Below are 72089 nucleotides of genomic sequence, written 5' to 3' on the forward strand. Positions count from 1 at the left end.
AAAGGAGCAGTATACCTCATATTCACTCTTCTGTCGCACTCGCATAGATCCTCAGGAGCTGGCCGCCAGGCTCTGCATTCCAGGGAGGGGATTTGTTTTAAATGCAGAGGGTGCACCATGGAAGCTGCTTAGGAAGGACCTCACCCATCTTGCACAGACATGGAGTGTCCTTTCCTACTCCAACCTCGCCCATACATCTCACACATTTGATCTTAATATGGATAGGGTGAGGTGGGTATATGACTTAGTGATGAAGATGAACATGGACGTGGGCTCGCTCATCTCAGGCCTGATCTCCCAGATGTCCCAGTCCAACTCCTCTCGGCTCGGTTTTCCAGCCCTCATTACTGCACTCTGCATATCTAGAGGAGTGGTCTCAGACTCACTAACTTTTGAGTCTCTTAGCCCTGCCATTAATTTGGCGTACTAAAAGAAGAATTGTTGGAACCTGGATGATCCCACGACCATTTTTCCAGGGACCTGCAAAGCTAGGGCTAGGGGACCTAAGTCTTCAGCACCTTTTTCTTTTGCTTCTGCTCCTGCTCCTTCTCCAGCACTAGCTCCCTCTGCTCTAGTTTCTGCCAGCACCTCCATGCAGAGCTCAGACATTTTAGTGCCGATGTTGTAGAGCCTTCACCATGGCTTATGCCTAGTAATGCAGAGTATCCATGATTTGGCTCAGCATCGGCCCATCATGATCATGGAGGAGTTTACAGCTTAGGTGGTCTGGCCAGGAGTCCAGCCTTCTCCTTTGGGGGGAAGTGAGGCTTCCATAGCCCAAGAGCCTCAGTCAGAGCCTCAGCCACAGCCGAAGGCCACTCCAGAGACCACTCCGCAGACTTCTCCAGTTACTACACCAATTTTGGAGGTCTCAGAGGAGGAGGATGGCATTGCAGATACAGATCATGCAGCAGACATGGCAGAAACACAGATCACTTGGGATCCATGGCCCACAACAGCTCAGGATATTCCTCAGCCAGCCCAGGATGCTCATTCCTCACCTCAGGACGAGCCTACAGCAGCACAGGAGGAGCCATGACATGATCTTTATTTATTTTTCTTGTTCTTGATACATTTTTATGTTCAATTTATGCTTTTAATTTCAGTTTTATATTCAATCTATTTAGTTAGCAAAGCCTATTGAATAATTTACAGTTTTGATTGATTATGTAGAGGTTTGTTTTGATTTGAAAATTTTGTGTTTGTGAATGATTTGAATTTGATCGATTGCATGGATTGAGTGAATTGTGATGCGTAGATCACTTGCTTTGAATAAGTATGTAGTAATTAGAAGAGAAAGAACATGAATTAGGGACATGAATGAAAATGTTAGTTGGTTTGACAAATAAATTGTGAAGGTAATCATTAGCCACAACCCGGTGAGTTGTGTGATCTTAATTGTGAGAGAGCGACTTGCATTGGGTACTGATTTTTGCATATATCTCTGAATATTGAATGAATGCATGAATTTTGGAAATGATGAAGGCCATGATTGATTACAATAGACACCTAGCCAAAAAGCTTACCCTGTTCATGAATATTAAATCCTTTGCACCCATGTTGAGCTTGTTTTTGATTGATTGAGCTGAAACTTGAGCCTGTAAAGTCATAATCTCCATCTACCTTTTCTTAGGTTGTAGGAAAGCATTATGGTTCAAAGAAAATTTGCCCCAAATTTGGGGGAGATTATTGGGTGATGACAAGAGTGCTAAGACAAATAACAACCACATAGAAATTTGTCAAGAAGCAGTAAATAAAAGCTGCTAAAATAAAAAAAAAAGAAGAAATTTCAAGAATAAAAGTTTTGTGGGCTGTTATTTGAAGCTAAGTGCCTTAAATGTAAAAGGCAAGTAATTGAAGCTGGAATAAAAAGAAAAAGAGTTGATCTAAGGATGAATGCTCTCCAAGAACTTAAGCTTTTGCATCCTAGAAAAACCATGAATTGTTTGCAGCCTAGCCTCATTACAAGCCTATAAAGTCCTTTGGATTCAAATTATGTGTTTGTAATTGTATGTCATGAGATGAAATTCAAAAGTTGGGACTTATGTTGGTTGTTGATTGATAAATTGCCTAAACACTTGTGCTTGAGTGAAACGGTGACCGCGAGGAATTGGCTTGATGAACCTTCCTTGATATCTGTCTTGCTTGCTAGCTTATTTCACTTGTGTTGCTTAATAATCATGTTCCTATATTTGAATTTCTGCATATCTCTATGAGAAGTTGTTGGTTGAAAGCATTGCTTGCCCCTTGTGTTCATGTGATTGAATTCTTTGCAACAAACACAATTTTGAATAACCATTGTGAGCTTATAACTTAAGGACAAGTGAACTATTTTTTCTTTGCTTGAGGACAAGCAAAACTATAAATTTGGGGAAGTTGTTAGTCATCATTTACGACTAACTTTTGTATTGAAAAGCATTATGAAATTTATGCCTTTTCCCCAATTTATAGTTCTTGTTGTAGGTTTGTACATATTTTTATGTTTAGTTTAATTTTTATGCAGTAGATATTCCCTTCATTATGAATTAATGTGTTTTCAACTTCAGTTTCAGGTGAAAAGATGAAGAATAAGAAGGTTGCAGCAGCTGGTGTCTCGCTAAGCGAGGCATATGCGCTTAGCGAGCAACATCCGTTAAGCGAGACATCAACTCACTTAGCGAGTAAGGACAATCTGGAAGAGAATCTGCCACGCATGCACGCACTCAGCACGCCATCAGCTCACCCAGTGAGTCATTTGTCTCTTCTAGTGCCCAGCGTGCCTGACTCGCTCAGCCAAAAATCACTAACTCGCGTTTAGCGCGAGAATGGTGCTAAGTGATCCTTCAAGGAAAAAAAGCCCTTAAAAGCTGAAGTTGGCGAGAAAAAAGGGAGGCGGGAGTCTTTAGCTTTTGGAAGAATAGAGATATATGTGAGAGACGCAGCAGGGCAAAGGAGCACCAAAAACCTCAGCTTTCAAGAGGATTCTAGGTTTTAGAGTGATTTCTAGGTTCCTAGAGGTGGAGGAGACATCCCCACCACTGTGTAATCTGAATTTTCCTTCCAAAACCCCCTATTATAACTGAAAGGTGATAACTTGCCATGGAAGGCTAAAGCTTCTGTTGGGAATTTCTGCTGAGCCTTGATGTAAAAACTCTTTACTATCTATTTAATGTTGTTTTGATGTGTTCATTGCTTCTATCTGTATTTAATTATTGCATGCTTGTGGACTGATCATCCATGTGTGTGTAAAGTTAGGATTTTTAGCATTGGAAAATGTTTTGAATCCTTAGAACTGGATAGAGCAGGGCTAGATAACTGTATTTCTGGACACGGAATGCAGGGATTTAGTTTTTAATATGTTGTAATCGTAATGCAATTCGTTTAGGCTAAGTTCGACGAGACATTCGAGAATGAGGTTTAAATAGAATTAGTCTATTCACGCGAGGAATCGGTGTTTGGTGTATTTGTCCTCAGCATAGAACACAGAAACAACCTTAAATAGAGAAAAAACCTTTAATTGCATCGAGTTACTCAATAGAAGGACCCAACGTTTTAATCATTTGTTTATCTCTTGCATTTACATAGTTAATTTTGTAGTTATCTTTAGAATTGCAACTATATCCTGTGTTTATTTCCATTTCATGATTTTATACAAATGTCTACTTATTGAATGAACACTTTTCTGAATGAAACAAACTCCTTGTGATTCGATACTCGGTTCTTACCATTTTATATTACTTATGACTCAGTACACTTGCTGATAGATTTCGCATTTGTCAAAGAGCGAACAATAGGATTGCATCAATATATAGCTTGTTCATCTGTTGTTACTTGTTAGATAGCTTGTTACCAAAATAGAGTGATTCATGAGTGCAACGAATGCGTCCATCTTTGTATCTTCCACACAACCATGCTTGGCTGTGTCTCGTACCATTTCAAACATGCTAGGTTAGTCTCTCTTATTATCTAATACACATTAATTTAATTTTTATTGCATCTTTGTCTACAATAATATGTTATGATATATGAAACTTTAGGATTTTCTGCAAAGAACCATGTCATATAAATATGTATAGTTTTTTATTATTATTATAGGTATTTTTATATAATTATATCTTTATTGGCTATGACTATTGTTTTGTTAAGAGTCATAGTAAAAAATTCCTCCACCAAAGTGGAAATAAAAATAAATTATCATTATATTGACATTGTATCAGAACTTTAATAAAAGCTAAAACATGTTATTTTCTCACTTATAAGTTCTAAAAATTACTTGCCAACAACCTAATTATCTGATCTGGCTTTTTAATATTGTTTCCTTAAATTATTTCTCAATTATTGGATAACAAGTAGCTGTTGGGTTGTGTCATACCCTAATTTCATCCGCGGACTATCGTTTGTTGATCTTTTGATTCTTGTTAGTCGACTTACGGTGTTGAACGCCAGTTACTGTGCGAAACAAATGATCATTCAATGTTTTGATCAAAAATACCCAAAAAAGGGGCAAAAGGGTCTTTTCCATGGTTTTCCTGGACCCTAGCTCGCCCAGGCTAGCCTCTGGCTCGCCTAGGCCACCATAATCGACTTCTACATCGTTCTTCGTTCGTCATCCGGTTAGTTTTTGTTTTAAGGATTTGAATACGAGGGGTCCTCTTTCTTGTTTTGTGCATCTGCATCTCCTTCTTTTATCATCGGTAATCTCATTTTCTTCTTGTAAAGTGAGTTTTAACCGATCATTAGTGCCGCAAGTTATCTTAATAAAAGATTGAAGGGTAATAAATGAAAATCAAGATAAAACCAACTCATAACTATTTTTTTTTTATCAAATATCACTGGAGGTTGCTTCAAGGTCCAACGTCTTAATTGTGGAAGCAATGCTTTCCAATGATGCCAAAGACTCAAGTCAAGAATCAAGAGTCAAGCAAGTTTCAAGAATCAAAAGAGTCGTTCAATCAAAGAAAGTTTCAAGAATAAAAGAGTCGTTCAATCAAGATTCAAGAATCAAGTAAAGAATCAAGAGAAGACTCAATTAAGATAAGTATTAAAAGAGTTTTTCAAAATATTGAATAGCACAATTTTGTTCAAAGAAAAATCTTTTACCAAGAGTTTTACTCTCTGGTAATCGATTACCATAAGGAAATAATTGATTACTAGTAGCCAACATTCTTTTCAAACTGATTTACAAAGCTGTAATCGATTACCATAAGCACGTAATCGATTACCAATGTTTTAAAACATTAGATTTCAAATTTCAAGAGTCACAACTTGTGATAAAACATTTTCAAATCATTTCAAACTTGTGTAATTGATTACACAATACTTGTAATCGATTACCAATGTTTCTAAACGTTTTAATTTTCAAATTTAAACATGAAGAGTCACATCTATTGATGTGTAATCGATTACCAGTAACTTATTTTGAAAATTAAATTAACAAAAGTCACAATTCTTAAAGTGACTAGTTTCTGAAGATTTTTCAAAAGTCACAACATTTAAAGTGACTAGTTTTCAAAAGAGTCACAACTTTTAAAGTGACTAGTTTTCAAAAGAGTCACAACTTTTAAAAAGTGACTAGTTTTGAAGAAATTGCCAAGAGTCATAAACTTTAACTTGAGTCATCAAATGACTATAAATATGTGACCATGGCACGAATTTTAAAGAGACAACTTTCAGATTTCTTTCATTCATTCCAAGCATTCTTCTAAGAGATTTTGTTCAAAACTTTCTTTATTCAAGAAAAGTTCATTGGCCAAAAACTTGTGCTATTCTTCTTCTTCATTCCTTCTTCCTCTTGCCAAAAGATTCAAAGGAGTAACCGCCTGAGAATTCTTTTGATTCTTCCTCTTCCCTTTAAACAAAAGATTTCAAAGGACTAACTGCCTGAGATATCTTTTGTTTCCCCTTACAAAGATTCAAGGGACTAACCGCCTAAGAATTCTTTGTCTTAACACATTGGAGGGTACATCCTTTGTGGTACAAGTAGAGCGTACATCTACTTGGGTTGTAATACTGAGAACAAAAGAGGGTACATCTCTTGTGGATCAGTTCAAGTGGAGTGTACATCCACTTGGTTGTTCAAAGAGAACAAGGAAGGGTACATCCCTTGTGGATCTTTCCTTGTAAAGAATTTTACAAGGTTATTGGAAATCTGAAGAACTGGTGGTTGCTTGGGGACTGGATGTAGGCACGGGTTGTTGCCGAACCAGTATAAATCTTGTGTTTGTCTTCTTCTTCCCTACACTCTTTATCTTTCTACTGTGTACTTTTTATTTCCATTTTACTTTTATCTAAGTTATTGTTTCTGTTCTTTACTTTCTCATAACTTAGTAGTAAAGCCTAATTGAATCTAGTAACATTAAGAAGGATAAATTTTTAATTAGTCAATACACGTTCATAATTAATTCAACCCCCCCTTCTTAATTATTCCGAGACCACTTGATCCAACATTAACGACTCTCTTCTCTTTTCAAAAATCAAAAGATCGTTTCAAGGTCCAACTCCTTAATGACTCTCCCCACTTTTCAAAGTTTAAAACATCGTTTCAAGGTCTAACGCCTTCGCAATTAAAATCAATCATTCAAAAAACATAAAATCAATGTAACACACAAACTTTCAAACTTAAAGAACTACATAGGTATGAATTCCTCATCGCACCTGAGGATACGTAGGAGCAAGGGCAACACCCTTGTCGATCCCAAAAAAATAATAAACATAAAAAGGGAAAATACATAATTTTGAAGTCATGTTTTGCACACTCAATTAAAGGTTGTCGTCCCTTGTGACGGGCGTGTGGGGCGCTAATACCTTCCCCGTGCGTAAACAACTCCCGAACCCTTATTTTCAAAATCCCCAGACCTTTTTTTGGTTTTTCTAGCATTTTCTTCATGAAAAGACACACCTTTTTATCTCGCCTCACCCTCCCACTAAAAGGTAGGTTGTGACAGTTGGCGACTCCACTGGGGACTTGTTAGAGAGTTAGGCCATTCAATCCGTGTGCAATGTTTTTATCATGACTTCATCTTTATTTATGTTCCCTTTAACCTTTGCTATGATGTTATGTTTGGTGTGTGTCTGTCTATCTATTAAATTCATAGTTAGAAATATTTTTCTATGCACACATGGAACCTACACCTTGCACACATATTGAGATATTAGGCCCTATACTTGGGTCTATGTGATCCATAAGGAGTGGAGGTCGATCTGTGGTTATGCTGAGTCTCCGACTCGCTTGATGACAATGAAGCCTCTTCTAGAGTTTTCCTCTTTTAGTGATGCATTGTCATTGATAGTCCCTATCACCATAATGTATTACCAAAGAGGATGATATCTCTAGAAGCCACTAAAGTTACATGAAACCACCATTGGGAGTTGTCACTAAAAGGGGACTTTTGGATCCTGTCCATTAGGTTCCTAAATTAGGGTGATGTAGCTCCATGTGGAGCTTGTAGGCCTTGGATCTTCTTCATCAATGAAGTCCTTTGCTTCTTGAATTTTAATGGCAGCGGAATGGAAAAGAAGAAGAGTTGAGAGGAGACACCACTTCAATAAGAAGATGAGTCTAGAAGAAGCTCACCATCATAGGAAGCCATGGATAAGAGCTTGAAGGTAGGAAAAGATGAATGGAGGGAGAGGGAGAGAAGGAGCACGAAATTTTGTACTTCAAAAGAGGTCTGAACTTTGAAGTTTAATTCTCAAATGATCAAAGTTAAAAAAATTCACACACATGGTCTCTATTTATAGCCTAAGTGTCACATAAAATTGGAGGAAAATTTGAATTTTTATTCAAATTTCACTTGAATTTGAAATTGAATTTATGGAGCCAAATTTTGGAGCCAAAATTTCACTAATCATGATTAGTGAATTTTTTCTATGATTCAGCCCACTAATCCAAGATCAAGTCCAAGATTCTCCACTAAGTGTGCTTAGGTGTCATGAGGCATGTAAAGCATGGAGGACATGCACAAAATGTGACTATATGATGTGGCAATGGGGTGTAGGAAGCAAATGCTCACCTCCCCCTCTAAAATTTAATTGGATTGGGCTTCTCCCAATTCAATTAAATTTATTTCCAACCACACACATCAAATATTCACTTAATGCATGTGAAATTACAAAACTACCTCTAATACAAAATCTAGTCTAGGTGCCCTAAAATACAAGGGCTGAAAAATACAACATTTCTAGGGTACCTTACCTATATTATGGAGCCCTAAATACAAGGCGCAAAAATAATGAAACCTTAATCTAATATGTACAAAGATAAGCAGACTCATACTTAGCCTATGGGCCCGAAATCTACCCTAAGGCTCATGAGAACCTTAGGGCCTTCTCTTGCATCTCTAGCCCAATCTTCTTGGAGTCTTCTATCCAATGCCCTTGCGGGGTAGGATTGCATCATGGGGGGTGCACATAGCAAAGTTACTTTGGCTTGTTCCTTGATCGCATCATGCATCTCTTCATGGCATCATGATGGGCATATCATTCTTGCATTTGTCATTTATCATATTCATGCATTGCATTTGCATAAATCATTGCATTATCACACATCTTCATTTAGCACACCAACTGCATACATTCTATTTTCATCGTTCGCATATTATGTTCACTCATGCATAGTTTCTCATGCCTTGCATTTTCCTTTACAAAAACAAAAACAAAAAAAAATAAGAACAAAAGAAAGTCACAATGAAGAATGAAAGTTTACGCCACATTCTTAGTTACATGTGTTGGGTACCATGATGATGGCTATGAGTCAACCATGTTGGGATCATACACTCATTTCTCTAAAAAAAAATCATGTGAACATTGTACCTAATGTGTGGTTAACTAGGAAATGATGATCCTTCGGGCATCTCATGACGGTCTCATAATTACATGCATAACATATGTATGCCCTAGTCATTCATGTCTTTGATAGGTTGTTGAAGTATTGACAAATCAAAATTCCTATTCCTTGGATTATGGGGTCGAACCAAGCACATGCTTTTAAGGAAAGGTTCATCAAGTCAAGGTCAAGTATGGAAGTAACAAGCTTGCAAAAGTTAGGGCAGAAGATGGGTCGAGTTACATTGCTTCTTTGTTTACTGCCAACACATGATTGAGTTAAATAATTTACAAAAAAATTAAGGACGGTTGACGTCCATGTTTTATTTCCAGTTTTGCTTTGACAATATGTGACGAACAATGTTGTTTTAATGAAAATCTGAATTGATTCAACCCTATGTTCTACTGAATGTTGTGTGTAAAATTTGTAATACTTCAACAATGCATCATTCACATGCATCCATGCTTATTTTTCTTTTCACATTGGTGGCATTGCTCATCGCATTCTTTCCTTGAAATCGGAACTGTAATCATTGTAATCAAAAGGAAAGAACATGCTTTACGACCCCCTTACCAAGCGCGTGCTAGAACTAGAGTAATGAGTGAAATAGAGGAAGTTTAGGAGCAAATGAAGGCCAACATGGAGGCCATGAAAGACCAAATGGCCGCCTTGATGGAGGCCATGTTGAGCATGAAGAAGATAATGGAGGTCAATGCGGCTGCAGTTGCCGCTACCAGTGCCACCACTATGGTGAATCCAACTCACCCGTCTGGCATAAACCAAATAAGTCGTCCAGTCCCCGACGTGGTAGGTCAAGGAGGAGAAGCATTGGGAAGTACAGGCGGTCCCCATGTGGTGCAAAGCAAGAACTCTTTCCCACCATATAGTTTGCCTCCCAACTATGCACCACCCAATGTTGCACACGCTCCCGATAAGAATGTCAATAACTCCACTCCCATACTCATTGAGAGCCAACAACCCCAATCTCAACCCATGGGGGAGAAACATGAAGCACCCCACCATAATCTGGCCGACTTTGAGCCTTAACCTAGACATGCCATTGAGGGGCAAGCATTTGGTGGTGTACCCCTGTCAAAAACCTCAGGGGGCCCTCAATAACACCCACAACCATAACCCTTGCCTTTTACAGTGGGAAGAGTCCCTCTTGCCATAGTGGAAAGGGAAAAATTCAATCATATAGAAGAAAGGCTGAGGGTCATTGAAAGAGGTGGAGATCATGCTTTTGATGACATAGCAGAGTTGTGCCTAGTTCCTAACGTCGTCATCCCTCAGAAGTTCAAGATGCCAAATTTCGATAAGTACAAGGGGACTACTTGCCCCAAGAGTCACCTGAAAATGTACAGCAGGAAAATGGGGGCATACTTGAAAAATGAAAAATTGTTGATGCATTTCTTCTAGGAAAGTCTTACTGGGGTAGCCATCACCTGGTATACTAATCTGGAACCTTCCCAAGTCCATTCTTAGAAGGACATAATGGTTGCCTTCATTAGGCAGTATCAATACAATTCTAATATGGCTCTGAATAGAATGCAGCTACAGAACATGTGTAAGAAGGAGCATGAATCTTTCAAAGAATACGCCAAAAGGTAGAGGGATCTGGCAGCTCAAGTAGCGTCCCCAATGATGGAGAGGGAGATGATAACAATGATAGTAGACACGTTATCGGTATTCTACTATGAGAAGATGGTGGGTTACACGCCTTCAAGCTTTGTCGATTTAGTTTTCCTTGGCGAAAGGATCGAAGTGGGTCTGAGAAGAGGAAAATTTGATTATCCTGCTTTAATGAATTGGAAGCCTGGGGAAAATGGAGAGAGTAAGAATGAGGGAGGAACTCATGCTATGACTGCCATTCCTACATGGCCAAATTCCCCACCAGCTCAACAATATCAATACTCAGCCAATATCAGTCCTTCTCATTACCCACCACCCTACCAGTCAAGAACGCCCAATCATCTGCAAAGGCCACCCCTAAATCAGCCACAAAGCCTGCCTGTCACATATCCGATACCAAACACCACCCTTAACACAAATCAAAACACCAACCAGGGAAGGAATTTTCCAGAAAATAAGCCTGCAGAATTCACCCCAATTCCAATGCCATATGCTGACTTACTCCCCTATCTGCTCAATAATGCAATGGCAGTCATAAGCCCAGCAAAGACTCCTCAACCTTCGTTTCCCAGACAATACAACCTCAACGTGACATATGCTTATCATGGGGGAGTTTCGGGGCATTCCATTGAGCATTGTAGGACCCTGAAACATAAGGTGCAAAGTCTAATTGATGCAGGCTGGCTAAAATTTGAGGAGGATAATCGCTTGTGAATTCTGACATTGTCAAGCGACACCATGCATGGGGCAATTTGAAGGTTGTTGTTAGATGTCTCCAATGACTCATTAGGATGTTCAAGTTTATGCAATTACTGTAAACAACAGTCATAATGCTAATAATATGGATAAATTTGATATCCTTGTCTCTCATTCTCTCACAATTACATCTTTGCTTATTTAACTTCCACTGGAATGTGAATGTAAGCCATTGGTTTGTTTGCTCAAGTGACCTGCGCTCCTGAGTTGATCCCCAGGTCTGTTCAATCAGAAATTGCTCATTCTCCATGTTCGGTGAGGGTGTCATAAACGACGAGTAAAGTAAAAAGTTAAAAAAAATGTTTGATTGACTGTGTTTCAAATAAAAAGTATAGACATTCATGTGATCTCATTTTATCATTCTTAAAAGTTTCTTTTTGAGAGAAAAGTGAGTTATCAAGAATAGGAGTTGATGTAGCTCCATGTGGAGCTTGTAGGCCTTGGATCTTCTTCATCAATGGAGTCCTTTGCTTCTTGAAGTTTAATGGCAGCGGAATGGAGAAGGAAGAAAGATGATTGGAGATGCCACCTCAAGGAGAAGATGAGTCAAGAAGAAGCTCACCACCATAAGAAGTCATGGATAAGTGCTTGAAGGTAGAAGAAGAAGAGTGGAGGGAGAAGGAGCACAAAATTTTGTGCCTCAAATAAGGTCTGAACTTTGAAGTGTAATTCTCAAATGATCAAAGTTGAAAAATGCACACACGCCATATTTATAGCCTAAGTGTAACACAAAATTGGAGGGAAATTTGAATTTCTATTAAAATTTACTTGAATTTGAAATTGAACTTGTGGAGCCAAATTTTGGAGCCAAAATTTCACTAATTATGATTTGTGAATTTTAGCTATAGTTCAGCCCACTAATCCAAGATCAAGTCCAAGATTCTCCACTAAGTGTGCTTAGGTGTCATGAGGCATGTAAAGCATGAAGGACATGCACAAAATGTGACTATATGATGTGGCAATGGGGTGTAGCAAGCAAATGCTCACCTCCCCCTCTAAAATTTAATTGGATTGGGCTTCTCCCAATTCAATTAAATTTATTTTCCAACACACACATCAAGGGCTGAAAAATCCTACATTTCTAGGGTACCTTACCTCAAATTAAGAAGGGGGAGGGTTGAATTAATTATGAACGTGTCTTGACTAATTAAAAATTTATCCTTCTTAATATTACTAGATTCAATTAGGCTTTACTACTAAGTTATGAGAAATTAAAGAACAGAAACAATAACTTAGACAAAAGTAAAGCGAAAATAAAAAGTGCACAGTGGAAAGATAAAGAGTGTAGGGAAGAAGAAGACAAACACAAGATTTATAATGGTTCGGCAACAACCCATGCCTACATCAAGTCCCCAAGCAACCACCGGTTCTTGAGATTTCCAATAACCTTATAAAATCCATTACAAGCAAAGATCCACAAAGGATGTACCCTCCTTTGTTCTCTTTGAACAACCAAGTTGATGTACCCTCCACTTGAACTGATCCACAAGAGATGTACCCTCTCTTGTTCTCAGTATTACAACCCAAGTAGATGTGCGCTCTACTTGTACCACAAATGATGTACCCTCTAATGTGTTAAGACAAAGAATTCTTAGGCGGTTAATCCTTTGAAATCTTTTGTTTAAAGGGAAGAGGAAGAATCAAAAGAATTCTCAGACGGTTAGTCCTTTGAATCTTTTGGCAAGAGGAAGAAGGAAGAATCAAAAGAAATTTTAGGCGGTTAGTCCTTTGAATATTTTGGCAAAAGAGAGAAGGAATGAAGAAGAAGAATAGCACAAGTTTTTGGCCTATGAACTTTTCTTTAATAAAGAAAGTATTGAACAAAAACTCTTAGAAAGATGAATGAATGAATGAAAGAAATTTGTTATGCATGCTTTGAAATTTGTGCCATGGTCACATATTTATAGCCATTTTATGGCTCTTGAAAAAGATTTGTGACTTTTGGCAATTTCTTCAAAACTAGTCACTTTAAGAGTTGTGACTCTTTTGAAAACTAGTCACTTAAAAGTTGTGACTCTTTTTGAAAACTAGTCACTTTAAAAGTTGTGACTTTTAAAAAATTATCAAAAACTAGTCACTTTAAGAATTGTGACTTTTGGTAATTTATTTTTCACAATAAGTCACTGGTAATCGATTAGCATCATAGTGTAATCGATTACACATCAACAGATGTGACTCTTCAAGTTTGAAATGATTTGAAAATGTTTTGTTACAAGTTGCGACTCTTGAAATTTGAAATCTAACGTTTTAAAACATTGGTAATTGATTACATGCTTATGGTAATCGATTACAACTTTGTAAATCAGTTTGAAAAAGAATATTGGCTACTAGTAATCGATTACTGCCTTCTGGTAATTGATTACCAGAGAGTAAAAATCTTGGTAAAAGATTTTTATTTGAAAAATTCTCTTGAACAAAATTGTGCTATTCAATATTTTGAAAAACTCTTTTAATACTTATCTTAATTGAGTCTTGTCTTGAATCTTCACTTTAATCTTGATTCTTGAAACTTGCTTTGATTGAACGACTCTTTGATTCTTGAAACTTGCTTGACTCTTAATTCTTGACTTGAGTCTTTGGCATCATCCAAATAAACTTGGAAAACATTGCTTCCACAATCTCCCCCTTTTTGATGATGACAATCCTGAAATCAAGAGAATACATGCAAGTTTTGTTCTATCGTTCACTCATCTCTTTCTCCCCCTTTCTTTTTGAATTTATGCTTAATTTTAAAGCTTTAAAAATATAATATCTTGATTTCTAAAATACCCATTTTCTCTCCCCCTTTGGCAACATCAAAAAGGCCAAAGTGCATTGTAACATAAAATCATACACAAATAATTTTAAAACATACACAAAGCATAATTTGAATATCATAAAAGTTAGATACATATCACTGGTCATATATCATCGAAATAACTAAGTTAAAAAACACATACTTATAAACAACTAAGAGCAAATAAATATAATTACCATGTTCAGCCATAATTAACCAAGTAGCAAATAGTAAAATCAAACCCAATGTTCAGAGAATAATGTCATAAAACATAGCCAAATACAAGGCTTAAAATTAAAATATAATAATAATAATCTAAATCTATGAGGATGGTGGTGGAAGGTCGAAGCATTGATGAATATAACTCATATCCTCTTCAAGCTGAGTGATGTGAGTATCCATTCCTGCAAATCGTGCATCAATGGCATCAATGCGGCTGTCCAAGGAATCAAAACGCTCACCAACAAAGGTGTGGAGTCCATTCAATATGTCAAGAATGTTGTGCATAAGAGATGAAGAATCATCTCTTTGAGGAGGTGGTGATGGAGAACGGTCTTCTGCGGCCTGTGCTGGTGCGTCCTTCTTCACCCAAGAACCATCCCTCTCTTTGCGGTATCCAAAAGAAGAGACCATATTCGCACCGATAGAGAAAGATCTCTTAACTTTAACAAAGGGCTCAGAGTCAAGAGGGACATTAAAATGTTGTAAGAACAAGGTGATCAAATGAGGATATGGAAGTGGAGCATTTGATCGCAATGCCTTATTCATGCGATATCTCACAAGATGGGCCCAGTCAATTTGACGACCGGTTAAGAAAACCCACATAATTATGAAATCTTCCTCAGAAACCTATGCAAGGTTGGATGATCTAGGGAGTAGGATGTGCACAATCAAGTAGTGCATGATGCGGCATTTGAATGCCAATGAACTGACAAGAAGCCTTCTAGTCATATCCGCTTGGTTGGTGCAAACCATCCGGCGGGCATCAGAAACAGAGAAATCGAACTTCCACTCATCATCAAGTGTACCCTCAAACGGTACACTGTCACTGAATAATTGAGTGAGTTCAAAGAGACCCATATACTTCGGAAATCAAGGAATCTTCTTGAATTTCCAAGTTAGAATAAAAAGCTCTAACTAATTCAGGATAAAAAGGAAGTTTCATCGAGATAAATTGAATTAAACCAGAATTTTGAAATGGTTGAAAACAATCAAACACTTCATCATCAAAGAAGGATAAGTCTACAAACTTAGGGTCGATAATGGAATGAGAAGAGAAAATGGAATTGTACCAGATACGTTGTTCTTCCGAGGAAAACAACGTAGGAGATGATATGGAGGGAGGAATTGGAGTTGTCTGTGCTTTGGATGCTCCGTGGCTTCGAGTTCCGGTGACTGCGGATGAAGTCAAAATGCCCTTTCACTTCTTCGATGATTCTAACATTTTAAGGATTTTTTGGAAGTTTTGATCGGTGGAGATGAAAGGGAATGAAAAATGATGAATTTTGGGCTTTGTGGGACGTGATTTGGTTGAGAAATGAGGAAGTTATGTGATTTTGAAATTTGGGAGAAAAGGGTTCATCGTCGAGAAGAAATCACAAATGCCTGCATTTCTGATGTTTTGAATTTATAGAGGGAGACGCACTGTAATCCATTACATAGACCCTATAATCGATTACCAGAACTAAAACTTTACATGTAATCGATTACATGTAGACTGTAATCGATTACAAGAAGTTTGTTCTACTGTAATCGATTACACATAGTGGTAATTGATTACCAGAGAACTAACCCCTTAAAAATAAGTAAAACTTATCAACACATATCATGGTAATTCTTTACTTAATTCAACTATTTTGCATACCAATATAATTCAAACAAAAATTCAATCATGTCAAACTATGCATAATCATTTCAAACATAATCATAAAAAAAAATCAATTAATCATGTATATTCAAATATATCAAACAAGGATTGAAGGATATAGAACACAGACATTATCAAACATTTGTTTTTTTTTTTAAAAAAAAAACTTCATGTTTTGAGAAAGAAAATAACTCAATCAAACATATAAGCACATACTCATAATAGCAATCAATCAAGACAAGCATAAGGAAGAAGCTGTTGGAATTGAGGAGACTTAAAGACTTTTAGGGTCAGTATTTTTTAGAATAATATGCCGAATATGGCTAATTACATTATACTTTTAGGGTCAGTATTTTTTAGATGCCCATATTTGAGAGTAATATTTTTATTTATGTAAAGACTTACTTATTTGACTTTATTTATTATACACGAGATATTTTCATACGAATATAATTTTTGAGATTTTATATTCTTTTTAGTATAGGGTGTTATTTTAATGAAGGGCATTACAAGATGTACTTCAAGTACACCGAATATAGAATTTGGCTTTTCATCACCAATGGGGATATTCCCATTCCCAGACCTGAAGCTGAATGGATAGATAAAGATCTAGTCATTATGGAGTTCAACACAAAAACCAAACAATTTGGCTTATCATTATGCTAGATTTCAATCTGATCCTTGAGAGTCACATATGAAAGCTATAAAAAGGATCTTAAGTTATCTAGTAGGTACCACTAAACAATGTTTGTTTTATAAGAAAAATCAAGATTTCAAGTTAATAGGTTACTATGATGCAGACTATGCAAGAAACAAAGTAGAAAGGAAGAGCACAAGTGGAAGATGTCACTATATTGGACCTTGTTTGATATCTAGGGAAAACAAGAAACAAAACTTCATTGCTCTGTCTACAAATGAAGCTGAATAAGTATCAACTAGAAGGTTGCTCTAGTATTGAAAACAACATACCAGTATATTATGACAACAATAGTGCAATCAACCTATCTTAAAATCCCATACATCATTCAAAGGCTACGCATATTGAGATAAGATATTGTTTGAACCTGGCAAGTGCACCAGATCGCACAAGTAGTATAAAACGGTAAGAACCGAGTATCGAACTCTCGAGGAACTTGTGTTACTTGGTAATGCTATATTCACTGAATAGGTGTCTTGTATGAAAACATATGTGTGGACTATGAATAGGTATGTAAACTAAATATTAAAAAGGAAAATCGCGTGAGTAATGATGTGTAAAGACAAGTAGACAACGTGTTGGTCTTCCTATTAGGTGTCTGAAGTTATAAGGATATTCTCTACTTAACAATGCTCATGTGTTCTATGGTGTCTCCTAAAATGCTAAACCCCGATCCCTCGTGATAGTCTAGCCAAATCTTGATCAAGCATCGTCCTTAGATCCCTCTTGTTGGACTAAACTTGACCAGAATCGCATTAAGACAAACATACAAACAACTAGGTTACCGTACCCCGATCCCTTGTGATAATACGATAAACTAGCCCTGTCCTATCAAGTTCTAAGAATCAGACCAGTTTCCACTATTGAATGATCCTAACAGAGCATGCATCTACGTGATCAAGGCAAAAGCATACTAAAATGACTATAGCACAGAGAACATATAAAACATCATTAAATAAATATAAAGGTATTTACATCAAGTACCTACAAGGAAGAACCAACAGAGGATTTAGCTCTCCATATCTGGGAAGCTTCCTTTACAACAAAGAGAAGAGAAAAATGAAGGATTGAAGAAATACAAGTATTGGGGATGTCTCCTCCACCTCTATAACCTCATAATCACTCACAAACTCATCTTATGCTCTTAGGATGGCTTCCTCTTCAAGCTCAGTTCTCTGCCAGTCTTCGCACAGCAAAAGCTCTCAAAACTCTTTGGAACTTGGACCTTTCTCTCTCTAAAAATCTCTAAACATGCAAAAGCTCAAGGAAAAGCCCAAACTCCCTCTCCATTTCTGATTTCAGACTTAAATAGGCGGCCTTGTTGGTGCTTGCACGCTTAGTGCAACTCTGGCTCGCTTAGCGCACATAAGTGAATTTCGGCTTAGCGCGCGTCTTCTCGCTTAACGGATGCATGCAAGCGGTGCACTTAGCGGGACGAGCCCTCGCTTAGCACGTGTGTCCAGCTCATCCTTCTTCCAGATTCTTCCTCAGGCTCAGCCGCAAGAGTGGTGCGCTCAGCTGCAAGAGTGGTGCGCTCAGCGGATGGCTCGCCAAGTCGGCAGATAGGCTTAGCGAGAAGCTAAAAATCAGCACTTCACAAGCTTGCCTAATTAACCTGAAATTGAAAGGAAATGATTATTAAATACACAAAATGGGAGTACTAAGTACTTATTACCTATATTTAACAAAAAGTAATTACAACACTACAAAATAACCATAAATGAGAGGAGTTAGATACAATTTTCACAGATTTCTTACACAAAAGTTAGTCGTATTTATCGACTAACAGATATCATTCCATTCATGATTATGTGCAAAAATGCATTTTTGATATAAAGTCTTTAGACACAAATCATCAATGGATTGATATCTTCACTAATCCTTTGTCTAAAGAAAGCTTCATCTGTATAAAGGAACATTTAAAATATGATTAGCTTATCAGATTAATGAATTTTTTTTGGACGATAACATCGTATTACTTTCTTATCATTAATCCGTTGGGACTAATGTTTGTTGAAGTGTACAAACAAAAAAAGGAAATATGTTTATAAAGAGAAAACATTTCAGTTTTTATTGAGAAACATGCACCGCAATTCTTGCCATGACTGAAAAACAATTTTCAAAATATATTTAATGAGATTTGAACCATTACAACAATCTCTCTTCTCTTCTTTTTGAAATACTATAAAAGGCAAACATGGGCACTTAGGCAAGTTCCTAGAAATTTTGAACTCTCATAAGTATTTTTGTTTGTGAAAAATCATCATCTAAGAACTCAAAGACTTCAAAAACTTTCTCTCTTTTCTCTTTTCTCAAGAACTCTTTGTGAACAATGGCACCTCCAAGGAAGAACGATTGATCTGTGGATAGACTTGAAAGAGGAAGGCTTTGACATGAAGGGACTGTTTGATAGAGTGGGTTGTACTTTCTTTCTTGAAAATTTCAACACCTGGGACTATGGCCCCTATGCTCTTTTTCTTGAAAATTTCTTTCTTGAAAAATGGAGTCAGCATCAAGGGAACTGTTGTCGGGACTCAAGTGGTGATCTCTCCAACCATCATTGATGTTGTGTCTAGATGTGCTTTGGATGGTCTGATCATGAGCAAAGACTGGGAGAAGAAGATAACCCAAAAGTTTGTGGACAAGCTGCTATATGGAAAAGCCTTGTCCAGAAGGGGTGACAAGACGGCTCTCAACACCTTCTTAAGGACAACAAACTTGACCAACTCATATAGGATGATCCACAGTGTGTCTTTCAACATAGTCATGCCTAAAGTAGGCTCAAGGGACTATGTTAGTGACAGATACTGCTTCGGCATCTACAAGACCCAACCTATATAAACTTTGAATCAAAACTTGTCTAATTTTTTATTAGTATTACCTTTATTATTATTTGTGATCTTATGAAACAAGTGTTTAAGTGAAGTGCAAATTGGATTTATGATGTCTTCAAAGTATTCTTAAACAAGTGGCCTCAATAACTTAAGGGGAGGTGAATTAAGTTTAAAAAATTTCCCCTAACAAATTTTAATTCTCTCTTTAAAAGAAATATGCAAAGGTTTAATATGCAGAAAAAGAAGAAATGAACAATTTATTTGACGCTTCTTTAAATGTGCAAAATAAAATTAAACTGCAATAAAGTAAAAGAGTTTAGGGAAGAGAGAATTGCAAACTCAATTTTATACTAGTTCGGCCACTTCTTGTGCCTACGTCCAATCCTCAAGCAATCCACTTGAGATTTCCACTATCCTTATAAATTCCTTTACAACTTTAGAATCCCCCAGGGATACCTTTTCCTTGTGTTCAGAAAAACTTACAATTCAAGAGACTCACTGCCTCTTGATTAACAATAGTTTGCTTTTGAAGTACAAAAGATGTTTTTCTCTCTTTAAGAGAAGAATGATACAACTTGAAGAACTTAAAAGAATCCTTAATTGTTTTGCAAGTGTTTGGCCAAAGGTTTTCTTGTGAGAGAATAAGAATATGAAGTTCTGAAGAATTTTGAACACAAGTCACATACTTATAGGCCTTTGGTAGCTTTTCAAAAACTTATGAAGAGATGTGACTTTTCAGAGTTATTTTTGAAATTTCCTCACTGGTAATCGATTACATATTTGTGGTAATCGATTACATACTTAATTTTGAGGAGTTATGTCTTTTTAGTTTGAATTTCAAGACATTCTGTTACTGGTAATCGATTACACAAAGGTGGTAATCGATTACAGCCTTTAAAATTCAAATTTCAAACTTTCTAAAAGCTTTTCAAAAACATGTTTGCGTTTGGTAATCTATTACAACCTCTGCTAATTGATTACCAGAGAGAAATATATATTTTTCAAAGATGTAAAACCACTTAAAATCTTTATAAGAGATTTGAAAATTTAAGTCTTTTAAGGAAAAACCTTTGCAATCTTTTAAGATATTCTTTTAACAAATAATGGACTATTGTGAATCGTTTCTCTTGATCTTGACTTGAATCAACTTTGAATTGTTTCAATCTTTTCGTATCATCAAAATCTTCATACAACATGTGCATTCACATTCTCCCCCTTTTTAATGATGACAACTATCTGAAAACAAGATAAACGATACTCGATTTACAAGACGAGCACTCCCCCTTACTCCCCCTTAATTTTACAATTTATTGCCTATTTTTAGAAAAGATCTACCCTGAGTTTCTCTCCCCCTTTGGCAACATCAAAAAGCCGAAAAGACCGGACAAAATATCAAAGCCATAAAAATCCAAAGCAAGTATCATAATCATAACCAAAAGCTAATCATCCATAGCAATATAAAATAGAACCAAGTGCGAAATATCCAAAGCAAAGCACAAAATAACCAAGTGCTAAATATCCAAAGAAAAGCACAAAATAACCATGTGCTAAATATTAAAAGCCAAATACAGGGCAGAAATAGTAAAATGTCTAGAAAATTAACGACTAATAATACTAGAAAAAAGTAGGACAGAAATGAAACATCTTAGAATCCGCAGGAGGATCAAAGCAATGTTGAATGAAGCTCATGTCATCTTCAAGACATGTGATACGTGTTGGACAAGTGGCCTCAATAACTTAAGAGTGGGGTGAATTAAGTTACAAAATTTCTCACTAACAAACTTTTAACCCCCTTCTAAATGATAGGCTCAAAATGCAGAAGAAGAAGCAACAATCAATTTAATAATGTTCTTTAAACATGCAAGACAAAATTGATTGCAATAACATAAATGAGATAAGGGAAGAGAGAAATGCAAACTCAATTTATACTGGTTCGGCCACTTCCCATGCCTACATCCAGTCCTCAAGCAACCCACTTGAGATTTTCCACTATCTCTATAAATCCTTTATAGACTTTGAACACACCTTGGGATCCCTCACCCTTGTGTTCAAAGATTCTCCAAGAGATAACCCGTCTCTTGATTATAACTAACTTTCTGAGATGAACAAAAAGATTTATCTCCTTTAGAGTGGATGATACAAATTGAAGTTCCTAGAGGAATTTCTCTCTTTTAGAGATGATAATACAATTTGAAGTTCCTGGATGAATTCTCAATAGATTTGCAAATGTTTTCCCAAGAGTTGTTGAGAGAGCATTTGGCAATTAAGTTCTCTTAGAATATCTCTCTCTTGCTTTTCGAAGTCAGACACACATATATATAGGCCCTTCGTGCCTTTTCAAAATGATTTGAAGAGATGAGTCTTTTCAATAAGCTTTTTCTGAAATTTTTCACTGGTAATCGATTACAGGTTTCTGGTAATCGATTACATAGTTATATTTTGAAGGGTCATGACTTTTCAAAGTGTTTTCTAAAGTGTCGTTGCTAGTAATTGATTACAAACATCTGGTAATCGATTATATGATTCAAAATTCAAATTCAAAACTCTTTTTAAACCCTTTGTTTCAAAATTGTCTTCTGGTAATCGACTACACGGCCTGGTAATCGATTACCAGAGCCTTGGATGTTGGAAACAATGTGTTTTGAGGCAAAAGCTTAATCAACCAATGAGATTGTTTAAGGCCTTATCTTTTTCTTGATCTTGTTTGTTTTGACCTTGAATTATTCTTGAAGCAATGCTTAACCTTTGAATGTTTGTTGAAGCAACCTTGTATTAATCTTAAAGCAATGCTTAACCTTTGAATGTTTGTTGAAACAATCTTAAAAGATAAGATAGTAAGGGGATTATCTATTCTTTATGAGACAGTTTTTAATATATGAAATCTATGAAATCTTCAACTGTTTCATATAAGCAATCATTGCAAAATCAAGGGGGAGTAAACGACCCAAATCGATATTCTTTTTACTCCTAACTTACAGATGGTTGTCATCATTAAAAAGGGGGAGAATGCGAATCAAGCAGGTTTCAAGTTTTGATGATGCCGAAAAGAATTCACTTGACAATGATTGTCATCATCAAAAAGGAGGAGAATATGAATCATGCAGGTTTTGATGATACCCAAAAGAGTTTGCTTGATAATGATTGCCATCATCAAAAAGGGGGAGAATGTGAATGTATGAATATAGGGTTTTGATGATGCCAAAGTAGAATCAAACAACAAGGTTCTTTCAACAATATGTGAGTCCATTGCATCGAAGCGATCGCCAACAAAAGCCCGAAGATCCTATAGCTCAGTGAGAATGTCATTCAATAAGGAAGATGAGGTATCTCGTTGCGGTGGTGGGGAGGGTGTGCGTTCATCAGGAATGGGAGGTGGCAGGTCTTGTTTACGCACCCATTGGCCATCCATATCCTTTCGGTCTCTGAAGGAGGTAACAGCACCAGCACCAATAGCAAATGATCTTATAACCTTGACAAAAGGTTCATCCTCTAAAGGAACATTGAAATGCTGAAGAAACATAGTGACAAGATGAGGATACGGAAGAGGTGCATTGGCCCGTAATGCCTTATGCATACGGTACCTGACAAGATGGGCCCAGTCAATTTAGCGAGCGGTTTGAAGAGCCTATAGGAGGATTAAATCCTCCTCAGAGGCCTGAGCAAGATTTATGGACCGTGTGTCGCAACTACCCTTCAGCGGGAGGGCGATGCGAGACTCACGGGTGCGTCTTCTAAGGGAGGAAAATGCGCGGAGTCACCACCAACGTTTATTTGAGGAAAACGTCGGAAAAACCGGAAGGTGTGGTCTACGAATTTTAATCGTGAAAGGTTCGGGAGTTGTTTTTACACACGGGGAAGGTATTAGCACCCCACACGTCCATCACAAGGGACGACAACCTTTAATCAAGTGTGCAAATATGACTTCAAAATATTTTATTTTCCCTTTTTATGTCTTTTTGTGTTTTTATGCTTTTTATGTTTTTAATTTTGGTGTGGTCGACAAGGGTGTTTCCCTCGCTCCTACGTATTCTCAATTGCGATGAGGAAATCAGACCTACGTAGTTCTTTCGGAACTAAACGTTGGTTAAGTTGTTTTTATCTTTTTTTTCCACAAGATAGATTTTAATTGAACAAAGGTCATTTAAGGTGTTTGGACCATTTAAACGATCTTTTGATTTTGAAAGGCGAGAAACATTAAGGCGTTGGACCATTAACGATCTCTTGAGGTGGTCGACAAAAGCGGTAAAGTTACACATTGATTTTATGCTTTTAAACGGACCATGTCAACCGATAAAAGCAAAGAGGATCATTTAAGGCGTTGGACCTTAAAGCAGTTTTTAGTGATTTTTGCGGACAAAAGCTTGATTTGTGAGTTGATTTTAGCTTTAGTTTCACTTTGGTTATTAGTCAATTCATTCAAGGAAATTTCCAAAGAAAAACGTCCGATTGATTTTTTTGATTATTTTATCCAAAGATATTTTGATTATTATTTTTCCTTTTTTTTATTTAACCAAGGTTACACCGTGAACGATCGGTTGGATTTTATTTTAACAGTGATTAAACAAGATTACAACACAAATGATCGGTTGAAATTCATTTTATCATTTATTAGGCGAGATAACGGCTTAAATAAACGATTAAAGCACGTTAAAAGGAGGTACGGAAAACAAACGAAATGAAAACAAAAGTACGCAAAACAAGTAGGGACCACTAAGGATGCATAGAATGAATTGAAAGATTCGATTTTGGGAACTTACCGGTTGAAGACCAAAGAACGACGAAGAACGATGAAGAACGGTGAAGGATCTCCACGAAATCGCTTATGGAAACGTCTCGAAAACGTTACGGATGCACCTCGGCTTGGATTTTTTTCACGGAAATAATTTTTCTCACAAATTTCGAGAGATTTCTCAATACCAGAAGGGCTGAACCTTTTTGCTCTTCCTTTTTGGAACCCTCAGGAAGGCCCAAGTGGGCCTGGTTTCTATTTGCACCCCCCTTTTCACTAAATACACCCCCCTTTTATTTTTCTTTTATTGATTTCTTTCCAAAATGTTACGGAACTTTACGGATTATGTAACGACACCTATTTTCTTTCCAGAATGTTGCGAAACCTTACGAATTACGTAACAATGTTCATTTTCCTTCTGGAATGTTGTGAAACTTTACGGATTACGCAACAATGCTTGTTTTCCTTCCGGAATGTTGTGAAACTTTACGGATTACGCAATGATGCTTGTTTCGAGGGTTCCGAAGGGAGCAAACAAGGTTCAAGGACCGACCGCAAGTACTCCCGGACGAAATTAGGGTATGACAGTTGCCCCTCTTTACTTATCTTTTATTGGTGATAAAAGGGAAGTAAAGACAATACACTAATTTCATTTGAGCAAACATCACTTGGCCGATGAATATCCTAACCAGCGGAACCTGTCATTCAAAAAGAAAAAAACGTCAGGGGCATCAACAAAAATTTAGTGCCTTGAAAGCGATAAAACGAGATAACCACGACGTTTCCACATGCTATCAAACTCGATCGTCCCTGTCTATTAGAGAAGAATCTTGTGCGTCGTCGGGCTTGAATGTCTCTAGATGACGAAAGTAAACACCTGCAAAAATTTCAAAATAATCAGAATCGGACGACCAACATTATCCCGATACCATCGACCTCATTCGTCTTGGTTGACGAAAGGTGCGGATAACCATAAGGTATTCCCAGCATGTCATCGGACTTGCTGTCTCTGGATGACAAAAGGTGCAGAAGACAATGTTAGTCTCTGCGTGTCAACGGGCTCGCTTGCCTCTGGTTGAGAAAAGGTGCAGAAGACGACGTTAGTCTCTGCGCGTCAATGGGCTCGCTTGCCTCTGGTTGACAAAAGGTGCGGATAACCTTAAGGTATCCCCGCCTGCCACCTGACTTCCCGGGTCAGGATTAATAGAAATCGTTTGTACGGATAACTGCTTAGGTATCTCGGCCTGCCACCTGACTTCCCGGGTCAGGATTAACAAAAATCGTTTGTACGGATAACCGCTTGGGTATCTCCGCATGACATCGGACTCGCCGTCTCTGGATGACAAAAGGTGCAAAAGATGATGTTAGTCTCTGCGTGTCAACGGGCTCGCTTGCCTCTGGTTGACAAAAGGTGCAGAAGATGACATTAGTCTCTGCGCGTCAACAGACTCGTTTGCCTCTGGTTGACAAAAGGTGCAGATAACCATAAGGTACCCCCGCCTGCCACCTGACTTCTCAGGTCAGGATTAACAGGAATCGTTTGTACGGATAACCACTTGGGTATCTCCGCCTGCCACCAGACTTCCCGGGTCAGGATTAACAGAAATCGTTTGTACGGATAATCGCTTGGGTATCTCCGAATGTCATTGGACTCGCTGTCTCTAGATGATAAAAGGTGCAGAAGACGACGTTAGTCTCTTCGTGTAAACGGGCTCGCTTGCCTCTGGTTGACAAAAAGTGCAAAAGACGATGTTAGTCTCTGCGTGTCAGCGGGCTCGCTTGCCTCTGGTTGACAAAAGGTGCGGATAACCATAAGGTATCCCCGCCTGCCACCTGACTTCATGAGTCAGGATTAACATAAATCATTTGTACGGATAACCGCTTGGGTATCTCCGCCTGCCACCTGACTTCCCAGGTCAGGATTAACAAAAATCGTTTGTACGGATAACCGCTTGGGTATCTCCGCATATCATCGGACTCGCTGTCTCTGGATGACAAAAGGTGCAGAAGACGATGTTAGTCTCTGCGTGTCAACGGGCTCGCTTGCCTCTGGTTGACAAAAGGTGCAGAAGATGACATTAGTCTCTGCGCGTCAACGGGCTCGTTTGCCTCTGGTTGACAAAAGGTGTGGATAACCATAAGGTACCCCCTTACTTGTTTTCCTTTTTGACAAACATCACATAATCTATCTCTTTCAAATTTAAGTTTTGGTAAACCAATAACTAAATCCTTAGAAATTAGTTTATTTAAATGTTCCATGTTTATATGGGCAATTCTTCTATGCCATAACCAAAGATCATCATCTTTACTAAGAAAACATTGATCATGATTTGATGTTTTATCTAAATTTATCATGTAAACATTATTTGATCTATAGCCTATATGTTTTATATTTATATCATGTTTGTTTTCAATAACACAATTATTAGAGTCAAATGATACTAGATAGCCTTTATCACATAATTGACTAACACTTAGTAGGTTGTGCTTAAGACCATCAACAAGTAGAACATTTTCAATGAAGGTAGATGAATTCGTACCTATTTTTCCGACTCCAAGGATTCTACCTTTATTGTTGTTGCCATAAGTCACATGTCCACTATTCTTGGAAGAAATATGAGTGAACTTTGATGCATCTCCCATCATGTGTTTAGAGCATCCGCTATCAATGTACCAAATCTTCTTCAGAGAAACCTATACGATCATGTTTATGACTTAGGTACCCAAACATTATTCGGTCCTTGAATGTCAACTTTGATAAAAGATCCTTTTGGAACCCATATCATTTTAATATTATTACTACTTTTCCTAAAATAGCATGTAGATGCACCATGTCCTTTCTTTCCACAGTAAAAACATGTTAAGAAAGGAGAACCATTCTTTTGAGTGAATGCAAAGAAATTTTTATATAATTTTTGTTGTTTATCAGGTCTATATCCTAATCCAGCCTTATCAAACACACATCTTTGCTTTCCTAATATAATATCTAAATTATTTTTGCCAATAGTAAATTTGGCAAGAGAATTTTTTAGATCCTTGATTTCTTCTATAAACTTGCTACAACAATTACATGAATTAGATGCTTCTTTACTATCATGTATTACTTTTATGGTGGAAGATTGATTTGAGTCAATTGGTTGTAAAGTTTTGACTTTAGTTCTAAGATTTTCTAATTCTTCATTTAATTTTAAAACTTCCTTTTCTAAGTTTGAAATAGTTTTCTTAGAAAATGAAACTAGTTTTGCAAGTTTGACTGATTCTTAATGTAAATCAGTGAATGCATCTTGAAGTTCATCAAAGGAAATAGATAAGTTATTGTTATAAGATGTTACCTCTTCATCATAATTTTTGGCCATTAGACTTAGATTCACGACTTCATTTTCTGAGTCTTTGGATGAATCCATATCATTGTCTTCCCAAGTGATGTAAGCTTTCTTTGCTTTCTTATCATTAAAGGTTTTCTTTTCAGATCCTTCTATTCTTTTCTTGAAACTTGGGCAATCAACTCTCAAATGTGTTAGTTGATTACATTCATAACACTTTGGAAGAGAAGATGAATCTTTTCCTCTTTTCTTTGGTTTGAAGTTTCATCTTCTTTGATTTCCTTTGTTTCTTAGGAATTTATTGAATCTCTTTACGAAGAAACTAAAATCATCATCTTCCTCTATTTAATTCAAATCTTCTTTATCACTTCCTTCTTGAATTGAAGATGAAGCTTTAAGTACGATTCCTTTCTTTTTCTTGTCATTTTCCTCATGTTGATTTAGTCTCATGAGTTCCATTTCATGTTCCTGAAGCTTTCCAAACAAAGTTGCAAGAGACATGTTAGTAAGATCTCTTGATTCTATAATAGTCGTTACCTTTGGTTGTCATTCACTACTTAAACATCTTAGAACTTTGTTAATAAGATCTTCATTGGGAAATATCTTTCCTAATGATGCATGATGATTTACTATATGTGTAAATCTTTTTTGCATATCCTGTATAGTTTCATTTTGATTCATTCTAAACAATTCATATTCATGGGTTAGGGTATTTATTCTAGATCTTTTTACATATGTTGTTCTTTCATGGGTTACTTGTAAGGTATCCCACATTTCTTTTGCATTCTTGCAGTTTGATACTCTAAAGTATTCATCCATGCCTAATGCATATGTAATTATATTCTTGGCTTTTAAGTTATATTGTACCATTTTCCTTTCTTCTTCATCCCATTGTTTCCTAGGTTTTTCCATAGTTGTATTTCCTGCTACCATAGTAGGGATGTAAGGACCGATTTCAATGGTTTCCCAGATGTTTAAATCTATAGCCTCTATGAAAATTTGCATACCGGTTTTCCAATAATGATAACCCACACCATTGAATATACGAGGCCTATTTATAGAGTTTCCTTCAGGAAATAAAAAGTTTGATGAGGCCATAACTATTCTTGAAGTTTCTAAACCTTATGCAAGAATTAAACTCTGATACCACTTGTTAAACAAGTGGCCTCAATGACTTAAGAGGGGGGTGAATTAAGTTTAAAAAATTTCCCTTAACAAATTTTAATTCTCTCTTTAAAAGAAATATGCAGACTTAATATGCAGAAAAAAATATGAACAATTTATTTGATGCTTCTTTAAATGTGCAAAATAAAATTAAATTGCAACAAAGTAAAAGAGTTTAGGGAAGAGAGAATTGCAAACTCAATTTTATACTGGTTCGGCCACTTCCTGTGCCTACGTCCAGTCCTCAAGCAATCCACTTGAGATTTCCACTATCCTTGTAAATTCATTTACAACTTCTGAATCACCCAGGGATACCTTTCTCTTGTGTTCAGAAAAACTTACAAATCAAGAGGCACACTGCCTCTTGATTAACAACAATTTGCTTTTGAAGTACAAAAGATGTTTTTCTCTCTTTAAGAGAAGAATGATACAACTTGAAGAACTTATAAGAATCCTTAATTGTTTTGCAAGTGTTTGGCCAAAGGTTTTCTATTGAGAGAATAAGACAATGAAGTTCTGAAAAACTCTGAGGATTTTCGAATACAAGTCACATATTTATAGGCCTCTGGTGGCTTTTCAAAAACTTATGAAGAGATGTGACTTTTCAGAGTTATTTTTGAAATTTCCTCACTGATAATCGATTACAGATTTGTGGTAATCGATTACATAGTTAATTTTGAGGAGTCATGTCTTTTCAGTTTGAATTTCAAGACATTCTGTTACTGGTAATCGATTACACGAAGGTGCTAATCGATTACAGCCTTTAAAATTCAAATTTCAAACTTTCTGAAAGCTTTTCAAAAACATGTTTGCTTCTGGTAATCGATTATAGCCTCTAGTAATTGATTACCAGAGAGAAATATATATTTTCCAAATATCTAAAACAACTTAAAAAACTTTATAAGAGATTTGAAAACTTAAGTATTTTAAGGCCAAACCTTTGCAATTTTTTAAGAGATTCTTTTAACAAATAATGGACTATAGTGAATTGTTTCTCTTGATCTCTTCATCTTGACTTGAATCAACTTTGAATTGCTTCAATCTTTTGGCATCATCAAAATCTTCATACAGCATGCACATTCACAAGTATCACATAACTATTTATCCAACAATTTTTTTTTGTTTCAAAAAGCAAACTGAAAATATATTTTATAGAACCTTCAAGCACAAATAAAATGTTTAGACGACAAAGGTGCCTTTGCATGGTCAATGACTGAAGCCATCCACGTTTGCGTTTTGATGGGAGAGTAATGAGAACATGGAACTACCTTCCGGAAATTAGATTTCAGAAAGAAGGGAGTGTAAATAAATTCCAAAATCTATTTTCTGGTAAGCGGGTATTTTGGGTAAACAAATTTGAAAGAAGAGTGTATTAGTCAAAAGGGGGAGCAAAATTGGTAATTGCCTAAAAATAAATAAAAGATTATCCATGGGCTTGATGAATGATGATGAATTAACCCATTTAATATATGTAGATCCCTAATACAAAGGTTGTAATTGACAAGTGCAAATAACGTGATGTAGGCATCATAGTAAGAAGCTCCGTCGTGAAAATTTAATAAAGTAACACAACCATTTCTCTTCTTTCTTATTTGGCTAAACTGTATTTTTACTCTCAACAGATTAATTTGGCAAATTTTAGGGATTATATTTAAGTGTTGCGCCTAATCAAGATGTATCACTTTGATGATGTCTATGAAGGATATCCTCCTTTTTGTCAAGTTTTCCATATTTGTTAATGGCCACTTTGTTATTTTCCTTGCAAGCGGGGCGTTAGGCAAGGGGATCATCTTTCCCCTTTTCTAGATTGTATTGTTTAAGATCTACCTAGCAGAGGTCTTTTAAGTCTACTTGAAAAATGTCACTCCCATGGCAAATCCTAGAAACTTCTCCACTTTATCTCATATCTTATATGCTAATGATGTGATCCTCTTCTGCATACCCACCAAGAAAAATATCAGGCATACATTCCACCTCCTTAATTGTTATGCATAAGCTTTTGGGGAAAACGTAAGTAAGGATAAATCTGAGTTCTTTACTGGTTGTGTTTTGTCACACTGTAATTCCATGATTTCCTCCTTGTTAGGCATCCAACAGGGCTCCCTTCTGTTCAATTATCTTGTGGTACAACATTTCCATAGGAAACCAAGGAAGGTTCTTCTCCTCCCTATAGCTGATGGGATTAAATTGAAGCTCTCATCATGAAAAGGGAAGCTATTATCCTTTATGGGAAAAGTTTTACTCATTAAATCAATCATTGATAGTACGCTAATTTATAGTTTTCATATATATTAATGGCCAAAGCCCCTCCTCAATTCCATAGACCAATGGATTCATAATTTCATTTGGACCGATGATATGGACAAAAAGAAATCAATTTTTGTTGCTTGGAAATTTGTGTGTAAGCCTTTTGAAGAAGGAGGATTAGACCTGAAATCTATGGTTGCCATAAAAAGTGATGCTATGCTAAAGTTGGGATGGGTTTTGTCCTCCTTCGATTCTATTTTGGCCAAACTTCTTTGAGTCAGGGTATGTAGAAATGATAGATTCATCAGCTCTCATATTTCTTCCTCTATTTGGAGTGGGATTAAAAATCTTCTGCCTGTGGTGACAGAAAATTCCTTTTAGCTTATTAGCAATTGTAATTTCAATTTCTAGAATGAGAATTGGCTTAGCTCTCCCATTATCGATCTTATTAGTGCTCCCTTGTAGTTGTGCCAGCTTCTCATGGAAAAAGTGAGTTACTTTTGGTGCAATGGTAATTGGAATCTGCCTCCTATTTTTGTTTTCTACTTCCCCAATGTGGCTAAAGTGATTAAAGATGTTGTTATTCTAGCTTGCGGCATGCTTGTGCAGTGTTCGGTTCCCTAGGGATCCTTTTCTTATAAAGAGTATTTCCCTTTCTTGTATCCTGAAGCTAACTACTTTAATTGGGCTTAAGTTAATTTGGAACAAGTCCATTCCCCCTTTAAGTCTGCAGTGCTTTGGCGAGCAATCCTTAAAAGGTTTCCCTCTAATGATAATTTGTGGGAAAAGGGAGATGCATATAGTTTCTGTTTGTGTTAATTGTGGTCACAATTATGAAACAATTGAGCTTTTATTTCTCCGCTACCCCTTTGCTCACCAGGTTTAGGATTGGCTTGCTTTTATGCTTAATTGCTTTTTTGACTTTAGTTCTATTACCAATTTATTGGCTATCTATCTTTCCAACATATCCCCCCAAATTGTTGACATGATTCTTGTTGTTGTTAATTTCTCTTTTTTCTTCAATTGGAAAAGAAGGAATTTTCATAAATTTGAAAATCAATTTCTTTCTCGTAGATCTGTCACTTGTAATATTGCAACTGATAAACATCAAATCTATCAGATTTTCATATGCATTTTGTGACATTTATTTGGCATTTTAGTTAACTTTAAACCTTGTTTTGAATCAAATTAGCTTTAAATTCAATTTTTACTTTGTCTTAGGTAGAATTTTATGTTTTACCTATTTTTTTAAGAATTTTTGATAATTTTTCAGCAAAACAGGTCTTTCGGGCAAGTGCTCTAGAGACCCAAAATCAGTAGAAATTTCTGGAAGGAGAAATTATGAAAATTGAAGATCAAACCTAGAAAAATCAAGAGTAAAATATTTTTCTCAGTATAAATCAAGTGAAGAAGAAGATAATTACTTGAATTAATTAGATATACTATTTGTTTGAAATTTCTTGTGATTCATTAATTAAACCTAGCTACAATTATATAAATAGGAGCCTAGACATTCATTTTAAATGTGTAGAAGTCCCGAGCAGTTCTTAGAAATATATTTTAAACTCCCACCTACTAGGCGTGTTGGATCAAGTGGTCTCGGAATGAAGGGGGGTTGAATTAATTATTAATGAGCCTTGTCTAATTAAAAACTTATCCTTCTTAATGTTACTAGATTCAATTAGGCTTTTACTACTAAGTTAAGAAAGTAAAGAACAGAAACAGAAACTTAACCAAAAGTAAAAAGCGGCAATTAAAAGTACACAACGGAAATTAAAGAGTGTAGGGAAGAAAAAGACAAACACAAGATTTATACTGGTTCGGCCACAACCCGTGCCTACGTCCAGTCCCCAAGCAACTAACCGGTTCTTGAGATTTCTTTCAATCTTGTAAAATCCTTTACAAGCCAAAGATCCACAAGGGATGTACCCTTCCTTGTTCTCTTTGAATAACCAAGTGGATGTACCCTCCACTTGAACTGATCCACAAGAGATGTACCCTCTCTTGTTCTCAATATAACAACCCCAAAGTAGATGTACCCTCTACTTGTATCACAAAGGATGTACCCTCCAATGTGTTGGGACAAAGAATTCCCAGGCGGTTAGTCCTTTGAATCTTTGTAAAGGGGAAACAAAAGATATCTCAGGCGGTTAGTCCTTTGAAATCTTTTGCTTAAGGGGAAGGGAAGAATCAAAAGAATTCTCTGGCGGTTAGTCCTTTGAATTCTCTTGGAAGAGAGAAGAAAGACACAAAAGAATTCAGGCAGTTAGTCCTTCTATTCTTTTGGAAAAGAGAGAAGTGAATGAAGTAGAATAGCACAAGTTTTTTATCAAAGAACTTTTCTTGAAAGAGAAATGATTAAACTAAAACTTTTAGAAAGATGAAGAGAAATGAATCAGAAAGATCTGTAAAAAACTTGTTATGAAACTTGTTGAAAGATTGTTATAAAATTCATGTCATGGTCACATATTTATAATCTCTTGATGACTCAAGTTAAAGTTTGCGACTCTTGGCAATTTCTTTAAAACTAGTCACCTTTTAAAAATTGTGACTCTTTTGAAAACTAGTCACTTAGAAAGTTGTGACTTTTGAAAAATTCTTCAGAAACAAGTCACTTTAAGAATTATGACTTTTGGAAATTTATTTTTCGAAATTAGCCACTGGTAATCGATTACGATTAAGGTGCAATTGATTACACATCAACAGATGTGACTCTTCATGTTTAAATTTTGAAAATCAAAACGTTTAGAAACTCTGGTAATCGATTACAAGTATTGTGTAATCGATTACACAAGTTTAAAATGATTTGAAAATGTTTAAACACAAGTTGTGACTCTTGAAATTTGAAATCTAACGTTTTAAAACATTGGTAATCGATTACATACTCATGGTAATCGATTACAGCTTTGTAAATCAGTTTTGAAAACAATGTTGGCTACTGGTAATCGATTACTACCTTCTGGTAATTGATTACCAGAGAGTAAAACTCTTTGGTAATGATTTTGTGAAAACTTCTTGTGCTACTCAATGTTCTGAAAAACCTTTTTAGTACTTATCTTGATTGAGTCTTCACTTGATTCTTGAATCTTGAGTCTTGAATCTTGATCTTGATTGTTCTTGATTCTTGATTCTTGGAACTTGATTCTTGAATCTTGAATCTGGATTCTTAAAACTTGATTCTTGAATCTTTGGAATTTTCTTAACTCTTGATTCTTTGGCATCATCAAAATAATCTTGGAAGGCATTGCTTCCACAAGATGCCTTCATTATTCCATTAGACACTCTAGGTCTCATTGTATTATTTTTATGACTGCAATTCCTTCCACCTAGGAAAGGAAAGGATGCATCTTGTTTTGCTTTAATTCAATCAATTCAATACTTCATCTTAAGTCCATTATTTATTTATGTACTTAATGTTTTTATTTGATTAACCATCTTATATATCAATTCAAGAACTGACTGGCGCTTTGGCGAACCTTGTTTAAACCCGAACATGAATCAAGTACTTAATTGGGATTATCTCGAAAGATAAAACAATCTTTGTTAAGCCTCGCTAATTCTCGACCATTAATGTTAATTGATTGTGTTGGTATTCAAGAGATTGGGTATCGGGCAAGTAATTTAGAATCTGCGATCATGTGGGAGCTGGGGTAGAGCACACTAGTGAATTGAGGATGAGCAAGAGAGATGAGTAGAAGATAGTGAAGTTACAGCAAATTGAGCGAATTCCAAGTCCAAACCTAGATATTTATTATGAAGATCGACATCACTATCAAAGTCTAGTATTTCTCTTTAATTAATTATTTTATTGTCATTTAATTTTTATCTCAATTTATTTTATGTTATTTATTTCGTGACATTCACAAAAAAAAATACAAAAGTCTAGTTCTTGGTTAAATAATTACATGAAATACCTACTTTATTCCTTTGGGAGACAACCTGAAGTTCAGTTACTACATCATGATTGAGTTACAAATGACCTATAAGTCGAATCTAACATGAAATTAAACCCTTACAAGTCTTTGGTGTTGTTGTCGGGGATTAAATGAATTTTTATTTGATTAAGAACTTGTAAATATTTGTTGTAAATAAACTAGTAAATAATTGTAAATTGTTACATACAATTGTACATAGATTAGTATATAACCATTAGAGTAGATAGAGTAGGTGTATATATCTTTTAAATTAGATTTAGGTAGTTAGTTATAGATCATATTTTATTAGTGTAAATATCTCTTATCTTATATGTGATTAGTAAAAATTTAAAATTTAAAATTCACATAATATCTACCGTATCTTTTAAGATTTGATTGATATCTCACCCTTATTTGAAATATTATATTCAATTTTATCTAGTAAATACATTATCTAATTGATTGTAATTTTAAGATTATTTTTGTATTTACTAACATATCTTTTGCAATTATCTTGTAACTATTTTCAACATTTAGTTTTCTTTGCTCCCTAATTACTCCTAATTTTCGAATAACATGTGGATATCTTTCTAATTTTCAGTTTTTAAATTTTTAACTCTAATCTCTATTAGTAAATATAGTATGTATAATTTAATTGGAAGATTTATATTTAGTTTTCATATCTTTCTTTCCCTTTTGTTTTAAAATTTTCGTGTATATATATTAGATATATATCTTTTATTTTTCTGTTTTTAATATATCTTTATCAACTAATACAATTTTGAATATCAGAGTAGTTATTTTTAATTTTTATTTTCATATTTTATAAAATTTTAACATTATATATATATATATATATATATATATATATATAACTGTTTTTATCTATTAATAAATATATCTTAAATTATTTAATTAGAGTATTTTATTTTTTGGATTTTATTTTCCTTTTATTTAAAACATTTTTGAAAAATCATAAAAATATATATCTTTTTAATTTTTCAATTCATTATAGGATAACTAGTTTTAATTTTCAGATTTTATTTATCTTCTGGTGTATCAAATTTGAAAAAAAAAACTAAAAATAAATATATCTTTTATTTTTTGTTATCTTTTCCTTAATTAAAATGTTAACTATTCCTTTAATAAATCTAGATATAATTAGCATTTTAATTTTCAGATTATATCTCATACAAAAAAATTTGAAATTTTTTATTAAAAATATATCTTTTATTTTGTGATTTTTATTTTTTAGTACTTATGATATTTATCTTTTATTTTCATATTTTAATTTTTTTTAGTTAATTTTTTGAAAATTTAATAATCTTTTTATATCCTTAATTTTCTAATTAAACTAACCACTCTACTCACACCTATCTCAAGTTTCTATTTTATGCTTACATGCTATGTACAAGAAGCAAAGTAGCCATTCTAACTCCTCTTAATTGTGAAATCAAAAACACTTTTCGAAAGCTAAAGGGAGAAGCTTCATGTGCCAAGAAGCAACTGTTCAAATAGCATAGAAACAAACCGGAGGAAACCACCTCAATAAAACCACCACTTAAGTGAAGACCAAAATTCAACATTTGGCGGCTAGTGAGAAAACCATAGAAACAAACCGATCAAATCCCCCAAAAGGTATGTATGAACTTAATGCTCAAGATAACATTTTACTCTTCAACAAAAGATGCAAGTGCAAATAGAAGCAATGACTAAGGCAATCCAAAAAATTCGGCAACAACTACAAGGGGACATCTCAAAGAAACCCTAACAAGCATTCATGTGAGAAGAATGTGGATGAGGCTATCCAACATCAAACTGCACCGAGGAGGTTAACTACATGGGAGGACAACAATGATCATCCAATAACTTCCAACAAAGAGGTTTCCAAAACATACATAAAAACTACAACCAAGCGAGAGACAACAAACCACAATAAAGACCAAATTTATGGGACCGCACCGCAAAGTTGGAAGAAGCCTTGACCAAAATCACCAAAGTGGTTATCACCAACAACAAAAACACCGAAGCTGTGATCAAAAGCATGGAGACTCAAATAAGGAAATTGGCCAAAAAAATTGCAAACAACTTCAATTAGCTTTTCCATAGCCACCGAGGAGAACCCAAATGGCCATTGCAAGGCTATTATCTCCACCATAGAGTGTGGCGTACAAGGTGAAGAAGAAGAAAAGGTAGAATAAAACATCATGTTAGAGGAAGAGATGAAAACACAAGCCACCCCTTTAACCCAAGGTATGCAATCCTCACAGAATCCTCTATGTTTGATTTTAGCAAACTAAGCATCCATAAGCAAGGAGACGGTGAGAGGATGGCCAAATTCAAGAAATACGTGGAGATGCTACAAGGGAAGAAGGAGGAACCACCTATTGAAAAACTCACATGGGGCGTGCTACATGAAGTAAGAGCCACAAGACATTTGGAGGATAAAGGATGTTTTACTATCTCCATCACATTGGGAAATCTCTTTATCGACCATGCACTACTTGACTTAGGCGCGAGTTGCAACCTCATGCCTCATTCTTTCTTAGAGAAGATTGGTCGCCTTAACCTAAAGCCTACCAACATGACTTTATAATTTTCTGATGGTTCTAAAAAGAAAGCACTATGGAAAGCAATAAACGTGACAATAAAGGTAAATCATTTAACATTGTTTTCTTGTCATGGGTATAGAGGAGGACCAGCAAGTTCCAATCATTCAAGGAAGATCCATCACGAGAACCGCTCGTGTAACCATTAATGTTCATAAAGGAGTCTATACACCTATAGAGGGCAAGAAACAAATGTTTTACTACATTCAAGGCATTAAAGATTTTCCCAATGAATCGGCTCACCAACCACACCATCATCAACACCTTGACAATCCACATGTCATACGTCAAGCTATTGACATTAAAAAGAGCTTAATGGGAGGCAACCACACTTTCTAACTCTTACTTTTAACATTACATTCATTTAGGATAATTTTTAGCTTTAAGTTTGGAGTTCAAAGAAAAATATCGCTCAGTAGCAGATCACTAACTTGCATTTTTTAGTTTTGTTCATCATGTGTATCCTTATTAACGACCAACTCTTTTGGAGGACCACGTGCTCACTGTCCATGGAGGTGGTGAGGTTGCAATGGATAAGAGGAGATGTTGAGGGCTCTTCAGCCCTAAGTGAAGCGTTCTCTACCATTCTTTTTTACTTTTTGTTAATTTTTCTTTATTAGTTTACTTGTTTAGTATATGTGTGGTAGTTTAGGAAAATGTTTATTATTAGGAATATAAGGAAACACAAGTGATTAAGAAGCATCACCATTTTCCTACAAACCCACCATAAAATAAAACAAATTTTTGTGCTTAAATCATTCTTTGTGTGATTAAACTCAAATGCTAAAAGTGAAAACCATTGATTTCGCTTGATTTAGATGTGTGATGAGTTTGGCATGAAAAATTAAAAGCAAATAAAGCAACTTGTAGACCTAGCCTGGTGAGTGAGTGATCCTTATAATGATATAAATATATATTGAGACACTTTTATTTCACTCATAGTAGACTTTGATTAAATCCCTTATAGATTGATTGCAATTGTATGCATTGAAATGATCAAGGCCATGTTTGCATATTTAGCCAAGAGCCAAAAAGCCACCCAATAGTGTTTATCCCTTGCATCGTACTTTGAGCTTAATTGATGTATTATTTTCTAATTCCCTAACCCCAAAAAGCCTACCCAACAGTGTTTATCCCTTGCACCATACTTTGAGCTTAATTGATGTATTATTTTCTAACTCCCTAACCCCAAAATGCCTACCCAAAAGTGTTTATCCCTTGCACCATACTTTGAGCATAATTGATGTATTCTTTTCTAATTCCCTAATTCCCAAACCCCAAAAAGTCTACCCAGCAGTGTTTATCCCTTACTACCCTCAACTTAAAGGATAGAAGAGCATAGGTCTAGGAATTGGGAAAAGTTTTAAGTTTGGAGTGGCAATGCGCCACTCAAAGGGAACAAGGTAAAGGGTACCAACAAGCTATCACGTGAAAAAAGGTTGAAAGAATTATACTCATTCTCTCTTGTAAAATATTGAAAAAGGAAAAACCTAAAAAACAAAAAATAAAGAAAAACAAGAGAGAAGAAAAGTAAAGAAAAAATAAAAAATTGAGGACAAAGAAAAGTATGTGTGAAATTGAAAATCTGGGGTACCAAGGATTGGTAAGAAGTGAATGAAAATGCAATGAATAGACTAAATGTTTCCTTCCTTTGAGTTACTTTTGAATATTTAGGAAAATCAATTTTCCTTGTTAGCCAAGCCCCATTACAAGCCAAGAAAGTCCTTAGTGATCTTTGTATGCATTTGATGGGTTGATTAACTTGAGATGAAAGTCAAAGTTGAACTAGGGTGTCTTAAGTTGTGAATTGAGTGAAACACTTACCCAAATCTAAGTCAAAAGCTTAAGAGTGAAACAGTAATTCTGAGAACAAGTTGTTATGACATTAAATTTGATTGTCATTCTTGTTGCATATTTCTAACCTTGCATTTGATTTGGTTGAGCTAAAAATTTGAATGTGGGTGCAATACTTAGCTGATTGAATCACATGAAAAAAAAATTGAATAAAAGGGAATGCAAGAAAAGTGTGTGTGCAACTTGCCATTGTGTATCCTTAGTATTTAGTTTTAATATGTCATTTGTTTTTTAGTATTATTTTAATTTTTTCTAGTCCTTACTTTTTTTAAGTATTTTTTACTATTTTAGTAGTTTTAGTTAGTCTTGCTTGAGGACAAACAAGGTTCTAAGTTTAGAGGGTTGATAAACGTCAAATCAATTGAATTTTCATATGCATTTTGTTACTTTTATTTGGCTTTTTAGTTAACTTTAGGCCTTGTTTTGAATCAATACTACTACAAAATAGACTTTTAATATCAGTTATTAAGGACTTTGTTAAAAGTCTCAACATTTACATCGGTTTTCTAAAACTGATGTTAACTAAACTACACAACATCGGTTTTTTTTACAAAACCGATGTCGTATACTAAAAAATAACAAAAATATGTACAAAACCACATCGGTTTTTTTTATGAAAACCGATGTTGTTTCTCAACCGATGTTTTTGTTGATTGACAACATCGATTTTTTAAAAATCGATGTTGTTTTGTATTTGAGAAACAACATTGGTTTTTCTGAAAACCAATGTTGCCAATCAAAGAAAACATCGCTTTTTTGGAAAACCAATGTTGGTAATCAGAAAATAACATTGATTTTTCTAGAAACTGGTATTGTTTTCTAGAAACAACATTGATTTTTAGAAGAACCGATGTTATTTTTTGTAATTTTTTTTTATATCCTGTCTGTTTTTTCTAATTACCCCAAATTAACCTGTAAACTAAAAAGCAGAACCAATCCATACAGTTTTTATTAAGCAATTTAAATTTTTTCAATAATATATAATTGAATATTTACTATGAATTAAAAGAAATAATTGAAGTAATGAAAGTCAATACATAAAATCAGTTGTAACCTAATCTAAATTACCATAACTCTGCAATTCTAGAATTACTTAAACTCCTAGTGTTTGATAACTTTTAGATAATATCTTGCCCACTGAATGCGAATTACCTTCATTCTCTCTTTGGTTCCATGGTCTTTGATCAGTAAAATACTGCATGATATAATAAAACATAAGTTAATATATAAGTCCAAATAATAACAATTATAACGAATTGAATTAGTTTTGAAGTAAACAATTACTATTTCCCAGTTATCCTTGAAACCTCCTAGAACTATCGTTGACATCCAATGCATTACGTAGTACTCACACTCAGTGCTTCCTTTTTTCTTATTACACTAAATTGAATAAGATATTTGGATATTCAAAGTTAACCGAAAATTAGTGTAAAAAGTAATAAAATTTATTTTTAAGGCATCAAACATTATTTAAATGACTTACTTTAACTACAATCCATCTAGCAGCAATGATGCAATCCTACCCCCCAAGGGCATTGGATAGAAGACTCCAAGAAGATTGGGCCAGAGATGCAAGAGAAGGCCCTAGGGTTCTCATGAGCCTTTGGGTAGATTTCAGGCTCATGGACTAAGTATGAGTCCACTTATCTTTCTACATATTAGATTAAGGTTTCATTATTTTTGGGCTCTATAATGTAGGTAGGGTACCCTAGAAATGTAGGATTTTTCATCCCTTGTATTTTAGGGCACCTAGACTAGTTTTTGTATTAGGAATAGTTTTGTAATTTCACATGCATTAAGTGAATATTTGATGTGTGTGTTGGGAAATAAATTTAATTGAATTGGGAGAAGCCCAATCCAATTAAATTTTAGAAGGGGAGGTGAGCATTTACTTGCTACACCTCATTACCACATCATATAGTCACACTTTGTGCATGTCCTTCGTGCTTTACATGCCTCATGACACCTAAGTACACTTAGTGGAGAATCTTGGACTTGATCTTGGATTAGTGGGCTGAACCATAACTGAAATTCACTAATCATAATTAGTGAATTTTTGGCTCCAAAATTTGGCTCCACAAATTCAAGTGAAATTTGAATAGAAATTCAAATTTCCCTCCAATTTTGTGTGACACTTAGGCTATAAATAGAGGTCATGTGTGTGCATCTTTTTCAACTTTGATCATTTGAGAATTAAACATCAAATTTTAGACCTCTTTTGAGGCACAAAATTTCGTGCTCCTTCTCTCCCTCTCCCTCCATTCATCTTCTCCTACCTTCAAGGTCTTATCCATGGCTTCCTATGGTGGTGAGCTTCTTCTAGACTTATCTTCTCCTTGAAATGGCGTTTCTAATCATCTTTCTCCTTCTCCATTCCGCTGCTATTAAAATTCAAAAAGCAAAGGACTCCATTGATGAAGAAGATCTAAGGCCTACAAGCTCCACATGGAGCTACCTCAAGCAACCTTGGATTACTTCCTTGACTGTCATTGAATCCCTTCAAAGCACTAATTAAGAGAAACATGCATGTGTATTGTACAATTAAAATATTGATGTCAAATTGTAATCATAAAGTAAATGTATTAAAAAATGAAACAGATCTGTTAATAATTCATTTCAAGTAGTTGTCGGACCTATTATGCAACGAACAAAACCAGATGACAAAATTATCCTTAGGCAAAATAACGACCATCTGCCTATATGCACTGCATTGGAGAACATTAAGTTATTATAAAGCATACATGATTTAAATTGATTTTTTCAATTTAAGTTACCCATTCAAGTAGGCTCCTAGGTGCACATCTCTCTGTGAATCCTGCATCCATTTCTTAATATAATCTTATGATTCAAATTGTGAATTCCCCAATTTTTGTATGGACAGTGGCTCAAGGAATCCATACACATTGGCATTCCCCGCTCACATACTCGTCTCAATCATATGCCTATTGTTGTTAAAATAAAGTAAATTATGCATGAATTTAAAAAATTCAGGTAGGTAATATACAATAATGTAAAGTGACTTATAGAATCAACAATTGTATAATAGAGATTCTCAGACATTGACCACCATGAGCTATTTCAGAAAGATCTTCATGCTTTATGTACAATGGGAAGCTATCATTATGTGCCCCAAACACGATAGTGTAGAAGTAAGCTTTATGATGATGATGAATCAAGATTGATTCAAGTTGTTTTGATGATAACAAAGATAATGACAAAAAGCCCAGGAGAATGATTTCAAGATTGAGTCAAGAATCAAGAGAAATTTGATTTCAAGAATCAAGAATCAAGAATAATCAAGATCAAGATTCAAGACTCAAGATTCAAGAATCAAGAGAAGACTTAATCAAGATAAGTACTAAAAAGTTTTTCAAAACATTGAGTAGCACATGAACTTTTCACAAAAGCTTTTACCAAAGAGATTTTACTCTCTAGTAATCGATTACCAGTTTACTGTAATCGATTACCAGTAGCAAAGTTTGTTTTCAAAAGCTTTCAACTGAATTTACAACGTTTCAATTAATTTCAAAATGGTGTAATCGATTACAAGATATTGGTAATCAATTACCAGTGTGTTTAAACGTTGAAATTCAAATTCAATTGTGAAGAGTCACATCCTTTCACAAAAATGCTTTGTGTATTCGATTACAATGATTTGGTAATCGATTACCAGTGATAAGTTTTGAATAAAAATCAAAAGATGTAACTCTTCCAATAGTTTTCAAGTTTTTCTAAAGGTTATAACTCTTCTAATGGTTTTCTTGACCAGACTTGAAGAGTCTATAAAAGCAAGACCTTGACTTGCATTTCTATAACTTTTGAACAATTATTACAATCCTTTACAACCTTTGAATCTCTTTGAGCATCTTCTTAAATTTCTTCTTCTTCTTCCTTTACCAAAAGCTTTCTAAAGTTTTTTGGTTTTCCAAACCTTGAAAACAAAAGTGTGCTATTCATCTTTTTCATTCACTTCTCCCTTTGCCAAAAAGAATTCGCCAAGGACTAACCGCCTGAATTCATTTTGTGTCTCTCTTCTCCCTTTTCCAAAAGAATGAAGGACTAACCGCCTGAATTCTTTTGTGTCTCCCTTCTCCCTTGTCAAAGAATTCAAAACGACACAGTCTGAGAATTCTTTTGATTCTTCCCTTTCCCATAAACAAAAGATTTCAAAGGACTAACCGCTTGAGAATTCTTTTGTTTCCCATTCACAAAGTTTCGAAGGACTAACCGCCTGAGAACTTTGTCTTAACACATTGGAGGGTACATCCTTTGTGGTACAAGTAGAGGGTACATCTACTTGGGTTGTTGTAACAGAGAACAAGAGAGGGTACACCTCTTGTGGATCAGTTCTAGTGCAGGGTACATCCACTAGGTTGTTCAAAGAGAACAAGGGAGAGTACATCCCTTGTGGATCTTTGCTTGTAAAGGACTTTACAAGGTTGAAAAGAAATCTCAAGGACCGCAGGTCGCTTGGGGACTGGATGTAGGCACATGTTGTTGCCGAACCAGTATAAAACTCTTGTATTTGTCTTCTTCTTCCCTACACTCTTTATTTTCCACTGTGCACTTTAATTATCGCTTTTACTTTTGGTTAAGTTTATATTTCTGTTCTTTACTTTCTTAACATTATAGTAAAAGCCTAATTGAATCTAGTAACATTAAGAAGGATAGATTTTTAATTAGTAAAGGTTCATTAATAATTAATTCAACCCCCTCTTCTTAATTATTCCGAGGCCACTTGATCCAACAGATAGCATCCCACGACGCCTGCAACGGCTTGAGGAAAACCTACAGGATGGTCAATGTCATCAGGTATAGGGGATCGACATCAGGATCCGACCTATCTACAGGTTTTGTTGGTCCCTCAACTCCATATTTATCCTACACAGTTAATAAGTTAATAAACATAAGGGAGTGACAATGAAAAATTAATTTGTAACAAATCCTTTTTTTAATAATTCTTTAAAAAATAAAATAACATACATGTTATGAAAAATCCTTTACAAGATATGTCAGTCAAGCAAAGAAGGTGTTAAGTGTCTAACCCACTAACTGAACCTCTTAAGTGGGTACAAGAACGCGAGCATCGGCAACTCGAATTTCCTCAACATCAACCTTTACTTGATCATTGCCCAAAGAAACGTTTTGGACAATCATCGATCCTTCATAAACTCTTCCAAGAGCAACTAATCGGGGAGGATTGTCAACGACATACAACCCATATTTGTATATGTCACCTGTTTCTGGGTCCTACCCCGAGGGATCGACACAACTTTCCTTTGTGTTGATACAAGCAGCAGAAGGACCAACCTCAGCCTCAGGAAGCAATTCGAGTCCCTGTGTTTGCATCTGCGACTACATCTGGATGAAGGACAACATTAATTGTTGAGTCAATTTTTGTGTGATCGACTCCTCTAGTTGGTCTCTGATCTTTTATGTCAACTGCTCTAGGTCTTTAGGAGCAATGTACGAAGAGGTGTGAGATCCCCTTGATGTCAGTCCAAAGTAATGTTTGATTGTGACACTGGCTCCAGCAGCACGAACATGACTACGGTGCTCTGGTCGCCCAATGGCAACATTCAGTACATCCTGACGTCCATAGGCGACAAAGTTTCCCTTTGAGGCCTGCTCTTCCAAGGAATCCTATAGTCAACAGATTAAACAAATTTGGTTTATTCATCCAATAGTTATTATAGAAAATGACCACCAACAAATGGGAGTTACTTACAATCCTATCTACAATTTCCTATGTTGCCTCAAACGTCATTTGACTTGATTTTTTCGTGCGGGCCATCTTCCACTTCACATGTCGTCTAATGGGAGATGGAGGATCAATGATTGTGTCACTGCTCCCGAATTGGGCTGTTTCCTCCAATTGTTTCTATTTCTTCTCCCCCATCAACTTAAGTTCTAGAAAATCATAACCCTCACGAAATAACATGTGAGGGGCAGTGTTTGTTTCCGAATGGCCTACGCCTTCTTTCGAACATCTTGTCACAATTACACATAAGGCTAACTTAACACGGTTGACAATAATACGTAAATATGAAGTTTTTAAAAACAATGAAAATCAACTAACTTCCCATGAATGGTCTCTACGGCTCTGACAAAACTGGTTCCACTTCTCTTTGCTTATGTCGTACTTCTCACATACTTTGTCATCCTCGCCCTCCTTGTCATATGCTAGAGCCCATTTGGAGGTCAAATCTAACTTAAACTGCCTCCATTGCTCTCCTACGGTCTGGAGTATTTTTTTTTTCTTTGTCCTCAAATTGGATGCTTCGGGAATATCAAATTCACTCTACGATACAATAATTACATTTTCTAGTTAGTCAATTACAAATTAAGATTTTTAGTACAACCTGTTAAACAAGTGGCCTCAATAACTTAAGAGGGGGGTGAATTAAGTTTAAAAAATTTCCCCTAACAAATTTTAATTCTCTCTTTAAAAGAAATATGCAGACTTAATATGCAGAAAAAGAAGCAATGAACAATTTATTTGATGCTTCTTTAAATGTGCAAAATAAAATTAAACTACAATAATGTAAATGAGTTTAGAGAAGAGAGAATTGCAAACTCAATTTATACTAGTTCGGCCACTTCCTGTGCCTATGTCCAGTCCTCAAGCAATCCACTTGAGATTTCCACTATCCTTGTAAATTCCTTTTCAACTTCTAAACCACCCAGGGATACCTTTCCCTCGTGTTCAAAAACACTTACAAATCAAGAGACCCACTACCTCTTGATTAACAACAGTTTTCTTTTGAAGTACAGAAGATGTTTTTCTCTCTTTAAGAGAATAATAATACAACTTGAAGAACTTATAAGAATCCTTAATTGTTTTGCAAGTGTTTGGCCAAAGGTTTCCTATTGAGAGAATAAGACAATGAAGTTTTGAAAAACTCTGAGGATTTTCGAACACAAGTCACATATTTATAGGCCTTTGGTGGCTTTTCAAAAACTTATGAAGAGATGTGACTTTTCAAAGTTACTTTTGAAATTTCCTCACTAGTAATCGATTACAGATTTGTGGTAATCGATTACACAGTTAATTTTGAGGAGTCATGTCTTTTCAGTTTAAATTTCAAAACATTATGTTACTGGTAATCGATTACACAAAGGTGGTAATCGATTACAGCCTTTAAAATTCAAATTTCAAACTTTTTGAAAGCTTTGCAAAAACATTTTTGCTTTTGGTAATCGATTACCAGACAGAAATATATATTTTCCAAAGATGTAAAACCACTTAAAAACTTTATATTAGATTTTGAAAATTTAAGTCTTTTAAGGTCAAACCTTTGCAATCTTTTAAGAGATTCTGTTAACAAATAATGGACTATTGTGAATCGTTTCTCTTGATCTCTTGATCTTGACTTGAATCAACTTTGAATTGCTTCAATCTTTTGGCATCACCAAAATCTTCATACAACATATGCACTCACACAACCAATTACAACAACATTCAATATTTAATTGAAATACATGAGTACCTCCCAAATCATATCCTTTTGAGCTGCAGGAACTTATTTCCAATTATTATATGTAACATGCACCTTATCGTGAGTGACAATCCCCCAATACATTCTTAATTTCTTTTTGCAGGGACCATTGACTTTCCCAGTTGCAGGATCAACATGAACCACTGGTCTCTCCACCCCAGCTAGTCTAGTAGCCAACGATTTCAATCATGTTGCTTTTCTTGTCTTCTATGATGAAGACGGTGAAGTTGTTGCTGACTCAAGAGGAAGAGGAGGGGAGTTGGGTGGTTTAACCATGTGCTTGTTAAAAAAACAACATTAATTAAATGATGTTTGAAAACTATATTGTGTAATTGAAATTAACAAAGCAAGAAAATATAAAATAAATTACATTATACGATGTTAATTAATTCTCCTTCATCATGATCATTACAATTTGCGAGAGTGTCGTCAACTTCTTCTTCTCAATTGACGTTAGTCGGCATTTGTCTAGAGAAAGGACTGGGACAAGTATCAATGATTGAATCATCATCCTCAATATTAACACCAATTGTTTTTCCATGTAGAACCAATGACCATCTTTCATCACAAGGATCTTGAACATAAAACACCTATTTAGCTTGTTTTTCCATGATGAAAGGCTCATTCTGATAAGCGAGCTTCTTTAGATCTACCATAGTAAATCTGAAATCATCGATTCACACACCGATATTGCTATCAACCCACTTACACCTGAAAACACAGACACTAAATTTTGCATAATTAACCTTCCAGATTTCTTCAATGACTCTAAAGTAAGGCATGGAAGCTACAAGAGGGTTGTCATCATGTACAATAGCAAAGTGTTGAGGTTCATCCCTTAGACTAACACCACTGTTTTGCATTGTACTCTTATCGTCTTGTATTTTGTGTAGAATGAATACTTGTTGATATCGTATCCTTGCCAAGTTATAACATTTCTTTTAGGCTCATCTACTAACTTCCTTAATGTTTCAGATGCATTATCGTTACTAAAGATTATATCTATAAACCAATTTAAGAAAGTCTTGTTATGCTCTTTCAACTCCCTATTCTTGGTCATTTTGGGGTTACTTTCCTTGACTAAAGCTTCGCGATGAACTATGTATGGCAAAACTTCATTACTATTATTCAGTATGTACAAATGAGCTTGTTGCAACTCTTCTAGACTTGGAGTGATAACATGTAGTCCTCTTGAACCCTTACCTCCCACTCTTTTGTCATGTCGAGACTCTGGAACCCCAATAGGTTTTGCCTTTTCGATGTACTCAGAACAAAACTCAATAGATTCTTCCACAATGTACCTTTAAACAATAGATGCTTCAGGACAGTGTAGATTCTTTGTATAACCTTTTAAGATCTTCATATATCGTTCAACCATACATCCACCATAAATAAACAAGACCGCAACATTTTATTTCCCTCACCAGATGAACAATTAAGTGAACCATGATGTCGAAAAACAAAGAAGGAAAATACATCTCCAACTAACACAAGATAATAACAGCCTCATTTTCAACCTCATCTAACTTGAGGGGATCAATGACTTTGCTACATATGGCATTTAAGAAAAAACAAAGGCGAGTTATGGCATGCCTTACTTTGTTAGGCAAAATGTCACATATCGCCACAGCTAACAGTTGTTGCATCAAGACATGGAAATCATGAGACTTCATGCCAACTAACTTTAGATCTTTCAACTGCACAAGGCTCTTAATATTTGAAGAGTATCCCTATGGCACTTTGACACGGCGCAGACACTGACAAAAACTTATCTTTTCCTTTCTAGACAAATTATGACAAGCTAGAGGCAAGTATATTTTCTTACCATCAGACCTTGGATGTAACTAGTCTCGTATATCCATCTCAACTAGATCTTGGCAAGTATTCAAAGCATCCTTTGTCTTACCTTGAATGTTAAGAAGTGTGTCGATGATACTATCACACATTCTATCACACATTTTGCTCGACCTGCATAACATAAATACAATGTTTTATATCTAGATCAAACTAGTATGGAAGATCAAACAATATCGAACTTTTCTTCCATATGGAAGTTTTACTTTTTTTCCCTTCTTTTGGGTCTTTTCAAATACAGTATTGATGCCCTCAACCCGCTCAAGAACATGTTGACTAGTTAATGGTATCATTGCACTATCATGCTTTTGACTTCCATTAAAAGCTTTTTTCAATCGCCTGTAAGGGTGATAAGCTTTTAGAGAAATTTGATGTCAAGTGTATATTGTTTTTCTTCCATGTTTTAGCTGTATGTAGCTTGTGTCTTCTTCACAGATAGGGCATGCACAATGGCCCTTAACATTGTATCCACTCAAATTTTCATATGCTAAAAAGTCATTAATGGTACAAAATAGCATCACAATTTGAATGTCTCATTTCGATACCCATCAAACACAGCAACCCCCTCATCCCAAAACTTTGTCAAGTCTTCAATCAAGGGACTGAGATAAACACCAATGTCATTTCCTGGTTGTCTTGGGCCCGATATCATCATAGACAACATCATGTATTTTCACTTCATGCACAATCAAGGTGGCAAGTTGTAAATTACTAGCAAAATAGGCCACGAACTATGTTGAGTGCTTAAACTGCCATAGGGATTCATTCCATCACTAACAAGTCCAAGCCTAAGATTTCTTGTCTCTTTGCCAAAATCTGGATATAGACTATTAATCTTTTTCTACTTAGAGGAATCAGTCGGATGGTAGAGCATTCCATCGTAATTTCTCCCATTTACATGCCATGTAAGGTGTTTTGTGTCATTTGCATTAGCAAACAGACGCTTGAACCTTGGAATGACCATAAGATACTTTAACACCTTCGCTGGAGGGCCTTTTGATGTAGCTCCATGTGGAGCTTGTGGGCCTTGAATCTTCTTCATTAATGGAGTCCTTTGCTTCTTGAAGATCAATGGAAGCGGAATGGAGAAGGAAGAAAGATGATTGGAGATGTCACTTCAAGGGGAAGATGAGTCAAGAACAAGCTCACCACCATAGGAAGCCATGGATAAGAGCTTGAAGATAGGAGAAAATGAGTGGAGGGAGAAGGAGAGAAGGAGCACGAAATTTTATGCCCCAAATGAGGTCTGAACTTTGAAGTGTAATTCTCAAATGATCAAAGTTGAAAAAATGCACACACAAAGCCTCTATTTATAGCCTAAGTGTCACACAAAATTGAAGGGAAATTTGAATTTCTATTCAAATTTCACTTGAATTTAATTTGAATTAGTGGAGTCAAATTTGAAGCCAAAATTTCACTAATATGATTAGTGAATTTTAGCTATGGTTCAGCCCACTAGTCCAAGATCAAGTTCAAGATTCTCCACTAAGTGTGCTTAGGTGTCATGAGACATGTAAAGCATGAAGGACATGCACAAAGTGTGACTATATAATGTGGCAATGGGGTGTAGCAAGCAAATGCTCACCTCCCCCTTAAGATGGTCCAAAATTTAATTGAATTGGGCTTCTCCCAATTCAATTAAATTTATCTCCCAACACACATCAAATAGTGCACTAATGCATGTAAAATTACAAAACTACCCCTGATACAAAAACTAGTCTAGGTGCCCTAAAATACAAGGGCTAAAAAATCATACATTACTAGGGTACCCTCCCTACACTATGGAGACCTAAATACAAGGCTCAAAAATAATAAAACCTTAATCTAATATGTACAAAGATAAGTGGGCTCATACTTAGCCCATGGGCCCAAAATCTACCCTAAGGCTCATGAAAACCTTAGGGCCTTCTCTTGCATCTCTAGCTCAATTTTATTTGAGTCTTCTATCCAATGCCCTTGGGGGGTAGGATTGCATCACCTTTCTTAGTGCCTTCATCACAGCTACAATGCCCTTGGGGGGTAGGATTGCATCACCTTTCTTAGTGCCTTCATCACAGCTACACTTATCATCATCCTTCACTTTGTACCGTGATACCCCACACCTGGGGAACTTCTGCATTTCTTCAAACTCATGTATGTACAGTATGCAATCATTAAGGCATGCATGAATCTTCTTATACTCCATACCCATCGGACACAGTATCTTCTTTGCCTGATATTTTTGGCAACGTGTTTTCCTCTGGAAGCATATCCTACACCACCTAAAGCAGTGAAGTGAAGCTTTTGTCACTCTACCCATATTTGGCCTTGACATTAATCAGACTTAACACCGCTGCAATAGCATCAAAGACTTCTTGCACCCTGGATACAAAGGCTTCTTTGAATAACTTTGCATGTATCATACATAGGGGCATGTGCTTGTTGAAAAGACTCTTATCCAAGATCACAAATCATTTCATCTAAGTGATATCCCATTTCTACATCAACCGGTTATGATTGGGACCCTCCTGTGCATGTCTGTCAATTCATCATGTCGTATAATTCTTCTTAATCCCATCACACAGAAGATGTTCATGTATGTCTTTTAGTACTTGTTGTCTCCCATTCAAACAATTTATATAAGGACAAAAATATTTTTCGTCCTCATTCAGTCGACTTTTTTCGGAAGCAAATTGCAAGAATTGTTTCACACATTTCTCATATGCAGGGTTCATGTGACTTGCGTTCATTCAACTTCGATCCATCTAATAACTTTGTGATACTCACAAAGTTTATATTGAAAACATAAAAATCAAAAAATAATTGCAACATGTTTTACAACTAAAAATGGTAGTCGGCATAACAAAAGCACATAAATTAGAGGATTTCTATAGAATTTAAAAATGAAAAAAATATTAAGCAAGACCAAATTTCAGAAGAAAATTAATACGGCCCACACTAAAAAAAAGGTTTGCTTTGTGTTTAACTTTTGTATAGTTGATACACACAAAAAAAAAAAGCATGACTTTTTGGATGACAAGGAAAAACGTGTTATCATTATTTCCGTATAAAAATCATTAGGGTCATAATTACGCACTAATACAAGCTTTGATCCGAGACAATATTTCCCAAAACAAACAAACAAAATGGACACCAACAAAGTGATGAAAAAAACTAATAATTAAGCTGTTTTTATATATATTTGATAAATAACTTAATTAAAATATTGTTATTAAATAAATGTTTATTATATAAGTATTGAGTATATATCGTTTTTATAACTGAAGAGGAAATTAATATGATTAAATTATATTTATAAAACCTTTAAGTTGTTTTTATAAAATATCCAGTCGAACTTATTGAAATAAAACTATAACAAGTTTATAATAACCTCTGTTAAACTCATATACAAGTACTTATTATAGGGGAATAAATGTCAGAAGTACGTAGAACGAATAATAAGGCACAAGAAAATACAGCCAGAGAGAAAGATCACGAGGACACACATGGGTCACCCTAGTTTTTTTGTTTTTCTTTTCGCTCTTTTTTTTCTTCTTTTCTATTTTCTCCTGCTGTGAAGAGAAACTTACGTTTTAACTGCTACTACTTGTCAAATTTGGTAGGAAGGGCTAGCTTCCTTATGCTGTTTTGGCAGTTTTATGATTCCTAGCTAGTGCATGCAATACAATTCGTCCTAAAGGATGCACGGAACCTTTTCCTAACTCTTAAGGACTTAAAAATTAACAACAATAGCTGTATATGGATTTGCCTACATAGTTTCTTTGAATGACAAAGAAAATAAGTATTTCAATGCAGTTTTCTGTTTTTTCATATAAATTTTAGTTGAACCATGCATTCTTTGAATGACAAACTTTCCCCTCATGCATTGCGTAATTACACAATCCCCACCATGTAATCAAGAAGCAATTCATACGCATCAGCCAATCCATAGTTTAATCAAAAGTAGACAAGTCAAACTTGTGCTGGGGACCATGGTTAGAATGATTAAAGGGATTAGTTATAGTGCTTGCCTACTCAACTTTCTCAAATGAGACCGCAACTTCAGTGTTTTTCATGCTCTAAAACCCAAACTTACTCACTTTCCTCAGTAAAGTTTGTCAAAGTACCTTCTCCCCCCACTGTATGTATATACATAAATATTTTTACATAATAATCATCAATGCTCTAATAATAGTTAATTACTTAATTTCTTGCTCATTCGACCCTAAGCTGCAGTATTTTAAAGGTGATAATAACTAGTGCAATGCTAAAGATCAACACCCCAAATCTTGACAAACAGATAATAAATTTGACAAAAATATTAGTATGCTTATTCAGGCATACCCATGGATAAGGCATTAGTGATACTGTGATGCTATGGCTAAATTCATTGTGTAATATCAGATATAGTTAAGTATGAAATTAGAAAGAATGAATAACAGTTCACAAAATTTTCCATATTTTCTCCCCTTTTTCCCATGGTTTGACTACATCATTCTGAAACAACATAATTTTTTCTTCTCTCTTTTGGTGAGTAATACACCAGGGATGGTACCTCTGGAAATGCTATCTTGGCTACAATCATAAATATCCGAAACAGGGATGCTATCATGGCTACCACAAATAGCCAAAACAGGGATGCTATCACGGTAGCTGGAAATGCGACTATATGGGCTACTATCACAAATATACAAAGCCCTCATCAGGGGCTATATATAAACATATATAAACAAACAACGAGAGACTCCAAGGGCTGCGCTAACACAAACAATGAATCATAGGACTTAAGGGTTCATACCCAGTTTTGTGACAGTGCACAAGCGAGAGAAGTAGAGTAAGCAGGGAGAGGCACGACAGGTGGACCATTACGACACAAGCGGTAACGGAGAGGCAACGAGAAATGGAGCAGAGATGGAGAGGAAGATAGTGCACAGCGAGAGGAGTAAGCAGGGAGAGAGTCATAAGAGAACTAGGGTTTTGTGAGTGGAGGCGCGAGACATTTAAATGTAGGTGGTGACATCGGTTTTGGGTAAAATTTGACGTTAACATAAAAAATGTTAACATTGGTTTTTGGAAAAACCAATATTAACATCACCATGTTAACATCGATTTTTCAATAATCGATGTTAATGTGGCTTCATTAACATCGGTTTTTCAAAAACCGAAGAAAAACCGATGTTAACATAGCTTCGTTAACATTAATTTTGTAAAAACTGATGTTGACGCGTCTTCGTTAAATCGGTTTTTCCAAAAACCAATGTTAACATAGATTTTTCAAAAACTAATGTTAACGAACTCATTTTATTTATAATTATGTAACCGCCCTTTCGTTGATAAAATCGATGTTAATGTGTCGATGTTAAATGTCTTTTTCTAGTAGCGCAAATTAGCTTTAAATTTAGTTTTTACTTTGTCTTAGGTAGAACTTTATTTTTATCTAATTTTAATTAATTTTTGATAGTTTTTCAGCAAAAACATGATATTTTTCAAAAACTTAGCAAACACAAGAAGAGCTCTAGAGGCCCAAAATCAGAAAAAAGTTCTTGAAGGAGAAATTACAAAATTGAAAATAAAAGTTAGGAAAATCAAGATCAAGATATTTTTCAAGGATAAATCAGCTGAAGAAGAACATAATTATTTGAATTAATTAAAGATATTATTTTTTTGTAATTTCTTGTGATTATCTCCTTAATTAAACCTATCTATAATCTTACAAATAAGAGGATTGTCATTCATTGTAAAGGTGTAGAAGTCTCAAACAGTTCTTAGAATTATATTTTATACTATTACCTACTAGACCCCTCCATTATTCCATTAGACCCTCTAGGTTTCATTGTATTACTTTTATGAGTGCAAATTATTCCACCTAGGAGAGGAAAGGATGGACCTTATTTTGCTTTTAATTCAATCAATTCAGTAGTCCATCTTGAGTTCTTTATTTGTTTTTGTACTTAATGATTTTATTTGATTAATCATCTAATAGATGAATTCAGGAATTAACTTGTATTTTGGGGAGCCTTGTTGAAACTCGAACATGAATCAAGTACTTAATTGGGATTATCTCTAAGGATAGAATAATCTTGGTTGAATGTCGCTAATTCTCAACCATTAATGCAACACTGATGGAGCTACAAGGAGAAGCCTTAGTCTCGCTAGTTTTGGTGGTTTCTTTGTTGATTGTGATTTAAATTTCATTTGAGCTTTCATGCAAAGCTTAGAAGTGCAAAATGCTTTTGTTGCAAATGTCATGGCAGCTATCCCTGTTATAGAGAAAGTTGTGGAAAACTCTTGGAGTCACCTTTGGCTAGAAACTGACTCGATGCTCTTTCTTCCACCTTTTAAGTCCCCAGACATAGTTTTCTTGTCCTTGATAAACCGTTGGCTAAATGGCATTCATTGTATATCATTTTTTCTATTTTAAAGTTACTCATATTTACCACAAAGGGAATGCTTGCATGGATATATTAGCCTTTTTTAGCACCTGTAATTTTGGTTTCTTTTGGTGGGACTCTTCACCATGATTTTCTTTTGAATGAGCTCCATAGGTAAAGGTAAGGGCTTCCATTTTACAAGTTTTCCTAGGCTTCTCCTTGGGTTTGGTTCCTCCCCCCCCCCCCCCCCTACCAAGTGTTTTGTATGTGTGTGTGTATTATCAGGGTTTTTTGCTAAAAAAAAGTAATTTATATTTAACGAAATTTGAAAAATTTAATATTAAGGTCTGTTGCAAGGTCAATACCTACATATGAATGTAGTTAGTTGTTACTATATCTGATTGTTTATAGTAAGAGTGAATGAAATGATAATCAGAAATTGTTTAAATTGTTGCTTTAATGTTAGTTGCAAGGTCATTTAATTTTCAATTGAACCAAAATAAAAAGTAAAAAAAAAAAATTCATAGGCCTAAAATGGAAAGGGGGGAGGACAGAAAAGGGACTCTATCTAAAAATGGAGGAACCAAAATTACAGATTAAGAAAAATAGATAAACCAAAATTGTATTTAAGCTTAAAATATAAGCATATGTTCCATTAAAAAAATAGACATGTAATTTCATTAAAATGATAGATTTTATTATATACATAATATTTTCTCTACTAAAAATGTATATTAATACAAAATATAACATGAAAAAGGAATTTTAATTTTATGGAGGAAATTAAAATTTTGTTATATTTAATGTTTAGATAAGTTGAAATTAATATATAATTGAAAGCGATCAAATTAAATTATTGCCAAAGGAATAAAAAATCATCACATTAAAAAAAAAATTGAGCTCCTTTAATTATGGGCCCAGCCATCCCTTGAAATAACCCTCAAGATTAGGTCTAAGGTGGCATTAAGATTGAAAAGATATGGACCATTAATATAACAAAAGGTAGAGATATATGTATTTTACTCTCTAAAGCACAAGATGGACTTCAAAGGAGCATGATCTTGATTATTTTACTTCAAAAATACAAAAAAAAATATTTACACAAATAATGCAACTCAAATTTTATTTACACAGATGATATAAATTATGCACATTGAGAAATTGATTCTTGAAAAAAAATTCTCAACATCACACTTTTTTTTCAACCCAGTTAAGAAATTGATTCCAAAGGAACTGAATTCTTAACTCTTTTTTTTCTTGTTTTTAAATTTTCTTTTGTATTTTATTTTTTATTTTTGTTGTGTTATTAATTGTCTATATTTATATTTTGTTTTTAAAAAAATAATATTATTCTGCATATGTTGTTCGTAACTTTTTTGTATATTTTATGTTTTATAATTTATTCAAGGGTTCAAATATTTTGTATTTTTTATTTTATTTGATTAATAAAATACATAATTAATTAACAACTTAATTGAAATTAAAAAAAAACATATTTAACCAACAAGTTGAATTGAACTAAAATATTTAAATTACAAAATAGATATAAAGTTATAAACAATTGAACAAAATATTTAAATTTGAAACAATAAAATAAAAATTTTAAAATACAAACAATGTGACATAAACTTAACGTTGTTGGCTTAAGCCTACATGGTAGGAGAATTTTCTTTTTTTTTTGAATGATCTGGAATGCAACACATGGAACATCATTTAGGTTGACCCAATTCTCGAATAACCATTTTGGTGTGTATATGAGAGGAGACAGGATAACCTTTAAAATTTCTTATCATCTTTGGGTCAGGGAAGATTCTTGATTCGTGACACTACAGTCAATATGCTTCATTATGCAATTCTCCAAACAATCATTTGTACATGTTGGAGATACTTTCCAATGTATACACATGATATTTGTAATTCTCATACTCATGGTGAACATGCTTACAAGCAACAACAACATGAGAACAAGGCATGTTCACTTTTTGGAATTTGCCATAGTCACACCATTTTTCATCCAGCCTAACCGTGAAATTTCCAACAGGCCAAACCTCTCTCGGGTTAATTGTCTCCTGGACTAAGAACTGTGTGTCACATCGATTGAACTCAAGAACAATGTGAGAGTTTTTCTTTCTCCATGCATCTTCCATAGCCTTGTTTAGTACTAGTGTAGAAACTTGACCAAATGTAATCATTGTTGCAACTACTCTTTCTCTTTGGTTGAACAATGTATTACATCTTGTACAGGTTGATTTTACCAACACACATTGGCAGATTTTGTGTTTTCCTGAGTACCAAATTAATCGACTCAAAAAGATTGGTGGTCATGTATTCCCATTGTCGGCCACCATCCCATGCAAGAGTCCATTTTTTCTCGCGAAATCTTCCTAAGCCAATTAATTGCTAGTTCAACTCATGCCTCCCCCCTCAAAGTGTTATAGTAGTGATTGAATTGAGGCTTTGTCCTTGCACATTATGAGTAGTTATAAATAGACAATTTCAATTATTATTCATAGTACAAAATTAAGTGATTTTTACGATAAAGAGAATGAAGTTTGGCACTCACCTATATTGACAATTAGTTTTTTATGTCATTGTTCTTGAACCTGCTCATGTAATTTTGTGCAATGCGTCAAATGTATAACGCATGCATGGGATTTTATGTCATCCACCCACAGTAGACACTTTTTATTAAGTTGTGTATATCTGAAATCAAACATAGACCATCTTGTGGAGTGACATGACCTTTTAAATTTTTTAGGAAGAAGATTCATGCTTCTGTTGTTTCACTCTTGACAATGGAAAAGGTTATTCGAAGGGTCTTATTATTGTCATCTTGTGCAACTACCACAAGGAAGGTCCCCTTGTACATTTCTTACAATCATGTTCCATCAACCTGAACAATCGGCTTGTAATATTGAAACCCATCAATACATGGTCTAAAATTCCAAAAAAAAGACGATGGAATTTCAAAGTTTTCATTTAATGAAGCCAAAAGACAACTTTTGGGACTCCATTCAGCCTTAAAACGCATTAACAAAGTGACCAAAAACAAGAAAAAATCACTAAAACTTCAAAATTTTATTCCATGAGGACAACTTTTGACACCTAAATTGTTATGTGTATCAGTTATTTTGGTTCAAATAATGTTCCATTCCATATTTTTCATGTCAATGAAGCCAATAAGACAACTTTTGAGACTCCATTAAAACACATTAACAAAGTGGCCAAAAACAAGAAAAAATCACTAAAATTTCAAAATTTTATTCCATGAAAAGAACTTTTGACACCTAGATTGTTATATGTATCAGTTATTTTGGTTTAAATAATGTTTCATTCCTGTAGTTTTCATGTCAATGAAGTAAATAATAAAACTTTTAAGACTCCATTTAGCCTTAAAACACATTAACAAAGTGGCCAAAAACAAGAAAATAAATCACTAAAGGGTGTTGCTTTGGACACCCAGCATTTTTGTTAGGACACCCAGCAACATAGGTAAAAGGGCTAAAATGCCCTTCACCTGTTTAATATAAAAAGGAACAGTGACTCGTCCGTACAAGTCACTTCCTCAAGCGCTGCATCTGCTTCTTCCTCGTCCTTTGCTTCTCTGCTTCTTCTCCGTCCTCTACTTCTTTGCTTCTTGTTCCTCTGCTTCTCATGCACATTGCTTCTTTCTGCTTGTTGTTGTTGTTGGTGGTTCGTGGTTGTTCCTGGGTCACAGTTCTTCTTCTTGTTCTTCGTTGCGTGATCTTCTTCGAGGTAAGTTATTCTTTGTTCCCTATTTTTGTTGATTCATTGTTGTTGTTTTATTGAATGATTGTATTATTTTGGATGTTGTTGATATTGGTTTGATGTTGTTGTTTGAAGTAATCTCGACATTAAAAATGGCATTTTTTCGAAAAAAACACCATACGGATCAGCAATCCGTAAGGGTCATACGGATTGATGATCCGTATGGTGTTTTTTTTTTAGTTTTTTTTAATTTTTGAAATTATTATTTTTTCATTTTTTTCTAATTTCTTTTTAAATTTTTGTTTACATTCTGAATATATATTTGTTTAATTATTATTTAAATTGTTTTATATCGCGATAGTTAGTGTAATTTTATATCTTTTTCCGATTTATTTGTTAAGTATTGATTTTATTTATAAAAAAATATTTTAGTTATTACTAAGATTAGATTAGATTGCTAAGACTAACATTAGATTAGATTAGATTGCTAAAACTAAAATTAGATTGGTGAAAAAATAATTTTAAATATTGTAATATTATATTTGTTTAACTTTTAAAAAAATTGAAAAAAAAATATTTAAAAGATATTACATTTGTTACTTATGGAAAATATTGAAATCATAATTAAAAATAATTTAAATTGTTTAGTTATAAAAAATATTTAAACAAAAATTTTAAATAATTTAAATTTGTTATAGAAAATATTGAAACATAAATTTTAATTATACAATAAATCTGTTAGTTATAAAAAAAATTATTTGAACCAAAAATTTTAAAATTATAAAATTTTTAATTAGTTTGAAAAAATTGATTGAAACAAAAATTTAAATGAAAACTGATTTAAAATTTTAAAATTTGATGAAACCAAAATTTAAATTTTAGAATATGATAAGATTGTTAGTATAAGATAATGATTGAAATCAAATTTAACAATATATTAAATTTGGTATTTATAAAAAATATTGAAACCAAAATTTAAAATATATTAAGACTATTAGTTTTTAAAATGATGGAAACCAAATTTTAAAATATATTAAATTTGTTAGTTATAAAAAAATATTGAAACAAATATTTAAAAGTCATAATAAATTTTTTAGTTAGTTTAAAAGAATTGTTGAAACTAAAATTGAAAATATATTAAAATTGTTTGTTTTAAAAAATGATTTAAACGAAAATTTAAAATATTTTAAATTTGTTAGTTAAAAAAAATATTGTGCAGAGAATGGTTAGAACTAGAGGCCTTGAACACGCTTTAGGCTGAGCAATAGGAAAAACCTTGGGGAGGAGAAAGGTGAGTGACGATGATAATGATGCCTCCAACGGCGAAGGCCTACCGCATCTGCCAGTAGGCAACGACAATAGACGCGTGTTGTCAAGGATCCTCCTACGGTCACAGAGGATTTAAATAAAGAGCAACAGCAACCACCTGTTATGTTTGACGACGCTACCGATATGTTGGTGGAATTACTCGAGGTCAGCGCTGCAAAGGCGAGAGCTGAGACAATTCAATGTCATCGCTCTTGTGTTCGACTATCGTGGCTGCGAGACATGTATCAGACAAAAATCGAGGCATGTCACTGATTGTAGCAGCACGAGCGTATTTATTACATCTGCTTGGGTGCACACTCTTTTCTAACAAGAGTGCCACACACGTGCATGTGATATTCTTGGATGTACTGTCTGACTTGACGCAGAGTGGGACTTACGCTTGGGGTGTTGCTGCAATTGTGCATATGTATGATAATTTAAATGAGGCAGCTTGCAGGATATACCACTCTGTTATAGGTTATTTCAAATGTTAATAAAACATTTTTTCATTGGCATTGGTTAATACATGTTGTCAATTATTTTAATGAATATGTTTGAAAAATTTATCTAGTATTGGATCTATGAGCATTTCCCATCAGTTGGTTTCGCCTTAGCTGCCAAGGATTATGATGAAAGGAGACCGCGTGCATGCCAATGGACCTCTGGCAAGGCACTGCCCGTGTTGACTTATCGCATGCGTCTGAACAGACTAACCCCTGACGTAGTGTGCTGGATTTCATATGATGACCACCATTCATTTAGAGAATTTGAGGTCATCTCATTATTTTCCGGCCATCTCTGATGGGGTCCCTTGATGGTCATTCATCAACCGGAGAGGGTTGTACGATAATTTGGATACATCCAGACTATTCTGCCACATCCTACTATGCCTTCGGTTTTTGTTGAAGAAATGGATGATAGATGGATGCAGTTCGGTGACTACATTGCACCTGTAGGGAAAATATGTGTAGTGTCTGGCCAATATTCATTAGATTACATGGAGTGATTCTACATGATTTTGCATTCATTCATGACTCCAACACAGTTAGGGGATCCTCCTAGAGTTTCGTCGGTTCAGCAATATGACACATTTGTTGAACCAGATGTGCATCAGCAACCGGTGGGGGCAGCGGCACCTGATGGAGCAGACGTTGATGTGCATCATCCTGGACATGCAGTGGTAATATATTTTTTTGGTATTTTGTGTTTGTTGTTTTCTATTCTATTTTATTGCTAACAATTGTTATGTTTGTTTCTTTTCACTTACTAGGATGGTTAGGTAGCAATTGCTGATAAGTTGGAGAGGCTTCTGAACCTGAGGATCCTGACCGAAGGAACAGAAGCCTATACTATTGCTGAAGAATGTTTGAGCATCGCAAGAAGTTACATAAGTCAGCCAACTGTAGGTCACAGATCGAGGCATAGGCAGCGTACAGACAGTCATTGAAGTTGTTTTTTTTTTCTTATATATGTCAATTTTAACTTTTTGGATAATTTATTTATTTGGTACATTTATGTATTGACAGTAACATTTGGTTAATTTATAATTTTGGTGCCTTACTTACAGACACGTTTTTAATTATGTTATACAATTTTTTGTCATCCATTTATCATTAATTATCCGTTAAAGTTGCTTTGAGGAATTAATTAATTCGTCCATAACAAATTACAAATGTATGTTTTTTGTAACATTGAAGCATCATAAATCATTTTCAAAGTTGACAACACTCTTTCAATTGCATGCGTCTATTTAAAAAAATGAATATTACACATACGTACTGACATAGAAATGACTACTCAGTTGTTTTAGTTCTGATAGTAACAATGCATGTCTGATGCAAAATTAAAGCATGACACAACATTGTTGTACTTGACAACACATAGGAAGTGGCACGCGTCTATTTAAAAAAATAACACAAGCTGTCTCAGTGAACAACATCTATATATACCACACCAACACTCTCAAAAATCACACATTCTTGCCCAATATATCTTTAGAAACCACATTTTACAAGGAACTATGGCATTTTTGGGAAAAACAAGCAGCCAGACCATTGTCAACTCCAAATTAGCTTTTATTTTTCCGAATGGCTCGATTATTTACAACGAATCTGGTGTTTATTTCCAAAGTTTTGCTCCGATACCCATTCGAGTACCTAATGATTGTGGTTTTGAAACACTAAAAAGTAGAATGCACAATACCCTTCAACTAACTGACGATCAATATTTGGATGAAATTTACTACCGGTAGTCATTCGTAGATCATGTAACCAATTTGCCTTTCAATCTATGCAATTGAAAAATGATGATGATGATGTTAACACAATATTAATGTGTAATGATCAATACTCATGTGTTGGCCCGATTGAGTTATTATGTACCATTGGTAGAACACCTAATGGTATATTAAACTTACTTCAAGTCATTATGACTCCTACTCATGATGCTCTGCTATATTACAACGGGAGGTGGAACATGCCACGCCAACACGACTTTGTGGGTTACTCGTTCACAGGAAAAAATCCAAAAAGATTTGACATTCCTTCGGGATGTAGCATCGATGGATTGAAGGATGTGATCAAACAAATTGCACCTCAAGAGATTCCCCCTTATGGTATTCATGAATTGCAAATGGTAAGATGATTGTTTTTTCGACAGCCATGTCATTTTGAGTATTCAGAAAAAGTTATCAAATTTGAAATTATTGAGCTGAAAACTGACGATGGCGTGCTGAAGATCTTAGTACAGTCTAATTACTGGAAACAATTTGGCCCAATAGAAATTTCAACTATTTTTAGTAAACTGGTAATCAAAATGGAAGACGACATGTCTCGGTCGCAACATGATTAAATGCAAAATTAGTATTAGTTAATTGTAGTTTTTGATGCATTTTCTGTTTGTTTCAACTATGTTGTAAGTTAATGTAATGTTTAAATTCGTGTCCATTAGCTAATGAAACCATATGTTTATTATTTTCAAAGTACTTACTTATGGATTAACTTTTTAAAATAATTAGTAGAAATAAATTATTATTTACAGAAATGTCAACAAAATAATTATTTACGGAAATGTCAGTGGAAATAACATATTTTATGTTCATTCTTCACCTAAATCAACAAATTCGGTTTTCAACCAAGACAAATTTGTGTAACGTTGCATTCTACATATGTATAGGGTGGGTCACTGCTTTGCCTGATAATGACAATCTGTATTCCACAACAACGACAATGGTGGTGAAGGACAATGGTCTCATAAAAAAATGTTACATAACAACAAATACATTCAATGTAAGATAACCAACTACATTGTCAGCATTTATACTAACTTCATAATTATGCAATTACCTGTACAAAATGATTCTCATACACATGACCAATGCATATTACGTGATGCACTGAAGGATCTGATGGTGGTTGACTTCTAAGAGAAAAAAATGTCATGCTTTGTTGTCGTGAAAGAGAAACAACGATCATGTTGTATCGTGAAGCAATGACATATCTCATATCCGTAATATTCATCCACTTGTTTATGGTAACCTACATGTAACAAACAATAAATAGTGGTTACCTAAATGTTATTTTAAAAAAAAAAAGTGACATAACAATAAACTTACGCACCATAGATAATCCGTCAACAAGTAGGGAACGCTTTAATTCCTCAAATCTCTTTATGTCACCAAGCAGGTTGATATACTCTTCCAACAAGCTTGTGAGTTCTTTATGCAGATGGTTGCGCACCAATGACCATGATTCTTTACTCATACCCAATAAGGCAGCTATTTCGCGATAACCACAGTTACCATCCGCTTTGACATCAATAATGTTTTCAATAGAATCCTGGATGCATGGATGAAATTGATCCAACATTGGAATATGTTGTCTCTATATTGGTTCTCAGATGATGATGCACTATGTTTCACTGAAGAATTACTATTTTGCACAGAGTGTAATGCATCAACATACTCCCAATAAGACGGATCATGTTTTGATCACTTTTGTTGTTTGGTCAGCGGCTTTTTTGCAGCATTTTTGGTCTTCACCTTTTCAGAAGGATGACACATAGAGTTCAGATCAAGATAAGCAATTTCTCGTAGCTTTGTCTTCAAATTTACTTTGCCACAAAACATCGAGCTGCTCAAGTCATTTCGATATGGTTTCCATCGCCTTAGTTATGGTCACATCTGCCTCACATAACCCTTGATCTGAAAAAATAAGTCTTCGCCAAAAAATGTGGATTGTCTCTAGTGGTATGGAGCCAGCAACATATTTAGACAACTCACATGCACATGGAAGATCGTGGGTAGTCTTCATGACACATCCACAACGTGAAGGGTTTTTGCCTGCATAAGGTACACTCTCATACTTAGCAGTAATCTCATTTAAAGTATACCTTGATACCAGTCCAATTAGTTTTTTGTACAAGGTAACTTTAAACACATGTTCAACCACATGTGTGCTTATCTCAAAAGATGTTTTAATTTGGGTGTGTTGAAGTGTTATCATGTTATTCATTTCTTCCCAAACATTGCATATGTCACCAAAGGAGTTTTGTAGGAGTCTCTTTAATGACCAATGAGCACTCTCAACCCTACAAATGAAATATACAACAATGTATAAACAACCGTAACATTTTCATTTATGTCAACACTTAAACAAATCAACACAAACAAAAAACAATATCTATACCTGTTAGTGGTTGTGTTTCCTAGACGCATCACTTTGTAGATCCATACTTTCACAAATTTTTCTTTGTGCAGAATCACCCATGTTTGACACACATAGGCCACGGAGAGCAAGCCATTTCAAAGTTTTTAAGGTACTCGTCAAAAGAACTCTCACATAGATAGTCAACCAAACTCCCCCAAGCCTCCATCACATAATTCCATGCATTCTTTTGAGCAACCAGGATTTTACACTTTGCCTTCACATTATTGTCAATGTGAAATCGACACAACAAGTTTGTAGCATCCGGGAATACAGTTTTCACTACCTTCATCAAAGACAAATCTTTGTCGATAACAATAACCCCAGGAAGTGCATCAACTTTCATGAAAAGACCCTAAAACTGTTGTAAAGCCCAAATAGCATTATTAAGACATTTTCCTTCCAAGTAACGGAAGTTTGTACCTATTTTTTTTGTAGGTACTGTTAATCAAAAAAACCAAATTACAAGAATTGGTTAATTTGGCTGCATCAGGATGACTCCAGAACAAGTCACGTATAACATTATTATCCTTCATCCTATGTCAGTGAATATATTCACCTCAATCAAGCAGGATCATGAGTTGTTGCATTTCAGTGTTACTCCTTCTTATGGAAGAACGGTAAGCATGTCTGGCATTGTAAATTTGTTTGATTGTTGCATAACTGTTGGCATTATGCTCCTTCAACGTCAAAAGAATATTTCTTGGCTTCACCATGGACTTCATCATATCAACAACAACAATCTTCTTATCTTTAGTTAGTCGACCTGCATATGGATGTCCAACTAATAACTTTGGCATTTCATGATTGTGAACCCCACAAATTAACTTCACCATACATCCTTCTCCTCCCAAAACTGGTTTCACACGCAACTTAAATGGGCATCCACATTTTCCACTATCAGTACATGTTCTTACCAAATCATTCTTCTTAGGCCTATACTCACCACTCCTTTCGCAAGCTATTAACAGAAATAAGGCTCTGCCTCTAACACCAGTATTGGTGTCTGACGTCATTATCACGACAACAAATCCAATGTCATGAGTCATCGGTCGAGTCCAATGTAAAACTTCATCACAACTAGCAAACAACTATAACAGAATTCAAAAAAGGTTTGGGATCAATAAACATTTATGTAATATAATTATTGTACCAACAACAAATTAGACAAATACCTAAGAAGTATTAAAGGCATCAGAGCAATCAACACGTTCTACTTTCATGCCAGCATCTTCCTCATTTTCAACATTCATATCAACTTCTTCATATATAATACTATCATACATCCACTGTTCTTCGTCCATCTTAATAAAACATTTAACAAATTCAATGATAAAAAAATACAACTTAAAAAAATTATACAATCACCTCATTTGTTATCGACACAAATATAACTCTATACAAAAATTAAATAAAAATGTATTATACATCATATAACCACAAACTACATTTTTACTACATATCTTCATTAAAATATCATATAAATTCTAATAAATACTTAATTCAATAAATATCATATAAATTCTAATAAATACATAATTCAATAAAATATCAACATTGTTTAATTATTAATCACTGTAATAAACATCAAAATACATAATTCAGTTAAACATGTAAATACTTAATTCAGTTAAATCTATACACAAAATTGTTTTAGCAATCTAATGTTACTTTTACCAATCTAATTACTAAATTATTTTCAATTCATTTTTAAGAAATCTAATGTTAGTTTTAGAAATTTTTAAAAGTTTATATATATTATCATTTTTTCACCGATCGAATTACTAAATATATTTTTATTATTTTTATATCACTATAAAATAATATCACCAAATCAATATTTCTAAAATTGCTAAAACTATTACAAAAAAAATACACTACAAAACAAATTAAACAGATAAATCAAATTAAATAATTAAACAAATTTTATTTACAATTAAAAAAAAACCTACGGATTGACAATCCCTATGGTTCATACGGATTGCCAATCCGTATGAAACATAAGGATTGTCAATCCATATGTTTTTAAAAAAATTATACGTACCTCTTCTTCTCCGACGATGAATAACCACCTAACTTCATCGTACCCTCGTCAACAACGCACATACACCACCGGAGACAAAAAAATGCTCGGAAAAGTAGGTTAACGGAAGCAACTTACACTAAGGGAGTGAGATTTTCCGAAATAAAAAAGGTGCTGCAAAAATGAAAAACGAAACCTCTTATTTATAACCGAAAATACCCATTTCGGCATTTTCAAAAATTGCTAGGTGTCCCAACAAAAATGATGGGTGCCCCAAGCAGTTGCCATCACTAAAACTTCAAAATTTCATTCCATGAGGGTAACTTCAAACTTTTGACCTTAAAACACACATGATGACTATTTTTATTATGAAACAAACACTCAGTAATACAAAAATGAACAACACACATGACGACTACGAATCATTAAATAATAAAATAGCAATTGAATAATTTGTAGGGAGGGGTCTTCAATACTCGATTCAAGGTTCATTGCTTAATCGAGGTATTCATCCAAACCCTCAAAATTCCAAGAGCTTGCAGAAATTGGTGGTGGTTGTGCAAATGTTGGTGTGGGTATGTTTGTGGTAGTAAGATATAACTTAAGGCATGTGAGGTTAGAGAGTGTCTCAAATATAGAAAACATAGTAATTATCTCTTCATCATCTTGCAATATGCATGTCCTATACTAAAAGCAATCACCAACAAATGATACAGGGCATCGAAAATGTATATCCATCACCACTTTATCATTTGGTAGACTAATTTTGTTTCCAATAGCTTGTTTCAAGGCATCAAGTAACATGTTATCAAGTTGAACAATCTTTGGTGAACCACTTACAAACATAGAACTATGTTTAGTTGTTGTGATGACGCCATTGTAATACACAATCGCAATGACTAATGATGAGGTCATGGTTTGGGTTTAGGCTATAGATCAGAATTCGATAACATGCTTAACGAGAAGGTTGAACCATTTATTTTTGTTTTATTTATTCAAACGTTAATTACATTGTTTTGTAAATTATTAACTATTTATTTTTTTAGTTTCACCGAATGCTTACGTTACAAAGGGTTTGCGTCATTTATGCCAAAATGCATATGAGGATTCCAAAATATGGAGTGTTTGTATCACTTTAATTTGTTTCCTAGTGGTAGTATGGTAGCAAACTAACAGGGTCATGCTCCAATTTGAACTTTGTCAAGACATACCAAATTTACCACATAATCTTAACAAACTCCATCAAACTGACATGAGAGGACACAGTGACACATATTGGGCATAGGAGCATCAATAGTGAATTGCAATTTGGAAGGAAATATGCAAATATGTGTTAATCAACCAACCTATTCAAGGAAAACTTGAACATATGAGTCATTACATAAACTAGTATCGAGCAAATTCAAAAGTTTGTCTAACACGGTTTGCAACTCATCCAAACTTTACCACTACATCTCGCTCAACTCCATAGATGGAAACTAAAGAACATCCTCCACCGCAAAGCCCACCAATTGTTACTAACATGCATGATGAAGGACTACAACCGCTTCCTCAATCATATGAATTCACACCACAACAACATCATCATCATGATTATGGGTACAATCTGCAGTTCTTCAATGCTAGCAAAGAAGACTACATGAGCAACCTAATATGTATATATCTTCTAACACTAGAATCTGCTTATGCGTACATGCAAAGTATACTCATACTTTTGTTTTCATCCGTTCACCAAACTATTGTTGGCAGTTCTTCAACAAATCAACCAAATATTAATGATTTCATCCAAAGAGAGCAACTTGTTATTCCTGATAAACAACTTCAACCACAAGAATATGGATAAGTTCATCGACAAACGACAAGAAACAAATAATCTCCCAGATGTGGAACTGGTGGACATAGACGACATTAATTGTCCTTGCTAAATTATTGTGTACTATGAATGTCAATTTTCCCTTATTAATTGATTGGACACTACATTTATTAACTAAGCATTGCATGTTTTTGAGATAAATTGAGTAGACATTACTTTTTTCGAGACAATTTGACCCCACATTACTTTTTTCTAGACAATTTGATCTCACATTGCTTTTTTCGAGATGATGTGACTAAACGATGCCTTTTATGAGACAATTTGACTGAACACTGATTTTTTTTCGAAATAAGAAAACCAACCGTAATAAAATATAAACGCAATCTAAGTTGTTTATATTATCGGTGCGATCTCAACCATTGGTCTGAGTCACGAGAGAACAGTTGATCACCTAATATAAAAAGTAGTAGCGGTTAGATGCAATTCAACAACACCTTTGTCTGATATTTACGTTATTGCTTAAAACATGGAAAGTGTATTCGCTCATGTATTGTGATGGTGACATGATTCTATCATATGAAGGGATAGTGTTTGAATGTCCTAGTAGTCTAAAAGTCATCACAATAAGTGAGGACACGTCACTTGATGCCTTAAGAAAAATAATTTTTTACACCAACAGAAGTTACAGAATTTGACTTGATCTTTTTAACCGTCTACCAATTTACGTAAGTGATGGTTGTGTTGAATGCAACTATATAAAGTTCAAACGTAACGATGATGTGGGGAAAATGTTTTAATTCATTTACTCGAAATTTAATACCAAAGGTCCAATTGAGTTGAATGCAACTTTTGGATACTTTCCAATTGAAATCCTTGTCATGTTGCACAAATCAATAACTCTTGATGAGATCATTACTCTTATGTGCAATTAATTTGTATAGTCATTGTGTAAATTAGTTATCACTTTTTTTTTAAAATTATATACTTTAATCATGTTAATCCCTGAATTATTTAACTAAGTTTTCTTAGTTTTTTCCTCTTCTTTAATCATGCAATTTATCTGCATAAAGTTGGTTTCAAATTGTGTAACCTATTGTAAATGTTTTATTTAAGGAATAACTATTTCATTTCCATAATAACAAAGATTCTAAATGCATGTTTTGTAGTGAGAAGGAATTGACAACATGATAAAAAGATTTATAAATAATTTTAAACAAAATAAATTTAATATAAAATTAACAACAACACATGCAAATTAAAATTTAATTTTTTATATAAAAAAAATTATATATATATATATATATATATGTAATAAAAAAATTAAAAAAAATTCTTAAATTTTTTTTAAAAATGAAAAACTCAGTTAAGAAATATATTTTTCAAGAACCAATTTTTTAAGTAAATTTAAAAAAAAATAAAAAAATTAATGCAAAAACTGTTTTCTCAATGTATCTAAAAATAAAAATAAAAACATTATTTAAGAAATCGATTCCCCTTATTTCTTAACTAACCCGAAAAAATATCATGCTAGGTTAAACATCAATTCTTACAAAATCGATTTCTCACCATACACAATAAAATATATTTTGTGTAAATAATATTTGATTTGTCTTATTTGCATAAATAATTAATTAATTTATAGTTTTTAAGTAAAAAAAAGTCATCTTTGGAGAGACATGGAAGACCCAACATGGTAATAAGATTAATATGTACTAGTCACACAGAAAGCAAATGGGTAGATCCTCTACTATGTGAGAATCACATCATTGTGACACAAATAGTTAATTTTTATGTACACATCATATCATCGTTAAAAGCGGAAATAGCATAATGTCAAGAAAAGGACGAGAGTTGTCGGGTGACTAGCCAATTTCCACAAAACTTGGTTGAGTTGTTTCATTTCACCCTCAACAAGCTCTAATTTATACAAACGGTAATAAATTATGTGTAGGTTCCAGAACACACCTTTGATTGACGACAACACAAATGATGTAATCCAGAACATATTCTTTCATGCCCCCACCCTAATGGATCAAGCTTTAGGATAATGATTCTTACTCAGACTTAATTATATTGCAAAAAAGACACCGAAAACAAAAAAGGGGTCCATGATCATGAAGCCAAAAGGAATGAGAGAGAGTTAAAAAATGAATGGTGGTTATGAAATTTCTTGAAAAAGTTTGAGAAAAAGATGTATTTGTTTGTTTTATACTGTGAATTGAAATTTGAGTTTAATATCCATACACCGAAAATATAAAATAAATTTATACTGTAATTTAATAATAAATTATTATTTTAATTATTTTAAAATTAATAAATTTATTATACATCGTAAATTATAATTGAATAATTATATAAAAATTAAAATAATAATACATAATCCTTTTTCTCTACAAATTTTGTGAGCCACGCAAGTTTTCTTTCTCCAATCTCAAACATTGAATCATCATCATCAATTTCTTGATTATATTTTTTAACAATGGCTTTCAATCGGTTACATCATCGTATTCGATATTTGTAGATACAAAACTAACAAAAGTCTATGCCTGCAATTCGTTTTGTCTTTTTTTCAAAGTATTCTGGTCAGATATTTTAAAATTTTAAGTGGTCGTGCTCGTTCCCCTTTCAGAATTCAGATTTATAGATGATTTCATGATGGTTCTGTTCGATATCCAGGCTTTATATTAAGTTTATGTTAGAGTGAACAGCTGTAAAAATAATTTTAAATATTAAAAGTTATTAATATAAATGGTTCGACACTTAAATTGTTTAACTAAGATCTGAAATGTGATCTTCAACATAAATATGTAGTTGCGACTCTAAATATTGCATACTTTGTATCAAAATGGGTGATCCAATGAGATGAAGATTACTTTGATGTCAAATTAAAGTTTTAAATTTTTTCTCCCAGGGTTAAAAAAATGCATGAAATTTATTTTAAGTAAAATTAATTTTAAAATAAAATAATTTGTCTTTTTGAATTTTTTTATTTTAAAAAATAAAAATATAATTGAGTATATCAATAATTTATTGAATATAAAATTATTTAAAGGTTCTTCAACTTAAAATTAAATTTAGACACAAAATCATTTTCTTAATGTAATACTAAATGTGTAATATTTATTTGAAATCATATCAACTAATATTTTAACTCAATTTTAAATAATTAACGAGAATTCAAACATATCCCAAGAATTTAAATTGATATTATTCCAACAGTGGGATTTTTTTTAGGAGAAATTCAAATACATGATCTTTTACTTTCTTTCTTCATCATCAAGTCAACTTATAACTCTATTTAAGAGTAGAGTTGTTATGAGTAATATTTTTTTAACTGAATTCTAATATAATTAAATTTTTAAACTTCAAATTCAGATTATGTATAAAACTAAAACAATTTTGTTCAAAAAAATTGACAGAAAATATTTATGTAATTGATCTGTGCATTTAGTACTTATTTCTTCTAATTTACAATTATTATGGTTTGTTTGATAATAATATATACTAATTTTAAATTGAATTTTAAAAATATAAAATTGCTTATATTAAAAGTCAAAACAAATATTCAAAAATTCAAAGACAACGGTTAGATTAATTTAAAGTTT

This window comes from Glycine max, chromosome 3 (assembly GCF_000004515.6).
Source record: "Glycine max cultivar Williams 82 chromosome 3, Glycine_max_v4.0, whole genome shotgun sequence".
Taxonomy (NCBI): Eukaryota; Viridiplantae; Streptophyta; class Magnoliopsida; order Fabales; family Fabaceae; genus Glycine; species Glycine max.